Source organism: Glossina fuscipes, unplaced genomic scaffold (genome assembly GCF_014805625.2).
Source record: "Glossina fuscipes isolate IAEA_lab_2018 unplaced genomic scaffold, Yale_Gfus_2 61, whole genome shotgun sequence".
Lineage (NCBI taxonomy): Eukaryota > Metazoa > Arthropoda > Insecta > Diptera > Glossinidae > Glossina > Glossina fuscipes.
Window position 1 is genome coordinate 3,948,315 of NW_023998433.1, and position 59,602 is coordinate 4,007,916.

At 34.1% G+C, this 59,602-nt stretch overlaps 1 protein-coding gene across 3 annotated transcripts; it reads left to right on the top strand.

Moving 5' to 3' along the window:
• Positions 1-24,166: 24,166 nt before the first annotated feature.
• LOC119637981 lies at positions 24,167-55,078 on the top strand. Of its 3 annotated transcripts, none has more exons than XM_038034478.1 (3): positions 24,167-26,578; positions 53,676-53,912; positions 54,578-55,078. In XM_038034478.1, exons 1-3 carry the CDS (start codon positions 24,676-24,678, stop codon positions 54,694-54,696), a joined length of 2,259 nt encoding a protein of 752 aa, XP_037890406.1. In that variant the 5' UTR covers positions 24,167-24,675; the 3' UTR covers positions 54,697-55,078. The 3 variants fall into 3 exon arrangements, with proteins under 3 accessions (XP_037890406.1, XP_037890407.1, XP_037890408.1); XM_038034479.1 differs by having other exon boundaries at positions 24,168-26,578; positions 53,739-53,912; XM_038034480.1 differs by lacking the exon at positions 53,676-53,912 and having other exon boundaries at positions 24,168-26,578.
• Positions 55,079-59,602: the final 4,524 nt, after the last annotated feature.

Sequence of the window (59,602 nt, forward strand, 5' to 3'; positions counted from 1 at the left end):
TTTTATTTTGTCACCTAGGAAGGTATCCCCTATAATCCCATATAAATTACCATTCCGTATTCGCGGTTTCTGTATTCGCGGCATTCTTATGGAACGCGAATAAGGAGCGTTTATTGTATTTGATTTCATGGGTCAAGGTAAACTTATTTTGACCACGATGTTGATGTTTCGCTAGAAGCCTCGCTGTTGAGGCGAATAAGTGATGAAAGAAGAACCTGCATGTCTTCTGCACTTTCAAACTGAATTTTATTAAATTCAAAAACCCAAAGAATAAATGCGTTTTAAGATGTTTCGTGAAAATTAAAAAGTTGGCTTTTGTTTATCTAATACAAAACTAGGATTGATTTGCCATTTATTTCAAAACATTGTACATTCATTGTAGGCAGATTTATATTGTAATGGAAAAAGTTGTTTTGTTTTATCAAATTTCAATTTTATTTTTTCGATTTTTATTTCTAAACTGCCAAAATACAACATTTGCTTCAATACCAAAACTAAGTATGTTTGCTACAATTATACAAGCATAATAGAAATATGACGACAATATCAATAATGATAATGATTACAACAATGATCATAATAATAATAATGGAGATAACTTACATTAATGAATAAATATCTTAATGAATTTTGATATGAATATTATATAAAATAAATATAATATGATAAATATTAAGATTCAGGAAAGGTATGTAGATTATATAAAATTATTGCATTTCCTTTCATCAGAAATTTTACATAATTTTTTTATTTACCTTTGCGTTATTTTATTATTGATTGTATCATTTAAGCAACCAAACGCCAAGTTTGCCTCTTATTTTCCCACTATTTTTACGAAATAAACTTCGAATGGCGGAATCCAAAATAAATATGAAAATAAACACTTTTACGTTATAAATAATTTCACAAAATAAATATTATAACTTTCAGGCAAATGGATCTTATAGTATGCCTTCCAAGTGAGAACCTGTTAACTGAAAGATACTTAAACAGTGTCCAAGAGAAAAACAATAATCCAAACAGAATTTTTTAATTAAGTGAAACATAAACTGAAGCAAATAATTTAACTTAACTATGTAGCAAGAAAGTTGGATTCCGCCACATTCTTCTTATTTTAGAAACGTGTATTTTAAGAACCAACAGCAAGCAACAATCATGCAAACAATCCAAGAAGGACACTAGGAGAGGGGAGTAAATTTCTTTATCAAGCTTGTGTAACGTTTTTATTCACTTACTTAGAGCCAATATATCTCATGCTACACTACTAGCAAGGAAGTTTTAGTGCGCGACAAAATACAATTTAAAGGACAGATGCCCACCGTTGTTGCATCTATTTTACAACTGTTTTATCTTTTATATATTATTAGGAAATGACAGTTTCCAACACGCGGTTGAAAAAGATTGTTTGATTGGTCTGTGCAAGCGTATAAAATTTTACAACGACGAGTCCATCGAATGAAGAAAAAATGTGCCAACGCTTGATACGATTCAACAGTGATGACTTGCAATGTAGGAAGGGCCCAATGCGTTTAACTTCAATTGCAGCTCTTGTCAATGTTCGTTGGTTCCTTATTTTTTTAACAAGTTGTTAGAGGTAATATTTTTTGCCAATTTTGTGTATTGGACCTTAAATTCGGCCATAGACTCGTTTACTTTATTGAAAGTTGACTTACGTAGTTTGTGTTTAATGAAAGATGCGACGTTAATTTTATTATAAATACTCGTATGCTTAAATAAATTTTTGCTATTATTTGTCATTTTTATATTTGAATGAAATTAGGTATTCCTTCGATATCTGTTAATTGTATCAAATATGCGTCCTTCGTAATGGTATTCTACTTTATTTTCCCTTTGCATGTTTTACCTCAGAGGAATTTTACGATTGACAAATATTTCATTGGATAGCAAAAAAAGTGCATATTGTATCAATAACTGTAAGCTAGATATGCATTACAGTGAACCGAAAAACGATAGCTATAAAACTAAACGGAGAAATTACGATCGAGTTCACTCGATAACGCCAGCTATAAACCAACGCAGGGGCTAATCATGTCAGCAGGCGACCGTCGTCGTGATTGTCGCCTTGTTTTTTTTCGGAGACAATTGATGATCACCAAGAGTCTAATGATGCACCATTATCGCCTTCTTTCCAATACTTCACCTCAAATTTTCGATTATAATGCATTAATAACTGAGACAGGCGTAAAAAAGGAGAGCCAAATTGACATTTATCTGTTTTGTCTAAACAAACCACATGTGGTAAACAATAAGAAGCTTGCAAAATGAAATGAATAGAAAGGTATGTAGAATTTAACAAACGAAAAAATTAATAAAGCTAAGACCAGTGCGTAAATTTTTAAGTTTTTATTGCAGTAAAAGTTAACTATTAAGTATTCTTTTTTAGAGATTTTTCATGGAAATGAATGTTAATGTCTTTCACTCTTCTATGTCAAAATTTTCGTTCTTTCATAGCCATATATAAAGAAATAAAAAGAAAATTCAGAATATAAAAGTTTTCTTTTAGTCAAAACAGGGAGTAATACTTTCACTATATATTTAATTTTTATGCGAATTTATGTGCGAGTTACAAGTTTAAAAATTATTTGTATTTTTGGGATTTTTATAATATTTATAAATTAGTAATATTTTAAAATTAGCTAGTAATCCTTTAACGTCCTTAACCAACTGTCTCAATTGAGGTGCTTCGACAGAAATATCAACACGTGGATCTTCATAGGTCGCCAGTGCTGGAGTATTCAAATAACCTCCTTCCACTTTGTAGTGGACACGAATGTTGTGCAGCGCTGCACAAACGTTTTCGACTCTTCTCAGCTGCAAAATAGCCCAGCGACTATAGTTAGATTTTTGAAATACTAAATACGCTAACACTAATCTTTACACATCGATGCATTCCTTGTATTATTTCTTTACTGGCGTTGCTGAATGTCCACTGCTACCTGAAAAAAAATTAGAAGGATGTAGAATTTTGGCGCTTTAATTAAGATTCGGGAAATTTGAAGACAAGTGCTATGATTTTCATTTCATGGTCGCAAAACAACAAAGGAACTTTTAGTTTTATGTAAATAAATTGCTAATACTAATATTAATAATATTGACTATCATTCTGTTTAGGCTGTGTTTTTTACTTTTCGATTAAAGGAAGTTGCTTTATTTTCCATTGACTTTGATAAGCATATATGTGTTCCACCGGCATATCCACTCACTATAATCACCCCAACTCAAAATTCTCTACCTGCGAATCCTATCGCTCTTAATACAGATGGATTCTGCTTCACAGTAGTACACCCCAGAAAGGCAACATTCATGTGAAGACGCGATACCTCCAAGACGCCTGACACCTCCGAGGATGCAATAAAAAAGTGTCTTGCTGTGTGCTGTGTTAGCATTTTCAAGTTGGCTTCATCGCAATTCGTCTTTTAAGGCGTTAGTTCCGATTGAAAATATGGATCTTTTGTTAAATTGATTATTGTGGGCAGACGGATTCTTAATAAAGAAATTCATTCTTCGGGATTGTCCCCGTAATAGTAATTCTGTAGTTCCTCCATCCTCAAAAAACTAAATGTTCCTTCAAGCCCAGTAATTTTCATTTACTCAAATGTTAGGGGCCTAAATTCAAAAATTTTCCCTACTTTCCTAAATTCGCTGAGCACGAAGTTTTCCTGTATGATTTTCACTGAAACCTGACTAAAATCTGAGCCGTCGTAACTTTTTCACATTTCCTTCTATTCTCTTATAACAAACATGCTGCTTCCATTTCTGATGTCGCCGAAAAGTTTAAACCTGCTGATAAGTCACTTGATGCTATAGTAGTAGTAGTAGTATAGATGTTATAGTGATAATTTTGGCCAAACGGTCCGCGCTTGATCATCTGGTAGAACTATTGTGTTTATATCCTTCACACCTTGTGATGTAGTGAAAACACATTAAAGGTAGTGATAAATTGACGTTTGTTAATTTCACTTTAATTCTGACTCTAATACTGTGACTCAACTAAACTGTGGTCAGCTGGCTTATCCAAAATAATAGTAGTTTTAAATATAAGTTAAAGAATAGTTTTAAAACTAGGTTATTACTAATGTGGGTTATAGCTAATTTGGGTTATCTTAACTAGGTTATATCTAGACGTGCATTTTGTAGATATATGAAAGTGCAAACTTAGCATAAATGATTAATAAATGGGTAGAATACGATAAATCGATAATGCTACAGTGGTACAGTGTATATTAACTTATGCGGTCGTATATAACACGCAGAAAGGCTTAAGATGGACCCATGTTTTATTACACCGATCGAATCGGAATCGTAATCTGCATTGATCTAAGCCTGTCTGTCCGTCTGCCCGGCTGGATTCTGTCCATCAATATTTGTGTTCAAGCTACAATTTGCAATTTTTGAGGTATTTTGATGACATTTGGTACAGTGACCTCTTTTGACACAAGCACGAACGCTATTGAAAATGCTTTGGATCGGTCCATTTTTTCGATCACTGCCCATATAACGCCCCATTCTAAAAAGTCGTTGTATAGAAAAGAATTGTAGTTTTCAAAATTTCTTGGAAAAGTGACTAAGTAGTAGTACTTCGGCATTGGAATAAAAACACGTTTCATACAGCGAAAACTAACGACAAAAAGCTACAATTTTTTGATGAAAATTATATCATAACGGTAATCTAACATAAAAAATTAACTGTGCTGAATTTGGGCCTATTTTTTGTATTCTACCCTAATTACGATTTTCACGAAAATTCATCCTTTTTAGAGCATAAAAGTCTGAGTTTTAACATGTGGTAATCGAAATTGATGCATAATATTAGTTTGGGGAAAAAGAAATCCATTATTTTTATATGAACTTCAGGACGTTATTTAACATGCTTCGGATTGTCCGATTTGGGTCAAATATGCACCGTTTTGTTGTATGATTTGTTGCCATTTTAAAGGTAACTTCAAAATGCCTCTCTCATAGAAGTCCTGGTCTCTATTTGCAAAAAACTCTAGTAGTCGATTTTCACAATCCTCCTTAGATTTAAATTTTTTTATCATTAAAGAAATTTTGCAATGCAAGAAAAAGATGATAATCGCTTGGTACCAAGTCCGGACTGTATGGCGGATGCATTAAAACTTCCCAACCAAGCTCGCGAAGTTTCTGGCGAGTCACTGTAGATATGTGTGGCCTAGCGTTGTCCTGGTGGACCACGACACCTCTTCTGTTGGCCAATTCTGGCCGTTTCTGGTCAATCGCTATCTTCAAACGGTCCAGTTGTTGACAGTAGAGATCAGAATTTAGCGTTTGGCCATATGGAAGCAACTCATAATAAATAATCCCTTTCCAGTCCCACCAAATGCATAGCAAAACCTTCCTGGCCGTTTGAGGTGTTTCACCGCTCTTTGACCACAATCGTTTTCGCGATCCATTTCTCATCTCCAGTCACCATCCGTTTAAGAAATGGGTCTTTCTCATTCCGTTTGGCCAAGGCTACGCAGATGGAAATTCGATCCATCATGTTTTTTTCTGTTAATTGGTGTGGCACCCAAACATCGAGCTTCTTTTTGAATCCAGCTTTGTGTAAATGGTTTAAAACTGTTTTATGGTCGATTTTTAGCTCCTGGGTGATGTTACGACTGCTAACATGCCGGTCAACTTCGATGATTTCTCCGATTTTATCGACATTTTCGACGACCGGCCTACCTGTGCGAGGTGCATCTTTAACATCAAAAATTCCTGAACGGAATCTACGAAACCAAAATTGCACATAATTGGCTGTTACAGTATCGGAACCATAAGCACCATTCACAATTTTAGCCGCCTGGCTTGCATTTTCGCCTTTGCCAAAGAAAAACTGTAAAATGTACTGAATTTTCTCTTTGTTCACTTCCATTTTTAACACGCTGTAACTCACAACTGAATGCAGCAAACAAAAAACAGCAAAAGAATTTTTTTTACTGCGAAATGTCACCTTTCCAACGAGCATAAATATGAAATTGTTTGATCGATACTTTACAAAAAATCTATCAGTGCAGCCATCTACCGAAAAAATAATGGATTTCTTTTTCCCCAAACTATATATTATAGTAATGATACAAAAATGAACTCCATAAAGTTTGGACCATCTACGCCTATTTTTGGATACTGCCTTGTGTAGGGATTAAATTTGTACTACACTAGGTTGCGTTTTAGGCCCGTTTCTCCAGAAATATGCATATGAAAAATATACCTTAATTTAGTGACACGATATAATCTTTGTGTTCTATAATAGAAATAATTTTTGTCGGCCTTGCCCGACTACAGTGATCTTATTTGTTTTCAATTAATCGTAATTTATTCCAATACAATTGTACTCCTATCTGTAATAGCACATTGCTTGATCTTTGTTTTGCTAATTTCCCGGAGATAGTCGTAAATCGCTGTCTACCTTTTAGTTTACCTGAGCATCCATATGTACCAGAAACTTGCATTTCCTTTCTCTACAGGCATGGTGGCCCCTTGAAATATTCTAACGTGTAACATCCAACTTCCTGCAATTAAAGTTATAATTTCAACAAAACTTATATTTTACTGCTTAAATCTCATCTTTCACAGATTATGCTGGATTTTTCTGCTGGGAATATTGAAAACCTACTATCGTCGTTCTATAATGTTTTAAACCTAGCTGCCATGGTTTAACAAGAGTGTTAAATATTGTAAAAATGGGAATAAGAAATTTTTCAACAAATTTATGACTATTTTGCCTATTCTGCCGCAAAGCATGGATCACCAATGTTATTGAAGACACCTTCAGTTGATAAAATCTTCTTTTTTCGTTTATACTAAATATTTTTATAAGTTTGTTAACGCCAAAAAAAAATTTTCCATATATCCCTCGTTTCTTTCAATACTCGGACCCATTCTCTAACGACACTGAAACCTCAAATCACACAAAATTTTTCAACAGCTCCTGTATTCCACCAACTACGGACATGTCTGTTTATAAGAACAATGCTGCCCTCAATTGTGACGTGGTCGAAAAGTCTAAAACTACTGATATAGTCATAGCATTGGGGAAATCCAATTTGACGCAAGTCACTTGGTGTTTTAGCGATAATTCCGGCTGCATGGTCGCCACTTCAACCTCTGTTAGATCTCTTACTTTTTTCAGTGAGTTGTTTGATCATAATTTACTTCAATAGCTGTAAATCGCTATCCATCTATTAGTTTACCTGATGATCCGTATACTCCAGCAATTTGTATTTCCTTTCATTACAGGTATGATGATCCGTTGAATTACTTTAATACGTCAAATTCAACTTCCTCAAATAAACATTATGATGTTAATAAAACCAATATGTTACTTCATCTTTTACACGTTATGCTAGAATTATCTGCTAGGAATATTGAAACCTTACTGTCATCGTTCTATAATGTATTAAACCTCACGATTTCTGCATCCGTTCCGTTTAAGCAACCTCGCCCTCGAAGCAAATGCGCGCCATGGTTTAACAAGAGTATTAAATTAAATTTTACAAAAAGAAAAATCTTTTTATAAAAATTTATGAAAAGTGGTTTTGCTTATGACTATTTGGCCTATTCCGTTGTAAGGCATACATTTTATTATTTCAAGCACCAATGTTATTGCTGATACGTTCATTACTTGTTAATTCTCAATATTTTTATAAGTTTGTCAGTTCCAAAAGAAAAATCCCCATGTATCCCTCGCAAGATTCTTTCAATGGCTCCGAGTCCTCTAGTGATATTGAAACCTCAAATCTCTTTGCTGAATATATCCGACGCAATTTTATCAACTGCTGGTTTCGATGGAACTGTTAGCTATCCGCATCGGATGAGTAACCCGGTTTCGTTTCCTACCCTCGTTATTTCAGAAAACGACATTTTACGTGGGTTGAGGTCTCTAAAGTATAGTTGTGCTCCTGGGCCTGATGGCATTCCATCTTGTATGCTCAAATCATGCTCTAACGAGATTTCAAAGATTTTTAATCAGTTCTTGACGTCAGGTGTTTTCCCTTTGCGTTGGAAGAGTACTTTTCTTGTTCAGTAATGTTCAGTAATGTGGATACAGACACCACCTTGAGAACTATAGAGGCATCGCGAAGTTGAGTGTCTTACTTAAATTGTTTGAGCGAATTGCTACTCAGCATTTAGCTTTTGCTATGAAATCTTATATTTCTCCATTCCAGCACGGCCGTCTGAAAGGAAGATCAACTGTTATGAATCTCTTAGAGTTTACTTGCCATGTTTTTAAATCTTTTTCTAGTGGCTCATATACGCATGTCGTACATGCCGATTTTAGTGAAGCATTTGACTTAGTTAACTATAATTTATTGATCTTCGAACTCCAGGCCTCTGGTTTCTCTTTGTACTCAGTGAAGTGGATAGGCTTTTATCTGCATAATAAATCATTCAGGGTTTTCTTTAACTTCATCATCTTGGATGAATTTCCTGTGACGTCTGGAGTCCCTCAAGGCAACTACTTAGAATCTCTTTAATTTAATCTTTACATTAATGATCTCTTTAAATCCAGTAATTTCTTAATATCCGCTGGCGATGTGATACTGTTTTTTCCTTTCTCCTTGGAGTCGCAATCGTATCAGTTTTAGATAAACATAAACAACTGAGTTATATGGTGCTCGTTAAATATTATGAAATTACATGAAAAAAAATTCAAGAAGCTTTATTTCTCAAGGAGAACGTCATTGAGTACTGAGTGTGATTCACACAAGTTGGAAAACGTGGATTCGTTCATCGATTTAGGGGTTTTATTCGATCAAAGATTACGTTTTAATCTGCACATTGATCTCTTTGTAAGTAAAGTTAAGTTCGCACTAGTATCCATTAATAGGTGGTCCAGAGACTTTAGGGATCCTTACATTGTAAAAAGGCTATGCATGTGCTTAGTTAGATCAATACTTGAGAGTGCTTCTGTTGTGTGGTCTTTCTGCCTACAGGGGTCATGTAGATTCAGTTAAATGCGTTCGAAGGCAATTCTTGTTGTATGCCCTTAGGAATATGGGTTGGGTTTCACTTGTCTCTCTGCTTCCTTATGAAAATAGGTTCTGGTGTTAACCTTGTCATCAGTTGAGAAACGTAAATTTATTCCTTTTGTTAACTGGTGTTGTTTGCTGATGTCGGTTGCCAAACTTTTGCAAGTTTGCAATGGCTTAGTGGCTCACTTGCAACTTGGATCAGTGCTGATTATTTAGCTGAGTTTCATGTGTAAATAAATATGTATATAAATAACAAATAATAAATTACAAATATTATAGCGGTCATTTATAATAATAAAAAGAAGTTCACTTATTCACCGCCTGGAATTCCAAATTCTTGGTAAAGCCACAACTTTGTTTCCGCGCTTACGGTTCGTTCGACTCGCTCCACACAAAAGTTGCTTCCAAATCTTATAACATCCCTGGTACGATGGTTGACAATGTGTTTGGTGCACATTTATGGTATGGTTCCTACAGGTCAACCATTGATAACGTCCTGAAGCCAACAACTCTTAAGTCATGGCTGAGCGCAAAGCCGGCGATGTATACGTACTCCGCATATATCTGTGCCACTCATACAAGTTTTTCCCAAAACGTAGCGAAATGCCTCTTTGGAAAAGGGCTTCTGTACAAATCCACATACAGCAATATAACATATATTTATACGTCTTTGTAAATACTAGAAACAACTTGCTTACTTGTTTCGAAGTAGCGCTATTTATTTGGAAGAATGCCGTAAAGCCTTTCTCGCTTGTATCGTGGTTATCTTTTTTGGCGTGGAGGTTATCATTGTTCTCTTCTTCTATGAACGAGCGTAAAACGACGTTGCGATACATTGTGCTGGAAACGTATATATTGTTAACATACTTTAATTTGGCTAGATATTTACCAAAAAAAATTGTACTTACTTTTGCCAACTTTTTTTTCTTTCTCTTCACTTTTCATGAATTTCACACACCAATTAATTTTTTTAAATTTTTGATTTAATAATTCATTTTCTAACAGCTGTTTTTCTTCTTTTACAGCCGTTTTTCTACTGACGCAATTCTAACAGAGAGATTTGTTGCAATATCTTTTGTCTTATACTCAAAAGTAATGCAAATTTGCTCTCAGCTACAGCAATGTTATTGTCGTCAGATTTGACTTAATTGAGAGAGCGCAGTTGGCGACAATAGCCGCTAAATTTGCACACATGATTAGATTCTCTTGGTGATTGTCGCCTAAGTCATTGTTGCCTGCTAATACGATTACTTGCTAGGTCTTTGCTTTCTTATCCCAAACCTAAACAGTTACAAAAACGGGAAGCCTTTTTGCAAGCTGGCTGCACACATAGTCTAAACGACTTCTTATTGGACTTAATTTAAAATTTCCTAAGGTAGTTTCATGTATATTTTTGTGAGGGTAACGAACCTTTCGATTACATTAGGTTAGGACTACGTTAATAAAATTTCTCAGAAATTTCGCTCTCCATTTGTGTGACTATTGGGTGGCATTACACAAAACTAGAGGTCATTAAAAGAAATTTTGTTAGCTTAAGAGTCGTTCCAAATGGACAACAACAAGATGTTTTATATAATTAGAAGTAAGAATATTTGCACAGATACATAAACATTTGGAAATTAAATTATTGGATCAAGGACGTATGGTGTGCAAATGATTTGTTGCTCAAATTTAGATTTATTTAGAGGCAATGATGCATCGTGTAATATGTCCGATTGCTTATTGGTTTTCATACCCTACAGCATTTGTCTGATGTCTGTCCATGTTTATATGCTTTTGATTTTGAGATATTTGTCTTGAAAAGTCGTTATATAAAAAATATTTCAATTATCACAATTTCTCGGCACAAATCTCGTACTTCAGCATAAAAAAAATTGAAAAACTAAAAATTTGAATCGGATGAGGCAGTTTTTGTACCCCTCCTACATGATGTGTTATCTCTATTTTTCAATATTTCGTTGCCAAAATTGATCCATAATGGCAATTCAGCATAAAAATAAACTGCAGTAAATTTGAACAACATGGGAAATTTTTTTTGCTTTATTTTATATAAGGGTTCTAATGAATAGTAATTCCCTTAGCAAAATGGCTTAATTATTAAAATGCAGCAAAGTCTAATTTGTGTTTTTACAAAAACAAAGGGATATATAATAAAATATTTAATACGCAAATTAGAATCACGTCGGTTGACGTCTTGGGTAAGCTCTAAGCTGAGGCCATTCATGAAAGGTTTGTCTTTACATGAAAATAATGCATAACTTTTGGTGTATTATCACGAAAACAAATAACTGGCTGTATTAGACAAAGTGTAGGATATTTGAAGGGCGGCTTCGGCCGATTGCAATTTGTTTATAGTCACTAATAAAGAAGCCGGCGCTTCTTGTATAATGGTTTGACTCTTTAACATGTTTTTCTTCAAAAATTTATATAGCTAATATTTATAATACAATAACAATTATCTTGAAAATGCACAATTGCGTTATATATATATCCATGCATATACATATATAAATAATATATATATATATATACCGTATATATATATATTAAAATGTTGTAATTTATTCCGTTGCGCTAGTAAATAAACAACAAAAGCTATGGGCTGCACTCTGCTACTATTTATTAAGTATATTGTGTTTCTAAATTTTAGAGGTTGTGAGATATGTAATAATTAACATTTGAAAAGTACTTATGTATCGTTCATTCCATTTGATAATCAATATATAGGAGATAGCTTATTGAATGAATCTATTTTGACTGAAGGTAATAGCAAATTCCAGAATTGGACTATAGCAAGTTCGTAAAAGAGTTGTAAAGCATCGACGTTTGCATTGAAGGTCTTTTTATGGTAGAATAATTCTTCATTAACATGCACGGTATACATAACCTGTCAACGCAGGTTTTACCTTCCGTTTTTTAATAGGTTTTTAAAACTTTTAACGTAGGATCTTTTTGTTGTTTACTCCCGCTAACTTTTCCAATTCGATTATTTGATGCATAGTTTTGCGTATATTTAACAAAAGTTTTAACACATCAATAACCTATTCTCAGGGTTGTGGATTACAATATAGTATCTCACAATATGAGAAGAATTATTTATTACAATATATAGGAATATTTTTATTGGTATATAGAGTGCTCGTCGTGTATATGTATTGTTAACTGTGCACGTTATGCCGATGGGTTGCGTTGTCCGTTACTGAAAGTGAAATAAAAACCGGAACCATATCATACAATTACCCAGTGGGATGTTAGCAAGAGTGGATGGATCCGAAAACAGCTCTTACAAGAGTTACGTGAACAATTTGTTTAATAAATATAAATAATATATAAATAAATATATAATATATATATATAATATATATGTGTATGTTTTTTGTTAAAAAGAATGACAATATTGACTCTACTTTTACGGCTTTTTAGAAAAAGATCTATGTTTCAAAGACAAGGAGGAATGTCTGTCATGTATATCGAGCAGTATAACAAATTGTAGTTTAGTGATTTCAATGTTCTCTCGGTCACTTTCCCGATACTTGGTGAAGCATTGTCAAGGAAAAATATTAAATCAATGGCATATTCCGGCTGTTTTCCTTAAATGTTCGACTCAAGCATTAGTTGCTGTTGATAACGGTTTTCGATAACTATTTGATTGTGTTTGAGAAGAAAGGCTCCTAGGTGCTTTCAATATCACTAAATACAGGACATCAGTTTGGGGCTATAGATATTCTTCAACCACCGATATCAAAAGTTATTTTAATTTCACGTAAGCATAGAATATCAAAATGCGTACCCTAAGCGGTGGAATTGTTAAGTGGAGCTTTTGTCAAAAAGCAATAGTGTTCGAGTGCTTGTGTCGTATTGGATGAAGGGACATAAATTGTTTTGACCGCTCTGATTAATCCTGTGAATTAATTGAATTCTCTAGTTGAAGAAGTTATCAATATATTTGATTACAGCTATTTGATTAGAGAAGAAGAAGAAGAAGAAAAAGAAGAACCTAACAACTGTTCAGCATACTTTAAAGTGAGTTTTATGATAGAATGATATGAATATCAACCAATAGTTTCTCCATTCTACTACTTTCTATTACTACTTAGGAAAAGATACACACACATTTACTTGATCAAAAATATATGTTACTGTTCAATAGATTTTGTAAAATTTAAGTTAATATCGTAATAGCATGGATAAGGAGTTTTTCGTTAAGCCTCAGATTACTATGATACAACAATTTTTGGCCTAAAAACACTTATTCCATCAAAAAACCACAAAGAGAAAGCAAATGTTAGGGGACAAAGATGCGGCCTAAGCCGACTGTGATTTTTTTTATTTATATATTTATATATTTTATTTATTTATATATTTTTTTGTGTTTTATTAATGAAAGACTGAGTTCATTGATCTTGCCCTCTGAGAGAAGTTGATCCTTCCAACTGCAAGTAGTACGGTTTTAAACACATCACACCAGACGAGACGAAGCGTAAATATGTGTACATACAATTGCGGCGACCGCTTCATATTCATATAGCATGTTGCATGCATAAAGCGGTAAACGCCTATTAGCACTTTGGCACTCAATCGATCGTGTTGATTTCGCTGATCGCTTAGGCAAAAACCAAAAACATTTTTCTTTTCATTTTTGGTAGAATTAATAAATATATTTTAGACAAAACAAAAAGGTGAAGAGAAATGCATTACATATGTACATATATACATCATATGTATATTTGTTTATATATCATTCATCCATCTTTACCATAACGTAACATTGAATTGAGCAGAGAAGAACAGTTTTGCGACATGCAATCGCAATCGCGCAGAATGTCTGTGAGTGACTATAGCACGTAACTAACAATTTATTTAATGTGTTGAACGTGAGTTTTCGTAAAGGTTTTGTTGTTTAGCGTGGAAAGGCATGAGACTAAAACGCGTCTGATGAAATGTTCGTTGCTTCTTGTCGTTATATGATCGTGTATAACGAACGGAGGTGTAGTTAAATGCAGGTGATTGTGACGGTGATGGTGATGGTGACGGTGGTGGCGGTGGTGATGAAGGTGTTGTGTACATCTAAAATGTCCTGTTCTTTCGTTGCAGACACCGTGGCGAATGCATAAGTCATTCTCAGATCGGAGCACAATACCACAAAATAAACCGGTGTTGCGCTAATGAAGCCATAATAATGTTAGGTTTTTTGTAGACATCAAATTAAGTAAAGCCGCTCCAACACCCACATTCACACCATCGATGATAAAAATAAATTTTTCTTTAATTTACGCAAAACGCTACAATACCCTTAAATTTCTGTTTTTGTATTTAAATTACAGTACATCCATTACTTACATCGTACATTACATCGTACATTAAATATGTATATATATGTGTATATATATATACATGCATGCATATATGGGTGTGTATTGCAAAAAATGTAAATCACATGGTAAACCCGTTGTATTGTGCGGAATCGATGCTGGTGATGCCGTTTAAACCATTAAACTTAAGTTTACAGCCATGCCCGCCGGACGCATACGTGCATAAATATCGCATTCAATCATTTTAAATCAAGCAATGCTTTTATTGTTCTCTCCCCATTCTGCGTATTCTATTGCTTTATAGTTTCCTTTAAATTTTACATGGTAAAGCAAACGCAGTATTTTGCCATCATTTGTGTTCTTTTCTAACTTTGTGAAAAACGTCCTTTTGTTATTTTTCGTTTTGTTTCAATTTTAAACCTTTTTTACTTATTTCATTGAAACCTTTGCAAACATAGCCGCGCACATACGCGACCAGGCGCGTATACAAAAGTACGCACGTACGCACGCATTCTCATAAACATGTATAAAAAAGTAATTTTGATAGTTGTTTTATTGTTCGCCATTGAGATTGCGGCGGCTCGTTAGTTAAGTCATGATTTACGTTTAGTGTTAAATTTACCACGACAATGTCTGATCTTAGCCTGCATGGCTTTATATGATCTCCTGCGAGCATCGCAAAGAAAATATAATTCTATTCGTATGTACACGTATACGTATGTGTACACATACTAATCTAGGCATTGTTAAAGAACTCGTCCTCGCGCATTCGCAAAGTCCAACTACTTCTAGACGATTGAGCCTAACAAGAAAACTAACATTAGTAAAACTTGAACCTTCTGACAACTTAATAATTTTTAGGCGACGTAATATAATAAGAGACCAATGTAAATTTCTTGAACCTATTAACAGGAGATTATTGTTTTATTTATCAAAAATTCACAAATTCCGACTCAATTTAACCGTGTCCGCTCTCCCAGTTGCGTTAATGCAGATTATTAAAATAGACAGTTAAGGATTAACTTATTTAAGCATGATTTAAAAATAGTATTGAATTGCTCTAAGCCCGTAATCATTTACAATGGGTGGTGAATAAGAACAACATTAGCACAAGTATTGGGTACGTCTTTTTGACCCTTTTTTCGTTCTTCAAAAAAAGAGGTTTGAGACATGTAATGTTCCAAAGGTTTTTGGTTTCAGTTATATATATGAAAAGATATTTAAATATAATCACTTTTTTCCTACGTGGACTACTTTTTGACATGACGCTGACATATATAACTATTTCTTCTAAATGTGTTCCATGTAAGGTCGAAAATTGGGCGTGATCTGTGTATACGAATGTTCGCAATATGAAAGAAACTGAAACAGTTTTGGAAAAAAGACGACGTCTGTTTCATATCTACGGCGCTTAGAAAGATGGAAGAGAAGAAAGAGTGGAAGCGAATAGTGTATTCCATCGAGGTCCGACTATATGAAGCGCAGTAATTGTAACCTGCCTTGGCGAAGTAATATCCAACGGTGGAGAGTGGTCGAAGTAATGCGTGTGTAGGGACTAGTTTCAGTACGTAGGCGCCATTGTTAATAAGTAGGCGGAAAGCGGTGGAGATGTCTAAAATACGAGTCAAGGAATATATCATACACTCATTTTTCGTGCTCAAATGTGTGAGAGTCATAACAGGTCATTGACTCAACTTTAAACATCTCGTAGAATAAGTTGCGTGGAAAGCTGCAAGTATATAGACGGCACTATTGGGAATTATACCGAGCTTGCGACAGCCTAATGTTGTCAGAAGGAAGATAATAGCTGGTAGCCTCGGTCATCATGTATGCAAGTCCAGTATGAGCGGACGCACTCAGCACTAAAACGATATATGGCAGCTGTGCGCATTTCGTACAGTCTCAGAGGAACTAGCCCACGTACTGACATGTGGCAGGCCAATCGACTGACTGGTAGATGAGATAGGGTGCACCTACCCACGCCGTCAGGCGAATAGTCAGGCTTTACAAGCCGTAAGAAAGGAAAAACAGCTTCTACCAACGAGAATATGGTAATCGCGTTGCGAAAGAACGATGAAGAACCCGTGTACATTCATAAAGTAGAGGTTCCAGTGCATGCGGGTGGAAAAAGGTGGAGCACTTTTTGATGATTTCCAGCTCCAGTTTGCATAGAAAAAAAAGAACCACACATACACACAGCCACGCCACAAGACTCTGGCTATTGTCGGGTTCACGGATTGCGGATGGTAATCATTTCGGGACTATTTGTAGGCTAGCTGCGAATGACCAATAAACGATCTCCGAGCGAGAGCGGTAGAGGAGGAGAAGCGCTAAATGGCCGCGCAGCCCTATGAATCTTCGGCAAAAGGACGAGTAGGCACTGTCATTCGAGCAGATGCTTTCACACCCAGTAAGTGAGTGGTAGGTAGGCACCAAAACTAAAATCGGTAAAGTCTTGATTATAGCATACCAGACAAGGTATACGAATTGAAGTTAAAAGGCTAGTGGGCACAGTATTTCGCTACCTGATTAGGCAGGGGTGGCACGCTGTCGAAATAGCTTTAGGACTAATGCTGTTCATCGCCCCCGCCGCGATAAAATCCGACAAGTCTGAGAAGAACGCTTTAGGTCGTTACATGGCGTAGACAGCTGAGCCTGGCACTGCACGCTACTCTCATAAGAGATAGCGTGTTGCAAATCTTATTGTTGGTGAAAGAAAACGAGACGCGGCCAACACAGTTGAGGGAAGCCAGGGACGTGACTAAAACCAGGGAAGCTAAGCCCGAGGAAACAGAGAGGTAGACCGAGAAACGATGTAAAGAGGATCCAATTGACGGTGAGCGCCCACCAAATGATGCAAAAAAGATGAAAGTGAGGGCGAAAAAACGAAAGCAAAGTGACCGAGAAGATGTTGTTGCTATAGCAGGTAATTTCGTAAACGGTTATGCTCCGAACCGGAATTGAAGCAGATTGGGGGGTGGTACAAAAAATAACAAGAACGCAGCCTGGCCGGCAGGTAAATGAAAAAGCTAAGATAGGCATTGAGCTATTTTGTGGGAAACGAAACAGAAGCCACACGTTTGAAACAACGGCAGATAGTTGCATACAAACACATCGATGAGGTCGCCGCGAAACAGGACATGTGTGATGCACTTATGTCGCAGCATGTGGTGCAACAGCTGATAGATAATGCAGATTAATCTCATTCACAGAGAAGCAGCTTATTATCTGCTCCGGCAAACGGTCATCAAGAAGATGATGTGTTTGGTAAGGGAACCATATTGAAATGGAGAACGGGGCTCATGAGTAACCGATGCGGTTTGGAGCGATTTAGGCTGCCGAATCTACGGCGTTCCTAGACGAAGACTGGCAGTACAGGGGTTTGGTGAGGGCAAGAGTTCGGGCTAAAATAGAAGTAATCCACTTCTACAGCTACTACGCGCCGCCGAGCTGGACGCTGCAAGAGCTTTAGCACATGCTAGACGAGCTCATAGTGGACACCTGCGGTAGACCCATGGTTGTAATTGCTGGCGACTTCAAGGCGTGGGCTCTAGAATGGGGCGGTCGAACCTATAAGGCTAGAGGCCATAGTTTGGTCGAAGCGTTAGCAACACTGCAGGTGACCCTTCTCAACAACGGACGTAAAGATACGTTCAGGAAAGCGAGAGCATGCCCATCTTTTTAAGTGATATCTTGGCTGTAAGTTCTAGGTAGTCGTTGAGTAAGGATTGTACGAACAGCGATTATTAGGCGATTTTCTTAGATATTAAAGGCAATGAAGGCAAGGGTACTAGATAATCCAAAGACACTGGAGCGAAATGGAATGATTCATCCTTCGATGAAGGTACCTTCAATTTAGTATTAGGCTCGAAGGAAGCCGGAGAAGAAACAGCAAGCCAATTGGTGCAAGCCGTGAACTGAGGGGTGCGGCGCAGCAACGGCGAGAAGATCCACCAAAAGGAAAAGAGGGTTGTCTATGTTCCTGGTGGAACGAACAAATACATTCACGCAGGAAGAACGGCTTGAAATATTGGAGGAAAGTGCAGCGATGCAGGGTCAAATCAGAATTCGAAAGCACTAAAGTAAAGGCATGGGTAGAAGAAATGGGGATAGAGCTAGCGGAGTATAAGCCGAAAGCGTGTGGAAATGTGTTGCATACGAGTCGGGCAACACACCTTGCAGTCATCTCCTGCTTTCAAATAGCTCGGAGTCATGCCAGACAATCGACTTAGCTTTAAACGCCACGCAGAATACATGGCAAAGAAAAAAACCAAAAAACAAAAAAAGAGCGTTAGAAGAATAGCAAATAAGCAGGGAGCGATCAGATTTTGTAATATATTCAGCTAGCTATCTTATAAACACGGTCGAAATTGACTTTCCCAATGAATGCGATTAATTTAGAGCACAGGTTTAATCACGATGGTTGTCCACAATGCTAATATTATTTTGTAACGAAGGACGCAAAAGAGACGATTTGGAATAATACTTGGCGACATTCATACCTCAAAGAAATTGCAGGCCGATAGACGGTAGTCATCGGAAAAATTAGAGCGGTTTGCGGCAATCGCAACCATCATTTTGACAGATCGAAATTCTGCAAATTGGTCTTTGGATATGCTTTCCAGCTATCGCAAAATATAAGAACAAGCACCTATAGACACGTTCATGCGTAATAAATAGAACATGAATACGTTTAACACATATATAACGTAGTTGAAACCCAATTCCTGACGCCATACAATTGCATTGATGTAACGTAATGAATTAAGTTGTAAAATAGTTCTTACCATTTCTGTGCTCATGCATATATACATAGATACATGTATGCATACACGTACCACTATTAAATGTCCAGAAAGAACATAATACTTCGATTGCAAACAGTAAACTTTTCAATAGACTTATGCGTAGTAGATAAATATAATCATGAATTGCAAACATTTTCTGACTGCTGATCGATTCTGATCGAAAGATAAACTCACGAGCTTGCTGGGAATCTTAATAAAAAATTGAGTAAATATACATACAAGTATATACCAACAAAACGGACGCAAGCAAAACAAAAAAAAATTCGCAGTAGGTACATAATATTTGGGAAAGTGCTGCAGAAGAGCAGCAACTACTCCTAAATGTTTGCTTCTTTTTTCTATTTCTTTCGTTATCTGTATATTGGTAAAGATTACTTGTAATGAATATCTACATGCGGAAAAGATTTCTCTTCTGAGTCATTAGGAAGAAACAAAATGACACATATAAATAAATGAGTACAAAATAAACATAGAAAACATCCGCGGTCCATATATCGTAAATTATTTTTGGCTTTAACGTATCGTTATTCATATTAATGTTGTTGATCTTTACTATAAATTCAAGCTATTGGTATGAATTTCCTTTCATAACCACATATAATAAGTAACATCGTGCTGATGTTGATTGATCTATTGTTAAATCGAAAATGCAAAAATGATTCGATTCTGCAAGTAAATACATAGCGAAATAGTAAAAGACTCAATTAAATTTTTGGCATTCCCGTAATACAGTTAACTGCTGATATTTTTTGCTATTCTTTTAATCGTTTGGTAAATGAACGTTCAACTCAATGAGGTGAGATTATCAAAGCAGCCGCCGAAGAGTAAATTAATTTTGGTCTACCGTTGCTGATGTGAACAAAGGCTCTGCCATAGAACGGAACCTTATGTAAGGAACTTAAGCGCGTAATCGGTTTTAAAATATTAAATATTAAAAGCAATCACTGGTTATTTGTTACTTGTAAAAGGAAAATTCGGCAATAGTCACAAAGGAAGAGACACACAGAGTGTGCAGAAAAGATTTAAAGAATGCTTTCAAAAAATATTCTGTTCCCCTCGAAAAACTTTAGGTTGTAATTAGAAAATTAGATTGGAAAACTATACTTGAAGATTGATTTTTATATGCAAATCTGCTCTAGTAAACAACTTCTACTAAGTTTCAAAAAATGTCCAAGAAATGATTAAAAAAATCATATTCTCGAAATCTCGAGTCGGGTTGTTCCAAAATTATTTGGATACTCCTGTTATTATTGTACATATATTTCTTATTTCATGTTCAAATTTAATCTCTGAGATCGACTCACGATCACGTTTTAAAAGCTTAAGGTCTATATTTCAATATGTAACTTTTTAATGGTAAGACCGATCGCTGCAGAATTTTTCGGTCATTAAAAGGGTTTGTAAATTGCAAAATTGCTGGTGAGCCTCTTTAGCTGAAATATAAATGAAATGATTGTTTAAGTATATTTCCAAATTAGATTGAAAACAAACAAAGCAGAACTTTTTTACTATTGCCTGTGAGGCATGTTATTTAGAACAAACGGTTGTTTCTTTAAAAGGTTGGTCGAATAAAATTGTGTGTAGTAACATATAAAAGGAAGACTAATGAAAATTCCGGCTAAACCAAATATGATCGTTTCCTCTCCTTCTATCTCTTCCTCTGCAAGTTTGCTTTTGTGCTTTTTTATTACTTATGTTGAAACTAAATTAAGATATTGTGGGTGTTTACTGCCAACCTTTCCCTTTATCCAAATAGAGTAAAAGAAAAAATAGATTAAAAAGAGCTACAAACTGGTTTTAAACTTTATAAACTATTCAAATTTTCCTGTTCGTGTATTTTGCTATTATATTATATATAAATTGCATACATACAAACGTTACATACATTCTTTGAATACACATGCATACATATATAAATATATACGCGATTTTGTGTATGTCCTCCTTTATTGACCCTTGAATTATGAATTATTCGTATTATAAATTTAATTATTTATGGAAACAGTAAAAATAAATAAATAAACAAATTCGCAAAAAATTATTTATCTTTTCTTTTATGCTTGCTTAGGAATTTTGGCCAGTCTCAGCGCAATAGGGAGAGAGAGAACATTACACAGTTCACATTATTGACATTTGACCCGTATATGTCGCTGAACATTGTATTTATCTACAGACATCCCATCGAGACGGTTTAGCGTTGTAACTATGTAAAAAAAGAGAGAATAAAAATGCACACCACAATTTTTTTCGGCTCAAGCTTATTATGGGAATTATTTGAAGAAAAAACTTTCTGCAGCTACCTACCCACAAGTTGATAGTTTTGTATACACACTTCAAAAATAATTAACAACAAACTATTATAAGATTGAAACGCATAGGTCTGTATATATAAATTTAATATAAGTTCCGGTTTAATTAAAAGGTTTTCTTCATTAGGCTTGTAATTCGGATGTCAGTACCATGAATGTGATATTGTGTGGAATTTTTATTTTAAAAGTGCACGCTTTGCGAAAATCAATGCAAATTTGATCTCTTCAAAAAAAATCGAATTGTCAAGTTTCTAAGAAAGAAAATTGGTCGACGCCTATTCTTAACAATTGCAATGGACATTAATCTATAAATCAACAAACTGAATAATCTGAAACTTCTGACAAATCCTGTTAGTTGTATCATTAACTTAATAAGGAGAACATTACTCCTAATATTCGAAATTAGAAATTCCTTTGAACACAACAATATAAGTTTGTCAATAGTTAACAAAAAAATTTTAAATTCATTATTTATCACTTATATCGAAAAGTTTATTCCATAGAATTCTAAATTAATGTTGCAAAAATTTTTGCCTGCGATTTCTACAGGTAAAAACGATAAAGAAATGGGAAATGCCAGTGTACCTAACAACTAAATTTGATGATTTTGAAATAAAAGTTTCCCAATTAATATTATTCAGTTATTCAGCTTATGCCCGCACGCGTGAAGCGTTCAAAATTGCATTTTGGACGTTCGTTACTTTCGTTATATAATTTGAAGAAACCTGCCGTCGAAGCCCACCAAACAAGGTCACAAGTTTATGGTGATGCTGCTCCATCATATCGGAATGGTCAATTTTGGTTTAAAAGTGGTGAATTTGATGTCAATGGCAAAAAACGGCCTGGAGGACAAATAATCTCGACGGCAATGAATTGCAAGGACTTATTGGACGAAAACGCAGCTCAAACTTTCAAAGAACTTTCGAACAGCTTAGTGCGAAAATGGGTCGGTGGTTGGATCGCTGCCAAATTAATAAAACTTCTTTCGACACAATATCGCAATGTTGCCAGAAATATGGTAAAATGTACAAAATATTTTGATTAATATACATTGTACCAATTTTTCTCAATAAATCCCTTTTTCAAATGAAAAATTTGCCAACATTTTTGCAAGCACCTATTAATATCGCTAGTGGAATTTCGATTGCAATAACTTAGTTTCTTGCCGGCTAGAAAGGATGCTTTCTTATAAAACCATTTCATTCAATTCTTTCAATTTACCTCACAAGTACGTCATAATGAACAAGATGTAATGGATAAACTCACATTATTATTTCTCTTCTTCATTGTTTTCTCTTTTGCGCCCTCATCTTTTCAAAATGATTTCAGTTTTGTTTGCTTATCAGAATCAAAATTAAACCGAGCCTAGTAGAGTTACTGTCAAGAAATCTTGGTAAAATTCTTAATTGGCAATCGTCCTTGAAGGAGTACTCTCTTCTCTTATGTAATGATGTAACTTGCCCCATGTATAAATAAAGATAGAAATTGGAAAAAATATTTCATGAAGTCATTACCTGAAAAGAAAGATAAGTTAATAGGCTGCGTTTGCGAAATGGTCCTGCCCTGTACATATAAGAAAGGAACATAAGAAACGACTTAATGACCCAATATCGCTAAAATTCGTGAAAAATCGTGAAATATAGTTGGTAGCCCTAGTAGATGGAATAACGATTCTAATTAAAATTCATAGCATGCACTGCAAGCCTTTGGTGTCCAATGTTGCTCACATAAAACTGCAAAAATTATGAATATAAACGCAAACGTTGCGTTTCACAGACGCATTTATTGCTCTCGCTTGTATAATTTTAAAAGTTTTACAAAACAAAAGAAAGTATTATTGGTGGTTAATTGTTGTAAGAATGATGACTGTCCCTTAAGCCGTTTTCAGGTAACACGAAAACAAAAAAAAAAAAACAAAGAACAATTTTTGTTCTTCTTTATTGTTATCAGGAAAATTAGTGCGTTTAATAGTATGAGATATCTTTGCTAAAATAACGTAAATCGTGATATTTACGATTTCTTATAATATAATAGACATTGCAAATCTCAAAGAAGTTGTATGTCCGTATATATATGTATGCATGTCCATCCGTTTACATTGCCACTGGTATTAAGTTACGCACATGTAGACCAACCGCAGACATTTCTATATACAATCCAAACACATTTACTTACATACACCAAATATTTATAAAATCAATCAAACAAGACATATTAACGTCACCAGCGCATTTGAAGTGTCGTCGGTGTTAAAAGAGATAAGACAAAAAATTAATATATAAAAGTTTCAAAGCCAGTTAAAATAGTTCTTAAAAGCACGTTTGTTAACGTAATTTCCTTTATTATTATATATTTATGTATATTTTTTTACGTCTTAATATTGCGTGAGTCTGATTGCCGTATTGTGACATAACAAAAAGTTTATTGACACACTTAGTTAATGCGGTTAGAAAAATAGGTAGGTATATACCGATATATATGAATACAAGCACATATATTATAGTGTGAATAATTTTTTCTTCTACGATCTACTGCAGAAAATCCTTCATCTAACGATAGTGAAAATCCTCAGTACATTTAATGCATAGATGTTTTCCTTATATATGTAAATATATAAATATATATATATAGAAATATATAAGGTTTTATGTACTTATTTCAGCTCGTATATAAACATTAAAAGCATTTCTTCGGCAACCAACATGTTGCAAATCAAGCGCCAAGTTTCAAATAAACTGGTTAGTTAACCATACAGCTAACATCAAACTCAGTACGTACCAAACATCCAAATGTGTTACTGTGATGGCCAAGAATACTTGAGTTAGTCGTCGAAGTCGTCGAAGTTTAAGCAACGTGAGTGGATGTGTTTTCTTGTCATAACGCTGTTAATAATTGGCAAGCATATTTTATTTGGTAACAAGCAAACAAATCAATCAAAGTTACTTGAACATAGAAAAAAAAATCCGCAGACTGTCTATTGAAATACAAGCGTGTAAGCGTTTGTCTTTCTCTCTAGTTGCCGCGGTTGGACACATAGTGGAAGGATGTTTATTTTTTGGTTTTTAAAATCAGTGGATTAAAAATCAAACATAAAAGCAAACAATCGAGTTACATAGGGTAAGCATGCGCGCATCACCAACAAGCATCAGCGATCAAACCATGTACTGAAAAGATTGTGTCTGCGCCTATTGTGCTGCCTGTGTGTTTTGCTGCATAAATGCATTGCCCGATGTGGATCAGTTAGTTAGGCATGGTCCGTCAAGAAAGACGGTCGATGGCTATCAGTGCGTCGTCAAGAATGTGTGTCGTCATAAAAAAGACGAGGCGTACGCGGTACTTATTTCACGGGATGCTAATGGTGATCTGCGTATTGCAAGTACAACATATTGCATTTGCCTATGAAACGGAAATAGCCAATATGGGCCAGAGAGCCCATCAACCGAAATTCGGTGAACGTCTGTTACCGTTACGTAAAACGAATGTGAATTTTCATGGTAGCCTTAACGTGGGTACTAATAAATCGGGCGTGAGTTCAAGAGCTGCGACTAACGCGGAAAGAAATGTATATAGTTTATTACATAAAAGCAATTATTTAGTGAGTCAAGAAAAACACGAGAAAGCAAGGCGACGCATTGAGGCAGTAAATAACATTAGTCAAGATTCTGAAACTTTTACTTTGCCCATGTCTACTATAGATGATACCTACGATACAATAACGACTATGCCAAGTAAGCGAGAAGCAAAGCAGTTGAACCGGCGAGAAGACGCTAACGTTGTTGATATGGTAGCTGTGCTGGTAAGCAACATATCGAAAGCTGATCGTTTAGTGGAAATGTCCACCGAATTTTTTATAGTGCCAACGAGTTCACCAGCTTTATCACTATCCAGTTCGTCGGCTGCTTCGCGGGTGATTGGCTCAAAAGCTCGTGGTTTGCAAAATTTTATACAGCCCACCGTTCAATCACCGGATAATCCGAGATCGGTGATAATAGTAGCTACGAAAAACTCAGCTAGTGTTAATAGCTCGACCACACAGCCTACGATAGTGTCGACACACCCAAACTTTGCGGGCCTACGTAAAGAACCTTGGGTTGTGCCAGTGCTGGTTTTGGCAGCACTTACCATGTTCATGATGGTGGCATTTGAGATATTCGTGCTGTTCAAGGCCTGGCGAACTTCACCATCACGTCGGCATGTTTTTTTAGGTCAAATGTTGCTGCTCGGCTTATTTGCTTGTGCTGGCTTGGGTGCTCTAATAACCGCTCAACCGTCGTTATTGAGCTGCGGTACCGTACGCTTTGGCGTCGGTGTAGCATACGCTTTGGTTTTTGCGGCTTTGTTGGTAAAATGTGTTTTCCTGATTAGCCTGAATGGCGGCGTTTATTTGCCAGCCCCATATTTGGGCCTGTTGCTATTGTTTGCAGTGCTTATACAAGTAGTTATAGGCACGCAGTGGTTAATAACACAACCTCCGGAAATTTACACGCAGAGTGTGCCCGCAGTTAGCAGCAGCATGTTAGCATCTACGATGGCTTCACATTCTGAGCGCAGCTCAAGTCCACACTTTACCTCTGTATTTCACAATGCGGCAAACAATGTCGACGTCTACGCCCGGGTATCATCCACCGGAACAGTTTTAATACCTTTATGTAAAACGCAATATTCCGAGCTTTTATTTTCGCTTATTTACATTATATTTCTGATAATATTCGTGGCTGTGTTAGCCATCAAGTCAAGAGGAATACGTGATAATTACCGTGAAGCTCCTTACATAGGTTTAGCTATAGGTGGTGCTATACCTATCTGGTTGGGTTGGATGTTGTGTGGTTTAGCTGTCGCCGAACGTCACAAAGACGCTTGCATAGCATTTGGTTTAGTGGCCACTTCTGCCACTGTATTTCTGGTAATGTTTATGCCAAAGGGACGTCAACTGGCTGCTATGGGCAAAGAAGGTCTCTACGTAGAGGATCGAGATGAACAATTTAGTTCAATCAGTCGTGGCGGTTCTGGTTATTCTCCATCGTTCTTTCACTTTAAACCTATTAAATACGGAGTAATGGGCGGTGGAGGAGCGGCATTCCAAAATTCAACATCAACAACAGCAGGGAATGCGGCAAATTTTAAACATGTATCAAACGGGCTAAATTCAGGAGGTAAGCAAAAGATTAATTAAATTTAGGGAACAGGAAATTTAATAAATCAATAAAATAAGTAAAAGATAATGAGTAAGCGTTGGTTAGTTAAAAAATAAAAAGGCGTAAACAACAAACTTTTATTAAAACAATAATTTCATCAATTCAATTGCATTTCAGGCTTATAAGGCTATATTTTGTTAGATTCACTTGGAGTTTGCTTTGACACAACAATTTCAAAATTTATCACCTTTATGTCTTAACGTATTTTCTCGTTCGTTTCTAAAGCCCAAAACAAAACAATGATTTAGCATGTTTGTGCACGTTTGAGTGCACATGAGTAAAAGTGCTGTATATTGTGTTTGGTTATAAATATTGCGTGTGTGTATGTGTGCCTATGTGTGCTTGGCCAAGTAACGCTGCCACCATTGTTGTACATTTGCAAAGACTTATGCAGATCATTTTTAATTTTTTTTCACTTTCATTGTCTAAAGAGAAAACTTAAGCAACAGCACAGTTTCATGGATTACACATAAGCCCGATTAGTATATAGCAGATTTTGAATTCCATGTCATTACAAATAATATTAACTTTTCATAATTTAACACGTATTTGCATGCAAATTTGCATGGAATTTCGTTTGAAATAAATAATAAAAATTTAATAATAAGAAAAAGCATCGAAAAAAACAAAATATGAAATGTGAAATATAAAGCAATAAATAGAAAAGAAACAAAAGAAAAAAAAGAAACACTACAAAATTTTATGGTCGCCTTATGTTAGTACCCCGTCGCTTTTCTTATCTTTTTTGTTTTTTTTTTTTGTTTTTGTTATTTGAGTCCAAAACAGTGCTTAATTGCTTCGTTAGTTGACATTGAAAGCAAAACATAAAAAGTGTCTATTGAGAGTATCCATCTAATGAGTTTTTTAACCTAAACCGTTTTCCTCTTCGGTATAATAATAATTAATAAATGTTGAATAAGTGTTTTGAAGGGGTTGCGAGGAAAAGAGAAATGAATTTTTTTTTCATTCGTTAAATATATCATACAATTATATAAGCATGTCATTATTAAATGCTTGTAAAGGCTTTTCAAAGGTAATAATTTCATGCTTTCACTAATTGATTACTGCACCTATGAATCCATAGCAACTATGAATCAAATATTGCAAGTATTGCCAGACCATTCATTATCTGGCCTCATAATTAATTGCAACGCACGATTTTCATCATTTTATATAATATGTGAAAGTATTGCACGTTTTTCCTATAATAATTCAAGTATTTATAACGTTAATGATATGGAAAATGTACTCGATGTATAATAATGTTATGTACACACTTACACTACATGTTATATGCGTAAGAATTATATAATAAGTGTAAAAGTAAAAATGTAAACACAGCACTTATATGTGTGTTAAGATATGCTTATGTATGAGTAACAAGAAGTAATTGAAATGATTTACCAAAGCTAGGACGTTAAAAAAGCATAAAAGTTAACTGAAATTTATGTTAAAAAAAAATTTATATTGTTTTCAAGTCGCGGTTGTGGTGCGAACCAACTGTCTACGAAGAAGATATTCGACAAGGAAGTGTATTTCATTAAAAAGCAGCCCCCGCTCTTGCTCTACATAAATTTAAACTTATTTCAATGCAAGTGAAGTGCTGTAAGCAATGCTCTTGAATGTATAAAATGTATACACAAAGGTATAGAGGAAAGGGTATCAAGAGTCTCAATGAAACTGTGAATTCATTTGTTATTTTTCTTTCTTTATATTAAAAGAAATTATTTAACTTATGATTATTTATACGTAGTTTGTTACCTTCGTAAGTCTTTGCTGGTATTATTGTTGCTTATGAGAGAGATTACAACATGTTCAGCATGCATGAAATCATTTTTTAACATTTTTTGCTGTTCTTAACACAAGCATAGCTACTGAAAGGGATAGACTAAGCATGAGGAGTTCTTAATCTTGTTCTCAAAGTATTTTAATGAAAAAACAATATATATATATATATATATATATATATATATATATTTTTTTTTTTTTTTTTATTGTGATTTTTTAAACAAAATGGAAAATAGTTTTCATTCAATTATTTGTTTAGCATTGTCATAAATCCCGAATGTAATTTCAGCGTAGCTTAACCTGTTATAACATTACATAATATATAATGCGACTCTGTATTAATTTGAAAGGATTCGTAAATAGCGTTAATACTTATCTCTTATGGGATCTTGTTATTCCAACCCCACATCCATATATATATGTATATATCTTTTTTTATAACAGGTACGCTTCTTGAGTTTGAATATTATATTACAAACATGAAAGAACGATTTGCTACGCTATGAAAATATGAACAGTAAGAAATCATAAGAGAAATCCGATCATCGCTTAATAACGCCGGCGAAATTGAATATCTTTGACTAAAAGCCCTTCCTCTGTATTCAACTGGAATTTTCTATTCCAGTCGACTGTCTATCCATTAAACATTATTTGTATAGGTTAGGATTTGTTTCAGCCAGTTCAGATTTGTGTATCTCTCATAGTACCAAGGAATGGATTATTTTGCTGTTAGCCTTGAGAGACAAGTTGTGTTTTGAATTTGCATTTCTGCCAACAAAGTAATAGCTAACGAATGCGTAATATACTCAATCATTTTGAATTTCCGACCATTCACCGTCATACTAATCACCATAATACGATTTTATGGTTTTGCAAGAGATCCTTTTAAATTATTGAACATTTACAATAATATGTCGTACTTATACTCTTTGCTTGATATTTCTTTGATAGCCATCAATACTCAGTGAATTTGCAAATATAGTATAAATTGGTCAACGTTACGTGTCATAAAATTTCATTTCAAATTTATTTACAACAAAATAAATGGTAAAGGAAACGCTTAAATGGTATTCGACGACTGTTAATTGAAAGTGTGTGAGTTAGCTGACATATTAAGTCCATCAAATATATTGAATATTGGACTGAAAATCTGACATTCAGCAGGCTGGGAGTAAGATGAGTGATACGTTAGTTGTGATAACATGGAACAGAAACTACATCGCGAGGATCTTTAAATCGAATAGTCGCTGATGTTTTATAGGAAAATGGCTTTCTTTCTGGTTCGATTCGTAACTATGGGCCTATTTCTTCACATCTGAGACGAAGGAACTAAGATCGAAATCCATAAACTACAAGAGGAGAATCAAGCCAAACGAAAACAAAGATAGTTCCATCTGTTCATAAAGTAATCGGTAATAATTTTTTTTTATTACCTTCAGAAAGCAAAAACAATCGGTGCTAAGATTTAATCGAAGTTATTGTAGAGTTTGGGTAATCAAGCTAAGAAAACCTAACCACAATTGATGAAAAAGATAGTTTTATTTCATCAAGACAATTCAATGCAGTTCACACCATTAATACCTTACCTAAGATGAAAGTTCAAATTGCTTCTACAGGTATTTACTTGGATAGGTTTCGCATTCTTAAGTAATTTTCCAACTTTGCAACTTTGAAAACGTCGCATGTTGATAAAAAATGTCGTCAAAAATTAAGAGTTGTAGTCTATTCTTGAAGGCTATTGCGATGAGGAGCTCGACTTGTTTCGCTTTAAATAGGTTATCAAAACAACTGCACACCGCTAAAAAAAGTGTATGGAGCAAAAGAGCGGTCATATTTCTTCCAAGATTATTGCTCTTATTTCTCTATGCGATCAGTTATGCAGTAAATATAGGGACGGACAGGCGAACATGATTAAATAGATTTTGCTACTTGCGCCGATCAAATATGTCTACATTTTATGTTTTCTCAGTTGCATATTCTGTTGGGCTTACACGCATTTCATGTAAACTAGAAAATTGCAAAAAAAGAGGGAAAAACTTAAAGCGAAACCAAAATGAGGACGAAGACTAAAACGAAACATGATTGAAATGATGCTTTCTTTTAAATAACCTGAAACTGAATTAACGCAAAGCATTGAAAATAATTAGTGACCGTAAAATTACAATAATTACTTATTTTCTTTGCGTTGCACTCGTACTTAGCTAAAGAGAAAGACGTTGTAGTGCGTTAGCCTTATATTGTTTTTAACATAACGTAAAAACAAATTAAAAATAAAATAAAAAAAAATGTTTTCTTTTTCATTCAGTCAATGTAGAGAAAAAGTAAAAATCTCATTAAAATTTCTGTTTATGCATCTATATGTGTGTGTATGACGTGTGTTTGTGTGACTGTGTTTATATCTGAGAGAAATTTATAATATATTTTTAAACAATGTGCGCACATAATTAATCGTGCAAGCGCACGCACACATATAATAGTGGCCACGTTGAAATGCAGTGTGAATGAGAAGTTTCGAGTACACATATACATTAAACGGACATATGTATGCGTGATTGTAAGTGTGTGTCTTGAATGCATCAAATTTTGTAAGTAGTCGTTAAGATCTTTGTTCTCTTGTGTTCTCAGTAAGAGGGAAGGCCGTATACGTGATAGCGTATCGATATGAGGTGAATTACTCAATTTAACAATCAATGACTTTCTTTGGCTTTCTTTGCGAGCAAGGTTAACGTATCAGTTACCTACCAACCATTAAGGATAAATCTTATGCGTCTTATAGAGAAAGCGGTAAATTATTTACAGCCAATATTTGTCTAATGTCTGCATAATTCTTCTTGGAAAAAATTAGGTTCTTGATTAAAGAACAAAAAAACGATTAAAAACCGAACGAATGAGTTTGAAAGAAAATTCGACTAACCGTAAAAGAAAAAATTTCTATTAAACGTTTTAGGTCAACTAAGGTATTAAAGCTCGTTCATATGTTAACTCTGCTTAAACTAAAATAAGTAAGTAATGTCTAAAAACACACATACATGCACATGCGAAAACACACGCGCACGTGCATAAAGGTATATATGTAAATAATTTCAACTGCCACCATACATAGCATACGAAGAATGTAAAATATTGTAAAATGTAAAAAATTACCATTCAGGCAATTTTTATAACAAATTACTCTTGTCAGCTAAAGTAAATATAAATAGTGGACATGTTTCATCCTCGTTATATATACAAATATATATATATATATAATGCTTTTGCCCTATGGCTCTGCCTGCAGACAATGATGCATGTTTGGACCGTGGAACAAATCCAACTGATCGATTTCATTTATTGCCTTAGAGTACAACTTGACAAAATGTCTTTAAAATAGACAAACAACGCCAAGTAAAAATAACAAAAAGAAAAAAATTAAATGAAAAAAGAGAGAAAAAAATGTATTTTTTTTCAAGTAGTTAGTTGGTGATGTGATTGTGAAGAGACCAGGGATTTAGTGATGGCTATGATGTTAACTGGGAGACTTTGTTTGCAAAAAGAATTATGTGTCAAAAATAGCCAACATAAGGGTATTCCTTGTCGTTGTATAAAAAGGAAATACACAGACGCGACCACAAAAAACAATCAACATAAACACATTTCCAGTGTTGGTTGTGGTTGTGATAATGATAATAGTGGTGACGGTGGTGGTGGCGATGTGCACATTCTGTCGGCTCCCATCTGATTATGAGCCATTTAAACTTGAACTTGTCTCAATGCCACGTCGTAAAAAATGATTTAATCTTGATGGCGGTTAAAATTTTATATTTGTAAGACATTTTATTGTTGTTGTTATTTTTGCTTTTACTTTTATATGCACATATGCGTATATGTTATATGCTGGTCACCGGCTTCTCGCGAGTGCAGATATATATATGGATGTGTGGATGTATGCGTCAGAGCTTTGTAAATAACCTTGAACTTAACATCACACTAGTCGGCCACATGTTGTATTTTTTCAATACAACATAACATTGTAAATGCATGTGTCACACATACTATGCATGCACGCATTCATATGTATACATAAAAATGCATGCATTTAGTAGGCACGTTAAAAAGCAACGACGCCTCTCTTTTTAATACATGTCAGTTAGTCAAGTCATTTTTCGTTTTTTTCTTCTACATCTTCTTCTTTTTCTTACTTAACATTGATATGTATTTTGTTTTATTTGGCTCTTGTTTTTTTCTTTTCTTTTTTCCATTATTTTGTTTTGTCTGTGACAATGATTGCGTTCGCGCATGTAATCAAACAATCTTTGTTGGTAAACGATGCCGCAAAAATTGTGATGATTAAATGATTGTTAAGTTTATGTTATTGCAGCTCGTTGGTAGATTTTTTTCCACAGTTGTGCCTACAATGGAATCTCGAAGTGGTTTGCCTTTGTGATCATCTAATAATATTTGCCTGTATGCATACGCGCACATACACTTGCACTATTTACCTTTTATTTAATGTGTTTAATAATGATGATGAAGTTGGCAAAATACTTAGTGGTTATTGACAAATGAGCAAGATTTGATTTAATATGCTACGCAGCATCGAACGAAAGAAGCAAAAATGCAAAAAAAATGGCACCAAGATTGCCAAAACTTTATTTTTATTTTTTATTTGGAAGAATGGCTATAGTAGCATAATAATGTATGCCATAATATGCCACAATATGCCACATATCTATAGTACATGTCCCATCACTAAAATAAGTGTAACTTGAAAGCCTTGCAAACCTGAAAAAATGGCCGGAATGTCATGATATTTTGACACATTTCATTTGGAGGTTGATAGTATGGATTCGTCAATAGTCATCCTACATCTGTACGTCATCCTACGAACTTATTGCAAGATGATATAGAATATATATATATATACAACATAGAATGATATACAATTGCGAGTGTGTCCGTGAATATGTATGTGTGCATTACACGTTTGATAAAAACAAACAATTTGCGAAATCCATGTTGTGAGAATCTTATTGAATCTATTTTACTTACGTGGGTCTAATTCGTCAATACCCCCTGACCGCTTTATAAATTTTAAATGCAAGGTAATATGCAGCGGTATATTTGCGAAAATTTCTTTCTAGAAGATCGTTCTTCATTGTCCGCATTTTATGCGTATACAAACACGAATGCGTGTATGCTTTTATGCCTTTTGGATTTCGCTCACTTGAAGTTTTATTTATTGATTTTTGTACGTGTTTATAAGTTCAAACATTCGATTGCTGCTTCAAAACAGAGTACAGAGACCGTCCAATTTATTTCATCTGCATTGCATAGTAAAGAGCTGCTTATCGATGCATTTGACTGATAATGAATGTGTTGAAGTATCGATTAGTGTTAATTAATCTATGAATGTTAGTAATTTATTATATATATTATATGATAGAATATGAAACAAATAAAATAATTATATTCGTCTATGTCTTGTATACCCATCACTATTTTCCTAAAAAGACATAAATAAATTTTCACACTGAATTGGCGCAACACAGTGCAAGCGCTGTGGTTATACTTTTCTCTTTGTGCAAAAAAATTTTGCAATTTCTTCCTTTATATTATTTCTTTATTGCTTTATACGTTTTTAAAAGTGTTCAAATTTATTAAAATATATTGAACTTTTTGTGTGTTTATTGTTAAAACTGATCATCGCAGATACCGTACGTGTTAAATAAAAAAAAAAAAAAAAAAAATTGAAAACATTTGACTTTATTCTCAGTAGTTTCCCAAACCTTTTCAAGTGAGTGGTTATTTCACAAATAACTAAATAATAGACAACCATAAGGCATAATGGCCCCGGGGCCGCCAGATAAAAACTCGAATAGATTTCATCTATTTTCTGACACATCCCCCCCAAAAAAAAAAAATTCAAATTCCGACTTTCCGGTGTTGCCAATCAATGACATCACTCCTATTGACAAAAAATATATTGTTATTTCTTCAACCGATGCTAGAGTAACAATTTCCCAAATTAGCCCTTTTGCTATAAAAGAAGCCCTAGATAGCATTACAACATAGATAGACGTTATCTCGATTCTACGCGATGGGAATTTACTTGTCCTCGCTGAGAACTCGCGCGTCCTATTCGGGTAAATTACATGACAAACTGAACTCAGTTAGAGGCGTAATTTATGCTCCGTGCTTAAAGCATGTGCCCGAAGATGAAATAGTTCGCCAAATGGGCAGTCAAAGAGTGACCGTAGTGTATAAATTCACAAAACTAAATGACGACGGAAAAACTCGCTCTTCTACAGGAACGATTATTTTAACCTTTGATCGCTATCGGTTACCGCGAACAGTTGATGTGGCGTGGTATAAATGTAAAGTAGAAATCTTCACTCCAAATCCCATGAGGTGCAAAAAATGCCAACGCCTGGGTCATACGGCAAAATGGTGCACCAGTGTTCCATCTTGTGCTAACTGTGGTCTTCCTCCACATGCTGAAAGCTGTACGCGTAGTTTGTGCATAAATTGCAATGATCAACCCTCGGTTAGACAAACAATGCGCACGTTTTGTACAGATGCGTAAAATTCTAAAAATCAAAACAGAAAATTGCTGTAGTGGCGAAGCGCGACGTAAATAGCGGGAAATAAATCCACCTGTAGGCCAAGGAATTGGCAAAAGTAATACCTACGCTGCTGTCGCCTCGCAAATCGAGCCTAACAAGCCTTTAACTCCAACTCTTTCCGATGAAAAAAAACCTGTTCTACCATCAACCAAAAATTATGCTGCGAAACTAGTTCCATCACATGCCAAAGATAATATTGAAAAAACCAAAACAACAGCCAATATTGAAAAAATTAAAACAACAACACATATCCTAAGGTCTGACAAACTACATTGCCCAGAATCAACAGCTCTCAACTCTAGTCAACAAATTACAAGTTGTAATGCATCCAATCTCTCATCCTTTAATCAACCTTCAATTTCAAATTTTTCACGTGCGCTCACTCGTTGCACTTCAAATGTACGTAACCACCTAAGTAAAGATTATTCTGCTGTTAAGAGTAAATCATTCACGCAAAATTCCTATAGTGACCTTCTCGACGGAGACGCTGACATGTCAACTTAACGCTCCTTCCGCTCTGCTTCCATGTCATTACAATTCAATGAAGTTTCTAAAATTCTACAATGGAACATTAAGGGACTTATTAATAATTTTGATGAACTCCGTACACTCATAAGTGCTTTTAATCCAACTTTTTTATCGCTTCAAGAAACCCATTGTAAAAGCTATCCTATTCCACCTAAATCATAAACTGGATACTTCACGAATGCTGATCAAAATTCATATTCTAAACAAGTGTTTTTATAAAATCAAATATATCTCACAAACGCATAAATTTCAGCTCAAACATACAAGCCGTAGCGATACAAATAATGTTAAACATAAAATTTACAGTGCTTTCGCTCTATATCCCACCTTCGCAATCATTTTCTCAGCAAGAACTCTACAATTTAGTCTTCGTGTTTTCCCCCCCATTAATTATGTGGCGACTTTAATAGTTGGAATACTATCTGGGGCTCAACAGTGAACAACATTCGTGGTACTGTTTTAGAAAAGGCCTCCATTCAAAACAATGTCTGTATTTTAAATGATGGAAAACCAACGCACTTTTCAACTCATCATACATTTTCACATATTGATTTAACATGTTGCTCTCCCTCACTTCTTCCTTTGGTTTCCTGGTCTATTTCTGATGATCTACATAATAGTGATCACTTTGCAATCATTATCTATCTTAAATTTTCAATGTCCTCTGTTACTCCAGCAAAACAGGCCAAATTCCTCCTAGATAAAGCGGATTGGATCAATTACTCCAAACAGGTGGAGTCATTTCTGGGGAGCCATTTAACGGAAACTGCAACCATGATGCTGCTATTATGACTAAAGCGATTCGCACGGCTGCTCATCTCTCTATTCCTCAATCCAACAGCTTTTTCAGACGAGCTAGGGTTCCTTGGTGGAACAACACGCTTTCGTTTTTGAGAAAAATAAAATGAATCTACGGCACCGCTTTAAGAAATGTCCTGATCATGGTCATTTGTTATTATACAAAAAGGCCTATGCTCTATTCAGGAAGGAATTACGAAAATCAAAGCCACTTAGTTTCGAACTTTCGAGGAATTCACAGAAATGCATCAATGAAAGTTGTCCGGAACAAAATCAACAGACTTAACAGACTGCAAATCTGAATGAAATCTCTGCCATCTGCACTCCCAATGGAACACAGATGGCATTTCTAATTACTTTGGAAAAGTGTGGTGCGAATACTCCTCTGACAGGAACTTCTCCAGTGCTTTCATCGAAAATAAAAGGACTCCAATTTCTCTTTCAGATTGTATTGACAGATGCGCCACCTTCCTGGAAAATTGGATATCCACCTTAGAACTTGTCTCTCCAATTTGAAGGGGAGGACAAGTGGTCTAGACCGCTTCTCATACCAAATGATCAGTGCTATGTCTAAGTCTAGTAAAGAGAAATTACTGGACCTATATAATACGGTATTTTTGGCTGGCCATATACCCTATATGTGGAAACTGGCAACAGTTGTTCCAATTCCAAAGTCTCAATCGCATCAGATTATCGCCTAATCTCTCTCTTATCTTGTCTCTCAAAGGTTTTAGAGAAGATTGTGGCATCTAGATTATCTTGTTTTCTTGAGCCCAAGACCCTGATTACAAAGCAATAAATTGGTTTCAAGCGGGGTAGAGGGTACATAGGCGCTCTTTTACATATTGATTTTTTTACGAGCAAAGTTATTTCCGAACAGAATCATGTAGCAATTCTCTCAATTGATTTCGAAAAAGCTTTTGACAGAGTTGGTCGTCATGTTATTTTAAGACTCTTGAAATCATGGAATTTTGGACCAAAATTCTTCAACTACATCAAATCATTCATGTCCCATCGGCGGTTTAAAGTTAGAATCAACAATCATCTCTCTGATTCCTTTCCGCTAATGAGTGGTATTCCGCAAGGCTCTCCTCTCTCTCTGTCACGCTTTTCCAGATCGCCTTCAACGAAATTAGCAAAATTCTTTGCCGTGTACCCAGAGTGGAGCATTGTCGCTACGGGGACGATGTATACATTTTTTACAAAAGAAAAAGACAACACGAAAGCAGTCAACATCCTTGAATCTATTGCACGAGAGATCTCCACATGGGCTAAAATTTCTATACAAAAACCAAAAAAATGCACATTTGTCGATAACAAATGTGCGATGCAGGAAATCTACTGATGCATATTAACGACTTGCCAGTACTAAACATGCAGACGTTCCATATTCTCGGACGCACGTTTTCCAACAATTATCGTTGGAAAGCACACTGTCTTCGGTTAAAGCACTCTCCTTTAATAAGGGTGAATTTCATACTGTACGTTGCTTGTAGAAGCCATGCGCATATTAACACTATTGCTTATCTTACTAAAATGCTCTTGCTAAGCAACATTGACTATGCTTCGATAATTTACGGTAATAGCTAGTAAATCTAATGTGAACATCCTTAAATCGCTCTATCACCAAGCCGTCAAAGCAATTTGTTATGCTTTTTGGACGACGCCCATAAATAATATTATAATTGAAACTGGTCTCCCAACTTTAGAAAATAGACTTTATGAGTTAAAAGCTAGAATAGTCTCCAAGCTTCTTAATTCAAACAAATCTATTCGCGGTGATGACGTGGGAAAGATTATTATTACGAAGAAAATTTCAAAGTAACCATCTGCAATTGATCATTGTTTGTACGTCGCAAAGGAATTGAACATTCCCTTAAAAATTTTCCGCTCTTTTGGTGTTAAACCTCCACAGACATCTCGCTGTCTCTGCACATAAAAGAACATACTCCAAATTACGTCTTCAGGAATCGAATAGCTCAAAAAACCCAAGTATTAGAGAGTACTGGTTGGAATCTTTTATACGCAGACGGCTCCAAATCTTATGGTCTGCCTTGTGCCTCGGTAGATGCTAAAGGACGGGTTCTTCTCAATCACGTATTTCACGAAAGTACTTTCACAACCGAAGCCAGAGCTATCCTTCACGCTGCGAACCTTGCCCATAAAAACAAACTCAAAACTGTCATTGTTACCGACAGTTTGTTTGTATCACAAGCTATTCGGAATCTTTCGACTTCGAGGTGGAGCACCATCAACAAATTAAGCAATATAATTACAACAACCGAGGGAAAAATTAAAATGTTATGGGTACCAAGTCACATTGGTTTATTGGGAAATGAGCAGGTTGATCGAGCGGTAAAGGATGCTGCTTCTTCTCCACTAATTATGGATGATATCATGGAAAAGTTGAATCTTCAAAGATACATTGGAAGAAAAGTTATAGAGAAAAAAATGCAGAAGGAAATCTACAATACCATCATCAACACTACTCTTCCATTAACCCTCAATTAACCGCACATTTATATCCAGCAAATGTTGAGAAAACCAAAATCCAAACATTTTCGAGAATTTGCCTTGGTCATACAATTGCAACTCATCAATGGATCTTGAAGAAGTCTTCCTCCCCAATCTGCAGTTGTGGACAAACTCTCACTATGAAGCACATCCTTTGCGACTGCCTTAAATTTTCCTTGGCTAGAAGTATTGCATTTGGAACGACTAACCCTTTGTACATTCTACAGTCAGCCTCATAATAGAATATCGATTCAATATATTACTTTATTAATACTACTAAGCTCATTATCTAATGTACATTTATTTAAATTAGAGCCGGTAGAATGTGTTGCTAGTGCTCAATGTCTTTTTTTTAGTCTAAGAATTTATTTCATTATTCTAAAATTATAATAATAATAACAACAAAATTTTCACACTATATAATATTGGATGGGCGTGGGTAATTGTTTCTATTTTTGCAGAACAAAAATAAAATTTTATATCGTACATCTTTTGTGGTTTATGAATAGCAAGCAAAAAAACAAAAAAGTCAAGTTATCCTCACTTATGGTTGCAGCATAGGCGTTTCCTTTGGCAAGCTTGATAAACATATTGCTATGAAATTCGCTTTTCTACAGATAGAATTCGTACCACTAGATCGTGGATATTCTTTTCAAGAGAAATACACCTCGCAATTCTTTTATTTACAATTACATTCCTTAAGGGTATAATTATTCACAATTTATTCTTGGCAATACTCTCATAGCTCAACTCAAATAATCTTTTTCTACTGACCCTGCCTTCCGTAAATATTTTATTTATTTACCTTGTTACGCGCATATTACTATTACCTAACTTCTTGGCTTCATTTTTAATCGGTTAACCTATTTTTCCGATACTCGTTTCCTTTGACGCGCCTGCGAATTTGCACTTGGTTTTTTCCTCTCTAGGGAATTTGTTATTTGGAAAAATTGATTATCCGGAATGAAGTGGTTTTGGGATTTGCGTAACAATATGTTATAATAAGTTGAGTTTATTGAAAAAGTATTAAATATTTGATTGAGCGCAAATCAATTTACGATATGCTTTACTTGCTATTAAACGAACAATAGGGCGCTAAGGCAATTTCAAAAAACATGATAAAATGGAACGTATTTCGTTCATCGATTTAGAGGTTCTCTACGATCAAAGATTACGTTTTAATTTGCACATTGAGCTCTCTTTAAGTAAAGTTAGGTCCGCGCTAGGTTTCATTAAGAGGCCGTCGAAAAAGCGGAAGGATCCTTACATTGCAAAAAGGCCATTCATGAGCTTAGTCAGACGAATACATGAGTATGCTTCGGTTATGTTGTCTCCTTTCTAAACGTATCACGTAGATTCAATTGAATCTTCTCAAAAGCAATTCTTGCAATTTGGGCTTCGGAAGTTAGGTTGGGACCCGCTTGTCTCTTTGCCTCGTTATGAAAATAGGCTGCTTCCGTTATCCTTACCGTCACTTGAACGTAGATTTATTCTTGGTGACTCCTTCTTAATTAAGTTAATAAATGATACTATCGATTCGTCTACTTTACTTGATGAGATAAGCTTTAATGTCATTCATTAAGAAGTTTACATTCATTAGGCTTAGTCAACATAAATACAATTATGAGCTGTTTAACCCATTCAGAGTTGGTTGCAGAAACCTAAACGAAGTTTGTCACTTAATCTTAATATCCGACTCTTTAAGATCTATCAAAACAACTGTGCTTAATACGCGCAATTTGTCTTCATCGCATTTAAAGTAACTTGCAATCTTAACATCTCGCTATGATGCAAAAATTAACCGGTGTTCTTTACTGGTATCGGTTGCCAGGCTTTTCATTGTTTGCAATGGTTGAGGGGTTCATTTGCAACTTGGGTCTTTGCCGGTTGTGGGTGTGCTTCTTCGCTAGCTATGTACATGCTCTTTTTTTCTGTTTCTTATTTACATCTGCTTATGTACTTTATATTAATTTTTAATAATAATTAGTATAAGAGTTGAATTCGACTATTCATTTATTTTAGTTTAGTTTTATGAGTAAGTAAATAAATAAATTTCAATTTTGTTCACTCGAGAGCATGAGATTATCATAAAGTTATAACAGATTTATTCTTTCGTGTGTTTCCAATACCTAAACCTATTTACTAGAAATTCTATAACGTATACTATTTAAGTTTCACATAACATAATGCGTATTAGATAAGTTTAATATAATAATAAATTCAGAATCTCAAGCGACCACCTAGAGAACAGAAATATCACGCTTATATGCATACGTAATTTAATTAATGATAAAACGGACGACATCCACCATCCACGCTCGCAATAAGCAAGCCCAAGTAATTCACAAGGCACATTTGTCATAAACACGGTACAAATATTTACAAAAACTTTTCAGACCTTTAAACCAAAAATTCGACGCCAGCAATAGACGATAAATTACATCTTGTGGGCTATAAATGATTTGAAGACAAAACCTGGTGAAAACAGTGCTTAAAGCCATATAAAAGGTTAGTAGTTGATACATAGTTAAGGAAATAAGAAACACGAGTAGATTGGGCACTATATATATTTTGGACTGTGGCAACTCTAAGTTTTGTCAGGTCTTAGCGAAAAAATTGATTTAATAATATAATTTACTACGATTTTCCAGGTGAATTATCAAGACAAGGGTAAATCGACCAAATTGCTTTCGCTTTTCGCGTTAGAGCGTAATCTTTTTCCGCTGTAAAAATCTGGCGTACCGGCTTTTGTCGTTCACTCCTCGACCAAACGCATGAAAGTCGTTCAGAATTAGTTGTTGCGCCAAAAAACATCATCATTTAAAATACTGTCTTATTGCGGCAACCTTAGGCAATAATTTCTTCAACATGTGTAAAATATTTTAAGATCACCTAGTCGTTTAAAAGTCTTTTTTTTATTTGGAATCCACATAATTTGAGAATATCTCAGTAAGATGCTCGTATAGATTGATTCAGGCAAATGTTTAGGTAAAGAAATGGTTGTGCTACAAGACGTACATAGGACTATGAGAGGTGACGAATCATCAATTTATGCGCATGAGCTAAACAATAAATAGCAGTCGAGTCTATAAATATTTCAAGATGAACCAATGGCTCGAACAAAGTGGCTTAATGACTTCTTTTCGTTTAAGACATTAAAAATAATTTGCATGAATATCGTCGGCAGAAGAAACTATTGATGCGTTCAAAAAGTATGTTTTTGACTTGTCTGAAACGGTATCGAAGAAATGTTATGAGAAATGGTTCGAAAGCGTGAGAAGCGTATAAATCATAAAGGAGAATACTTAAAAAACAGTAAAGGGAGTTGTAATAACCAATTATGGTTTCTTAATTTATTGGACTAAAAATATCAACATTGCCCTACTTTTTTCCCACTGTCTCTCTCCCCGACCATCGCTGTGTGTATACACATATAGGGAAGCACCCACTACGTCGTTGTCGTCATACCATGCCATACCAAATACCATATGTACATATATATAGCCTGTGTAAAAAAGAGTGCGATTAATAAGCTGACGTGTCCATAATTAATAACAGACATTATAATTTTTATAAATAGGCAGCAGTGAGGTACATCAAGGACTCTCTCTAAAGATAATATAACTTTTTTGCCCGTCGTTTTTGGTAAATAGATTTTTTGAAGTTTTACGAAAGAAAGGCAAGGCAAATAATATTTGACACAAGAAAAAAGAAAATAGTAAGCAGATGTGCGCGTTTAAATAGTTTCTTTCTCTCCTTTTCTTCAGATTAATACTTTTCTCGAAAGTCCTCATTTTACACATATACACATCAATATTAAGTTTAGGTGTTTTTTTTCGTCTTCACTATAATAGGGTGAAGTCTTGAGACTTGTATCGCGCATGTATCTAACATAGTCCTACATTAACCCATCTGAAACAATATAAGATTGATTCTATTGACCTTGACGAAATTTTTATTTTTTTAACCGAACGTAAATAATAAAATTATATATATTTGATGTGATCGAATCTATTGTATCCACCGCCTTAACCTCTTAACAAAGATTGGGAAAAAGAACGAAAAAAACAGATGTTCCGTACTCTTAGGTGAGTGTGGTTGATTTTTTCCTTTCTGCCAAGCTAGTGTTCGTGGGTTCAAATTTTAGTGAGATAGAGTTTACTTTGGTCGTAGCTATAGTGAGCGCTCAGTCGGTAATCCATTGGACATACATCCACCAGGCTGCGGCCAACACCTCTCTACATATTTTCAAAAAAAAGAAAGTATTGTTTGCGTAACAAGCAAACAATCCAGATAGCACGGGTGTTTTCAATTTATGTTGTGTTCAAGTGCCTAGACTTCGGCTGATTTGCTACATATTCAACACTAACTTATATTTAAGAACTGCTAGTGTTTTTGCGAAACTTAAAGTGGACATCATAAATTTTAACATCCGCAAAATATTTACAATATATTATTACATAGATGGATGGGCGCGTATGTATTTGATACTTGGTCAAGGATATACATGTACTTTATAGTACTTTTGAACCTTGCTTTTGAACCTTGCTTTTGAACGCTACAATTGTTGGAGCAAATGAATATAAATTAAATATATGGTGGTCATAAAAAGGAAAAATTGCTATTAATATATTAAATATGCAAATAATTACCAGAAGTAATTAAAAGTGTGACGTAAGATTTTTTTAATTTTCTTTTTCTTTATTTCTTGTGAACTCTCCATCGCAGTTTTTGATAATATCGTAATATTAAATATATGAACACGTAGTATAGACGTGCATAAGTTCACTAAAATTTTGATCTGCGCCAACTTCTGATCTGCAACCGCAATGAAGTAAAGATAAAGTCAATTGAAACAATGGAAATTGAGGCTTAAATTCGTACATTTTATGATCTCCGAACCTCAGCAAATTAAATGTTTGCCTCGATATATTCTCCTATTTTCTGTTCTATGAACAGCCAGGATTTCTTTGCGAAATTGAATTTGAACTTAACTACCATAACTATCAGAAAAACATGTAAACGCATTCATTGTACAAATTGACAGAGCATCTGAAAATTAAAAAATTATCTTTTAATTTAATGTTACACAAATGTAATATAAATGTATGTGCTTATGTTCCTACTTTAAAGCTTTTGTAAATATGTGCAGACACTAGCATATAAATATATATATATTTATCTAACCCACTAATAATGTTAGAAATTGAAAGAAGTGAAAAAAGAAAACAAAGAGTAGAATAAAAATTTATTCGTCTTGGCCAACGCTTTCTGTTATATACGGCAATGTTGATATTGACGTTAGTTAGTTTTATTTTTGCGTGCATATAAACCAGACCAGAGAGGAGGAAAGAGATGGGAAGAAAAAGACGGAAATCAATAAAAGACTCTCAAGACGACGACTAAAAACATATTGATAGAGTGACTGGAATCGTTATCGTTGCAATCATAAGCCAATAAATCAACGCATGGTTTTTGTTGTGCTAATATTAACTGATCTAAAAATAACAGTGTTGCCACAGTTTATATAAATACAAAATGCACATAAGCACAAGGCACATATCTGTATATGATGTAGATATATACAAAATGTATATCAGAATCTTCTTTCGTTTTATATACTTATACACGCTCTGCACAGTCTGTAATTATTTCATGCCGGTTAGCTGCACTGTTTATGTTTTTACTTGTGTGTATGTCGATAAGCGTGTTTGTTGCTGTTCATTCATTAAGATTTTATGGATATTGTATGTATGTACATTACTGTTAAACTTTATATTTTTATTATTTTGTTTTTATTTTTATTACTATAATTTTTTGGCATAAGCTAACATCACTAACCAGTCTGAATAGTGGTATTGCATTGTCAACGTCCCTTTCCGGCGTGCAGTGTGGTTTTTGCTGGCGACATATTGTTTGCATGCATCTATGTACATATATGTGCAATCAATTAGCTAGTTAGTCAAACGACCGGCCGGCTTAACCTGTTCTCTAAGTATTTCTTAAATACTCGGTCATGCTGTTTGTGTTTAGTGTATGTATATATATGTATGTAACTATGTTGGCATGCTTGCTTAGGAGTTTCAATTTCGTTTAAACCGCAACACTCTGTCAAATACCAAAGTCATTGCTAACTGCATTTGCTAACATTTGCACTTAGACGTAACCACTAACTGGTTACCTAACGATTACAACATAGAGATCGTGTGTAATACTAACCGGAAAACAACAAATTTACTTAGAATAGGAAAAGAAGTAATTCAACCGCATAGACAGACAAAAAGCAAATGCCGTTTATCACACCAGGCTAATCAAAATAATATATTATGTAATAAATAGCGAAAGAAATCAGGTTATTCGCGCGCGCTTTATATAATAGAGCAATAGGAAAACAGAAAGCAACAATCAGATATATGAATATATATATATATATATATATATATATATATATATATATATATATAAATATAGATTTTGTGTGTGCGTAAAAATATACATATATATGCATATATATACAGATATATATATATATATATATATATATATATGTCCATATGAGCCCCTATGCATATATCTCCTTCACTTCTATGCCATGAAAATGATTTATTATTGGGTCAAGAATGCATTGCGCAACCCAAAGGACGTAAAAGAATTTAACATAACGCAAAAATTAAAGAATTATGGTCGACGTGAATAAAGACAGATATAGTTTAATTTATTGTATAGCTACTGATTCACTACTGCATTAAACAAAAATTTATAATAACAGAGGCACTCACTGTGATGCATACATAAATTCTGATCTATTGGTTAATTCGTCTGGAAAGGCAAGGAATAGGCGAAAAAATCACGACTGTGTTGCTTAGAAAACTAAGAAATTGCTCATAAAACTTTCTGTTCAACAATTGCATTAATTATATTCACGATTTGGCTTCGGAAGATCGTCGGTTGGCCTTAACTGGTTGCGATTACACAGGGGTCACAGCTTCCACAGATTTTACAGTAAGCGTGATTATATGTAGTAAGTATTAGAGACGACGGATACAGCATTCGTCAATAAATTCAGCTTACAACGGGATTAAAACATTTGCCACATGTTATTAAGGGGGGAAAATTGATATTTTGCGTAGATATATAAGTTGTACGTAAATTTGGATAAAATTCGAGAATAAGCTGCAAAGTGTGCTAAGTCGGAGCTTTTAATTGTACTGATCAAAACGTTAATAGGAAAATGTTACATGTTACGGATTACTTGGGAAGACATAGCTCGTCTAATGATATAAAAAATCAACTGAAAGAAAGTGGTTTAACTTAAGAAAGTGTTGCTGCTGTGGACCAAATAGAAAACTTGTTCTTCAAAGAAACTATAATACTTGTTATAAAATGAAGGCTTTATGGTTTTTCATTACTAAACCACAAAGCCTTTAAAGCAGTCGCTAAACAGATAACTATCCGAAAAAAATACAAATTAAAATATCACACACGGCGCTCTCAACTATTAAACATCGTACATAACTTCGCCGTATACAATTCTTCATTTATTTTTGTGGCAATATAATAAAAATTATACTTTGTTTTTAAGTATGGGGATATTTTCGAAGAGGGCCCAATACATAGAGTGGTGCGATGCAAATTACGGAAGATTAATCTTCTTGTCAAAGATCTTATTATTATTCACTTATTTTCGTTATAAAGTACTAAAATGTAGAGTTTGCCGCCATACAAAGGCTTACTTACTCCTTACACGAAATAGGATTGTAATGTTAAATTATTATTATAGGTCAGTTTTTGTAGTGAAATATCATAAATCAGACTGCTTTCCAATATAAAAACCTATGTTACGTGGAAACGGTTGTATAGGAAGCGGCTCAAAGGATAAGCCTATCGAATCCAACGTTTGTATATCACTTCAGTATGTCGAGATACTATTGTTCAGCGATTTTTGTCGAGAAATTTTAAAAATTTAAACTTTTGTTCATACAACGACTTAGCCGTTTGGGAAAAGTAGTGCGATTCTATACATTTTCAATAAGATTTCTCTCTGGGCTTAGACACCTCAGTGTGCCAAATTTCGATAATATATCATAAAAATTTCGATCAGGAGGTTGAAGACACCAGGTAAAACAGGTGGACAAACGGACAGACACGCTAAATCGACCAGTATAAAAAAGTGGATCTAACTTAAAACCTTGTAGGCGTCCATATCTCTGCATAAACTTAATAAACTCTATACTAAATGTGGTGTAGAGGACTAATTAGTTTTTATATTAATAGGTGCTCCTTGTTGTTTTATTAGTGATATCTGCTGTTAAAAATGATCAAAAAATATGAAGTATCAATGTACACAAAAGTCAAATTCGATGATTTTGATTTCTCTCTACACAAAATAACTGTTTTTCATTTAGTATTATTGGGCAATAAGACGTTAATCATGGAATGCTCCAAATTATATTTTCAACATTCATTGCTTTCGTTCGCGGTTTCATTGCTTGCCAGGCAAGAAAAAAAGAGTTTTCTGTGGCTTACTGTAACTAGTGATAAAAAGTAGATCTAATACCACAGTCCGAATATCATGGATTAATTCAGGACAGCCATCCACCAGTATCGCTGGCAAAACAGTATCGTTCTTTCGACACGACATCGTCAGAAAAATAGGAAAAAGTTGTAGAAAATGATGGAAAATATTTTGATTAATAATAGACGATTTCAAACGATATTATGAGGCGTTCTTGAACACTATTTATCATTAAAAAGAAAATAAAAAAATTCAACAGTAACATTTTTAAATGATTGATGCAGAGCATAGTCACTACTTACTTCAGTAATTGCTTGCCCTTTGCTTGGAACTTGGTCGATGCCACTGGTAAAGAATTCACAGTTCTTGGAGTCAACCCATGCTTTGACATTCGCTACTAAGTTATCAAATCGTCATGAATCTTGTTCGCCTACCAGTTTTTTAGCGACCGATTGACGTGGTGGTCGGTAGGGGGAGAATATAGCGGACATGGAAGCACTTCGCAGTTCTTATTGGCGATGCATTCAAAAACACGACGCTGAACATGAGGACGCGCATTATTATGGTGAAAGACGATACGGTTCTTTTTGTGCTGTCTTTTCGTTCCGATCGCCGTTAATTTTGAATTGCCGCTTGCTGTTTTTGTTTGGAACATGCCACTATTGATGCTCATCGTCACCGTTCCACCAATAACAAACCCCGTCTAAGATGATTTCCTAAAGAATAATTCCGAGTGTCTGATTCATGAGTAATTTCCAAGCTAGTCTCGCCAGATTTGAAACGGGCAAACAATTTCCTTGATCGATCATGGGATCGCGAAATGACTGCGCTGCTATCCATGCTTTCTCAAAGTGGTACAGCATAATATGACGAATATGGATATGATTATCGATACGCATTTTTATAACCTGAAAGTGAAAGGATATTCTGATTTATAAATTTAAATATTGCAAATTTTTATTAAAATATAGCACGTGAAAGAAACGCCTGATAATTATGCACCAACCCATTATATATTGCATCAGTTTTTCTTACTAAATGCCTTTTTCATGTGAAAAAATAATCAAAATACATGCAAGCACTTAATCTAAGTAAATATGTTTAAGGAGCGTAAAAAACTTTGAGTCTCCAACATTAGGCTTCATTTTTTGCATGATTCAAATCTTCAAGTATGCTGACATGTTTAAATATTCAAAATCGAGATGGAAAGTAGACTCGTATTTAAGAGTTCGACCATCACACATTTTTTACCATTGAATTAAATTCTTCTGCGGCGACGAAACTAAACTTACGATAGCTGTAGCATTTCGAAAGTTTAATATGCCACAGATTAGGACGATTACTCGAATCACATCTTTGATGTAATATTAAATAAATGAAAACCTATGTATTAGGTAAACAAAGAAACAATTTATTGAAAATTATATGCGAGTGCAAGTTCTTTACCTTAATTGATTATAGTCATAATACCGTGCTGCACTTACTGCACAATTAAAGCTTACCTATATCATTTCGTTGTCGGATTACCTTAATGTGAAATTTTCAATATTTTGAACTCAATATGCAAAGCCTTTGGAAAATCTTTGAAAAATTTTCGCAAACATTCAACTTAATCTAGTTCGTTGTTAAACCTTGGTGTTTGCTGGTAGGGCAAAATGCGCTGGCATAATTTTATCTAGTTTGAGTTCGAATTCGATTTGTACTAACTATTCCGGTACATGCGTATATTCCGTAACATACGTCCATGCAATTAATTAGATGATGGCTTCTCGCTTTAGGCATTTGAAACAAGTGTTACTTCATTTGCGAAAAAGACAATCAACGAGAGATTTAATATTCAAGTTTCTGATTTATTTAACAGTTTACGTAATTGGAACATCCTTCGAAAAACTGGAGTATAGCTTTTCAGTTAAATTTTAAATTGTTTGGTAGTTTGTCTGTTTTTTTATGTTCTTAGAAAAAATTTTTTTTTCGCAACCTCCCTCAACTTGGTGATTTTTCTTGTGATTTAGTCACGCTTTATGCCCGAAGTTTTCTTGCACACATTACAAACTCCGTAGCATTGCATCAACGAGAAGAACAACAATAGCAACGACAACAAATCCAACAACCACGATAATAACAACAGCAACAGTAACAACCAGCAATGAATTTACTCCGATGACAATGACCCTAAAGCGTGGCCAATTAGTTGTGTTGTTAGTATAAGCTTATCTAAACATTTACTGGAAATGATTGAATTCAGAATTAGTTTTAAATCGCTAGCTAGCTAGTTGGCTTGCTAGTTGGACGGCCGGTTGGCTGGATGGTTGATTTGCTGCCCGTGTGACTGTTGTAATCTCGCGCTGTCTTCAGTAGAAAATTGAAAATAGCTTAACTGTTGTTACAAAATACTAGGCAAGAAGGGAGCATGAAAATTCCACTCTGTTAGAATGACAATCATCTTATAGCCATCAGTCAACACTGAGAGACGCTGGATCTTATGTTAGTTAAACTGCGTTTTGCACAGTATTTGTCGTGTTGTGTTCTTCGTTGTCAATGTTAATGTGTTTTTATTTTTTAGTTTATTTATTTATTTATTTTTTTTTCGTTATGTATTTTTATGCATGTGTATCGTGTGTACATACATTTTTACCATCACGTGCTGTTTCTTGTAAGTACACATAACACAGAGATTTTGATCTTGTTCTTGTCCACCCACTTGATCTTGGAATAAATTTGCTGTCATTAACTTTCTTTCAATTTTGTTTTTTTTCTTTTTGGGGTACGTATACATATATATATATATATATGCCTCCGTATTCTTTTCAACAATTTTACATAAAACCTAATTTATCTAAAGCATAGTTTCCTCTATCATATGTAATGCGTTTAAGTTCTCAATTTTAATTCTTGAAAAAAGTCAGATTTCATTTCAAACTAATGATAATCAAATTAACGGTACCTTAAACTTGCTTGCGTTTAACGTTACTTATGGTCTTTATGGCGATAAATTTGAACTGGATGGAATTTTTTTTTTTTGTACTCAAACTGAACTCAAAGTAATTAATTTTCTATGATTTGACTATGGAATGCTTTTAAAAAGCTTACCGAATTTTTTTTTTTATTTTGTCATTTATTTATTCATTTATATTTTCTTTCTTCTATTTAGATGCAAACCAGCTTCACATATGCCCAAATAGTAACATAAATTATTCTTATGTTTACTGGTTTTATTTTCTATCTGACACAATTTTTATTAATAGGCAAATACATTGAAAAACGTTAAGAACGAATACATAGAAAAACGTTAAGAATTCAGTTTTAAAAATGTCTAAGCTTTGAGTTACTTTTGTTCATTTTGTATATAGTTTGTTTTTGTTCACATATGGTCGTGTTTGTTGTTGGCTCCTGAAGTTTCTTTAGAAATTTCCTTCCAACACTTTAATTCATTAGATCGATCATTTGTAAACGTGTATGCATGGATGGCAATTTTTTGTAAATGTATGAAGCGAGAATATATGCGAGAGAATAACAAATCGTAAGAAACGCAGAATAAACTTTGTCTACTGAACAAAACAAACACCATTCTGAAAATTGTACTAGTTTTTGCACACAGAGTATATAAACACGTCCACTAATATATCTAGATACAAGAAGACAAATTCACGTATATAGACAAATACGTATATTGACACAGGCAAATGGACAGACCGACAGATAAGCCTAAATTGATTTAGAAGATGATTCTAATTTCCACGGTATAATGAAGGGTGGGTGGGTCTATCATAAGACCTTCTTATCACTGCGTACATCCGCACAAACTTAATGTACCCTTTACGTGTAGGGTAAAAAAAAACTTCCCGTTTCATTCAATGAAAATGTGTATTGTTCGTATCCGCGTTCTTTAACACAATAAAGATAGGAGGATTCCACGTTGTCCCAAAATATCGTTATTTTTACAAATTCTCTTCGTTAAGATTCTTTGAATATTTTGATTTTGACTTAAAAAAATTTGTTGCGTTTCGTAAGAAAATAGATAGTTTTCGAATTATAAAAAATGATTTAAGATTTCTCGCTATCAGAAGGTTATAAATAAGTTCTTACTTTATCCATATTTTTGTCGTCGCTTTCCTTGAAACTGTCGGTAGTTTAAGCTAATTTCTCATAGTGTTACAGGACCAACATTGCTTTCTACTTATAAAGAAAAGAAAACAGAAACGAAAATCTGTACACATCTAAGAATCAGTATATTTTATGGGCTGAACACCTGCATTAACGAAAGAGTAAAGAAGGAAACTTTCTTCAGAGTGACGTAAAAAAATAATAATATTGATATTAAAGTTAATTGTGCTTTGATTATATGCTCACAAAGCACCTTTTTCTATTATAATTTACTTCATTGTTATTATTGTGTGTTTACAAATCCTTTCCTCCCAAGTTTTCACAAGGTAAGAAGAATTGAGTGTCAGATATTTTCTTAGCGTCGATACAGATAGATATATGTTTGGTCCATATAATGTATAATTCCAATTGGATGAAGATACGATTGCTGCGCAGTTTCAGGAAGAAATTTTCGCTGTTTATGACCGAGAGAGAGAGAGAGAGAGAGAGAGAGAGAGAGAGAGAGAAAGAAAGAGAGGAAGCAAATCAATTTGTGGCTTAAATGAGTATCCGATATGTTATCAAAGGCAAAGACAAAAGGCAGAATATATTTCAATCACATATCTTGTTTTCATTCATATTATTTGACAACCGTACGTACGTTATATAATATATAATAATATAATATTACAACAAATATATTTTTTATACACAATATTCAAGGGTCCAATGCCTTTAAAGAGGGAATTGATTATTTGCTTTAGTTTCTACGGGATCCAAGATGCAGTTTAAGACATATATTGCTTTCTTAATCATTATTTTGATTATTTTGACTTTCTGATCTATTATTGTATATAAAACTGATCCTTTCTACTCGATTATTTATGTAATTTTAAGAAGAAATCTACCTCCAACGAGTATTTGATTCATTTTATTTTTCGTGTCTTTTGGTGTATTTCGCAGTTTTAAGTTCAGGTATTAAATTTTATCTTTTCATTTTGCTTCGCTCTTTTTGTACAGAGATGATGGTATAATTTCAATATATTCCCATTTCAAAAGAAAACAAAAATCCACAAGTAAAGAACGTCCATCTGTATGCTTGTCACCCGAAAAACGTTTTCTACCTAAATGATAGTAAAAGCTTATCACACTTTAAAAAAGTTGTCTTTTTAAAGAAATTTTTGTTTATCATAAAAATGATGACAGAAGCAGCTGCTCATATAAAAACAAGTTTATGCGTGACAAATTTGTATGAAAGCTTTCTTTCCTCTTTATTTTTTTTATTCTATTGATGGCTTTTTTTCTTATAAATTTATTTTTTTCCTCTAAAAATTTTATAAGTTTGCGCCTAAGTTTAATTTTAAGTAAGTAAAAGAAAGCAATACTGGCACAGGAATGACAAGCGATTAATGCTTAAGAAAATATGAAATCGAATTCTGCTCACTGATGATACGAAATTGTAACAAAAAGAAAAATGTTCTTACCAATCAACGTTGCTCATTGTCTTGACTGCGATAGTCAATAATACTGATAGTCAATAATGCGCATAAAAAGAAACTAATTTTTTTGTTTTTTATTTTTTATCATTTTGTATGTTTTCTCATAATCACATTTACGTGTCATAATTAAGTCATTTTTGTCTTATTTGTTTTGTTTTTTTTGTTATTTTCTTTCTCGTTCATATGTCATACTTTGGATTCTATGCATCATTATTCACATTTAAAAACAAAACAATTATAACAACAACATAACTAATTTCACAATGCATCCTGTGTCATGATACCTCACAAAACATAAATCAATTAAATCTTTTACGTATGGAATTAATTTGCGCTTGTGTTTTTGTGTTTTACTGTTTAAATTATGTAAAAATAAATATAATCACGTCATCATATACATACTTAACCAACATCCATATGACATTTAAACCTTATATATGTACGCGTATCATATATACCAAAAAAATTATTGATCATTTTTTGATAATCTCTGCGAAAATAAATAATAAATATTTGTAATATATATATGTATATGTATATATAAATGTATGCATATATGTATGTATGCATGTATGTATGTACGTATGTATGTATTTATGTATGCATGTATATCAATGGAAACGTGCATCTACATGTGTGTCTACCGGTATGTTTCGTTGCCTGTGTACACGTTTTGCGAAATTTTCGCTCTCAATAAAATAAATGAATAAATACATAATCGCAACAAGATCGCGTTGCTTTGGTCACTGCTGCACCACCGAGCTATACACGTATGTATCACTATTTTCCAGCACATTTGACAACGCACCCGTTTTGTTTTTATCCACAACCCCCACCACCACCATTACCACCAATACCACCACCCACAATGACACAATTGCCAGCACCGCCAACACTCAAGCAATTAGGCAATTCGTTGGGCTCCATGACACAAGCACATATAGCACAAACAATACGTTATCCAGGTAAGTTAACTCGTTCGCAAGCACGCAGAAAAAAAAAATAATTTTAACACCTCTCAGTCTTCGAAATCCAAATAAGTTTTTATACTCATCACAGGCAGTACACTAAATTTGACAACGCATAGACGACATACGCATCGAAGTCTATATAACTTTACACACACACACCCACACACACACACCGATATATATATATATATATATGCCTATATATACACATATATAGCAGAAGCCATGTTTGTTTGCCTGACTGTGTATTGTAATCACTGTTACGACCTTACAACTTTGCCCATAAAAATCAGTTTTTTATTATTTTTACTTCATTTTTTCTCTTTCTTAATTTTCTCTTACGGTCGCACACTTTAAGCTCACATATCGGCTTAATCGACCCAAGCAGAGTCCGTGTGTAATGACCCAAAGACGTAGGAACATATAGTTCGTAGCTTTTCAGTTACCAGCGAAGTCTAATGAAAAATATGATGCGAAATATTTACATAGAGCGTAGAATAAAGCTCTGCCTTTTGTTCAACTAAAAATATATTTATTATGCGGATAGATATTAAACTATTCGGCCTAAGGCGAATAAAAAATTCTTTTGTTTTTTTCTTGTCGCTCCCAATTCCGTAAAAGAAACAAAAAATATTTTTTCCTCTTTTTTCATTTAATAGGAATATTCATACGACCTGATGAAACGAATGTATACACCACCTTGGAACCTACTTTAAGCAGTAATCCTAATGTATATTTCCAACGCGGTGGAGCTGTGCATCCAGGCATGATGTACTAACACAGACAATGTTGTAATAATTTATATTTAAGATATAAGTTAGAAATTAAACAATAAGAATTTAGTATAACATCATCGTATCATTTTCTCTGTTGCTCCCAAGGAGTCAAATTTACGTATAAGCGCATATTAAACTATATAGAGTAGAATGGATTTTTGACGGAAAAACAACAAGGACGATTAAGAGAGAAAGAATAAGAGAGAGAGAGAGAGAGAGAGAGAGAGAGAGAGAGAGAGAGAGAGAGACAATTTATAATACCACCATCATCATTAAGTAGTCCTAGATTTAATCATAAATTCGTAACTACATTTAATAAATATCGTAGTTAAATTTGGAAAATGAAAATGAAAACAAAGCAGAAAATGAAAACAAACGCAAAAGCAAAATAATACTTAATTATTTACTTAGCGTTAATAATATTAAGTGTTAATCTTTTTATCTTCTTGTTTTTTTTTTCTTCAAAAATCTTACATGGTATGTTAGTTATTTTGAATAAAATTAGTTTTTACTTTACATTACGTTACGTTGCGATACACACTGAAGTATGCGCAAGAAGATACTGTGAAATGTGAGAGTTATTAATGCCAGTTAATTGTTTATGTTTAAGTTAAAAATTAAGTTTAAGTTTAAGATTGATTTTAATTAAATTTTTTTTTTTATCCCTTTTTTAATTTTCTTTATAGTTTTAATGTTTTTCTGTTCTTTATCTTTAATAATTTTATAACTATCCGCAAACAAAAGTTTATTTATTTTCTTTCCTTTTTTTGCTAAATTAAAAATAAAATAAGAAAATATATGAAAAATAAATAAAAGAAAAAGTTTCGTTTCATCAGACGAGGTTTTCATTTTTCCATTCCGTTTGGAACGCATTGATATCAGCTATTCCATACGGTCTGCTTATAGTATTCTTATAGCGGTTTGCGCTTCTCCATCTTGTGGGATCATAAAAATCCATTCATAAAGTTATGTATATATATACGAATACTTACCTCGCCAAGAAATTATAAGTGTGACAGTTGTCGGAGTTACATGCCGGAGATTCCTTCCAACATTATCATAAAACTAGTCGTCCGATTGCCTTGTTTCTGGGAGCGATCCGTTTAAATTCGTGTATAATGTTTCGTCACTTCTACTACTGATAATTTATACTTGCACTATTTCAGTACAATGAATTAAGTGGAAACCTTATACAGCGTCATTTTTTTCATATAACACCCTTAACAGTTTATTTCTTGGGATCATTGCTATCATTACATATGTATCCCATGAGCGAATATCGCAAAAATAAAATTTTTAATAGACATTTTTGAATAACTTGTAATCGTTTAGTGAAGCTGAGCAACTTTTCCGATTCTTAAATGATAAAATTCGATTCGAGATAAAACTTGACCCTGTATTACGACATAATCTCAGGGAAGTAAGCAAAAAAATTATGTCCTTATGAATGGATTCCATGATTTCAATTTCAATTCTTTTTTGAGGATAGCTGGTGGATCTCATGCATTTATTGAAACGCATGCAAAATATGTCTTGTTTTATGAACCCTGGGCGATGGAACAGATGCATAGCCAGATGGAATTTTATTACCTGCACTTTTTATTGAACGAAATTGTCCGTCTTATCGTTTATTTAGATTTGTGAGGGTGTGAGTATATTTCACCAGACAGCCATGCATATATAGAAATTTTTTTATTCCGTTCAACTTCGCGTTTCTGGAGAGAAAGTTTATAAATTATTGTTAAAAATGAGATGAGTCTCAAAGATTCGTTTTAAATTCCACACAAAGACTGTCTTCTGATTTCTTTTCATCTTCTATTCAATTTTAAGTTAACATAAATGTAAAAAATTATGAAAAAGAGTGAAGCTTTGTGTTTTTGTATGTTTATACATAACAATAATCTTATCATAAAGAGTTCATACTTACGAATACAATAATAATATTCTCTCTGCTTTCTTTCTTTTAATCGTAATTTTTATAGTTAACATAGGAATTTTTAAATTTTAAGTAAATATTTTAACAAATACAGAAAAAAAAAAAATAACAAAAGATAAGCGAGCGAAATTTTTAATGTAAAGTTTTCGAATGGTTTGTAATTTTAATATTTACTAGTATGTATATGTGGTTTTATTAGTTGGCAGCGGAGAATGAGGTAAATTTAATATTTCTCTTAGTAATACTTAACTTAGGCAATTAAAAATTTTCCATCCAATTTGTGTGCAACTGTGATTATATGTTTGCTGTGAATCTGAAAGTAGCCATTAAAGTGAATTTACTGGCCAGACGTTATAAATCCTAAGTGAAAAGTACTTGTGATTGATCATAATTCGAATAAGGCAATCATTCGTTTACTTGTTTTAGCAAAACATTTTGTCAAAGCATCTTAAATGCAATATATGATAAAGCAGCACGGCAGCAATGGCTGTGAATGTGTGTTTGTAAGTAATATTGTTCACATCAATATTCGGATGAAGAGAAAATATTACATAAAACAGGCCATTTCCTGAAACACGTTCGCAAATAGCTATTCCGTCCTTAGAGAATGGATTGTACAAGCGCAGCCATGTCATTTATAATACAGATCTGTAACTAGAACAATACTACGGATGTAGCTATATAGGCTTTTGCGATTAACTTTCTATCGCAAAGGAATCGCATCGAATGAAGCATTTCAAAGGTTAAAAAAAAAAAAAATCGAGGTTTGGCTTATATCTAAAGATTAGACATTATCGATGAAGCGCGTAACTAGGCAAAAATATATTCGCTTAACGGCGAATCTAGGATAACTACCCTCTCAAACCGATACACGAAAATATGTGTTGTTAATGTTGCTAAGTTCCGTTTCATGAATTTTGGCTTTGAACTTTCTTCTTTGAGCCTGTTGGCGAATTATCCCAATTATCAAGTTAACCGTGTTTGTCTTTCAAACGCATTGCTCGCTTTTTTTGTTACGTGTAGCGGGCTTGCATACCGCGTTCCAGATGTTTCACAACCTTTCCTGACCATTAGCATGCTTTTCCCTACGTAGGTTACATGCACCTAAGTGACTGGTTAAATACAAAATAAAAAAAAATCAATGCGAATTCTGTTACCTTATGCGAATATTAAAAAAAAAAAAATTATTGAAGCAGAATAGAAACCAACTGAAAATAGAACCTAAGAACGGCCAATATTCGAAACCTTATTAAACTACTAGACATGAAATGCAACGCCATTGATACCTTCTGCGATAATGATGCAATCGCTTGCACTCTGAATCAAGTTACATTTGAATTCAACCGCGCTAGCAGCATCATTTATAAATTTTTTCCAATAGTCTGTGCTCATCAACGTTTTTTATTTTCATCTGATGCAACCAATGGAAGTATCAACTTTCATTGGTATTCATCGTTGAACTAAGATATTATTTCGGGATTCAAAATAATCATTTTTAAATAATTACTTTCTTGCAGATGAATGCTTTAGGTTCTGCTGTTGCAATGTTAACCCTTCAGAACAGCTTACAATTATCTTAACATCAATTAATATTTTTTTACTTTATTTTTTTTCTTGTCTTGTGACATGTGCTTGTTACTTATGTCCGACAGTTTAAGAGAATTGATTAATTTTTAAATACCATTTTCGCTTTCTGCAGAGGTCCTCTCCTTATATATGCAGCAGTGATTATTGTGTGGCGCCAGTGATAAATAGTAAACAGGCGCTGCAACTAAATATAGCAATAAAATCGATGGCGATGGATACAATAGGGATTCTATTTCAATTTGAAAAGAAAAAAAAACTTACTTCTACTCACTCACGTATTAAATGTACATTTATTTATACGTTTGTGCGCGCGTAAAGCGGTAGATACGGTAGTAAGTAATTATAGGTTACTGTCAACCTGTCAGTAGCTAAAAAACGTATTAATTATTATTGTGTGCGCATATGGAAAAATATTGAAATTATTTCAATTATTAATAACGGCAATGCTTTGCTAAGTTACGCGATCGAGCGATTGAAGTTTTAATATGTTACTTGCTTAATTATATCACATTTGAAACTTAAAAGCTTTAACCAATTTATTCATATGCTTCTTGAACTGTAAATAGTAGCATAAATTCCAACACTTTTAGAAATGCCGCTTAACAAAAATTTAAGCTCCAGCTATGTTAAGATAGCTATTATATAAACGAACAGACGAAGGAATCTCTACAATCTGATCTCGAGTTGGCTAAAAATAAAATGAAACAAAAAGGAAATAAAGAAATAAATAAACAAAATAACAAAAAATTACCAAAAGCAAAACAAAAAGAATCAAGATCAAATCATTATATGTGAAAACAATCAGTATGTGAGAAATGTTCTAAGCAACGCGTACTTAATTTTCTAAGCGCCTCTAGATACCAAAACTCCACCAACAACAATGCAAAAAATAACAGCAAGAACTATTCCAAAACAAAATGGCAAATTATTGGTTAAGAAAAAAACCAACGAAGAAAAGAGCAAAAAAAAAAAAAAGAAAAATAAACTAAAACACTGCCGAAACCATAAAAAGACAGAACATATTCTATAGAGAGGACACGCATACATATGCACGGATTCAGATTCGCAATGGTTGCACAACTCTCGTGCTGCTAAATTATTGTAGTGGCTGCCCCAAGAGGACATATGTATCATCATACATACGTTTATACTATACTCTTGGTATTTTATTTATAGTGTCTTCTTAACAACTGAAGCATAAATTCAAAGTCGTAGTAATCGATCGTTTGCTGAGATTCTAAAATTAACTGCTAGAATACTCACACACACACACACACACACACACACACACACACACACACGCAAACACATGTGTTTGATATATATGTATATATATACAATATATATATATATATATATATATATATATATACATATATAAAACA

What these genes read in the sequence shown, in the direction of transcription:
- LOC119637981 (XM_038034478.1), top strand. Translation starts at nt 24,676, where the DNA reads ATGGTCCGTCAAGAAAGACGGTCGATGGCTATCAGTGCGTCGTCAAGA. An exon ending in AAACGGGCTAAATTCAGGAG is followed by an intron (nt 26,579 to 53,675) that starts GTAAGCAAAAGA and finishes AATCGCAACAAG; the next exon opens with ATCGCGTTGCTTTGGTCACT. An exon ending in ACAAACAATACGTTATCCAG is followed by an intron (nt 53,913 to 54,577) that starts GTAAGTTAACTC and finishes TTCATTTAATAG; the next exon opens with GAATATTCATACGACCTGAT.